Genomic DNA, 72,089 nt, shown 5'->3' with positions numbered 1-72,089 from the left:
TCTCTCTCTCTCTCTCTCTCTCTCTCTCTCTCTCTCTCTCTCTCTCTCTCTCTCTCCTATTTGCGGCTCTCCTCTGATACTACAAGAAAACGGTGATTTTACGACTGAATTTTCCGACCGTAAGAAAAGTAGTCGGTAAAATTAAATTTTACCGACTAATTAAAAGGTAGTCGTTAAATTTAACTTTTACCGACTAACATTTTATGGTTGGTAATTTACGACTACTTTGCAGGTAAACTACGACTACTTAATAGTCGTGAATTAAGTCGATCAAAACAAATATTTGAAAAAACTTACCGACTACTTTTACCGACCAAATATTTTACCGACCAAATATTTTACCGACTACCTAATGTAGTCGGAATTTACTGACTACATTGAGGTTGGTCGTTAAAATAAAGTTTTACCGACTACTTTGTACTCCCTCCGTCCCTTAATACTCGCACCAGTTTGACCGATGCGGAGTTTAAGACATTTGAATTGACTTATTAACTTAATGGGTGTTAGTTGATAGTGGGGTATTTTTCTTGATATAGTTAGTGAGAAATGTGTAAGGGGTGGGGAGTGGTGAGTGGGGGATGTGAATTTTTAAATGATTTTTTGTAGAGAGTATGGGTGTAGGTAGGTTAGTCGGTAAGTGTGAGAAATAATATAATATTGGTAAATTTTTCAATTTATAGAAGCGGTGCAAGTATTAAGGGACGGCCCGAAAAGAAAAGCGGTGCGAGTATTAAGGGACGGAGGGAGTAGTTGGAAAAAAAATCAAAAAAAAAATGAAAATTTTACCGACTACTTTGTACGACCAAAATAGTGGTCGTTTTTTTTAAATCAAAAATTTTCCTCTCCACCAAGAGTTCGGTTACTTCATTGCAACAAACGCACATTCCATCCAAAAAAACCTCAGATCTGAAAATCAAACGCAAACTACTCACACCACACAACCCACCATCGCCGACCACCCACTGTCGTTGGCCACCCATCGTCGTCGGCCAACCCAAGACGCAGGCGACCCGCGACGTAGGCACCAACAAACGACGCAGCCAACAACCACCGACGCAGCCCACCGCATTCAACCACCACCGCCACCCCCTCTCCCTTCTTAGGTACATCTCTTTCTTCTTTAATTGATTTAGTATTTTTCAATTTTTCAAACCTAACCAATTTCGTTAATTGATTTAATATTATGTTGATTTATCATGTTGATTTTTTGTTTAAAATATGGATATTACGTTGATTTTATTTTATTTATTTATTTTATTTGCTGATTTTTTATTTTTTGTTGATTTTTTTTTGTTGATTTTATTTTTTGTTGATTTTTTTTGTTGATTTATTTGTCGATTTATTTTAGTTGTTGATTTAACGATTGGTTATTGATTGGTTAAATATAGTTGATTTAAAAGAAACTTAGTTAGCTAGTATAATAATAATGTTCTTTATTCATAGTCCTTATTTGAGAATCAACCTTTTTGAGAATCAATTGTTCTTTATATTTAGAACATTAATTAAAAAAAGTTATGTTATTGATACACTTTAAATTAGTAAATTCATGCATTATACATTTGTGTACATATAATATTATTCACTTGTCCTAATAAAATGTTGAACATTTTTTTAACTATTAATACGTGTGTTTGATATGTTATAGTAAGAATTATTTGATTTCTTATTTAGAAAACATCTAGCGTTAGTAAGACTATGTATTAGGTTTAGTATCACGAGTAGTGTGAGATGTGTAGAATTTAATTAGTTAGTAACATGTTTTTTGTGGAGGGTGTTGATAGATTAAAAAGTGATACCGCAAGTGCACGGTGTCTGTTGTTAGCAGATACTTAGCAAATACGGGTCGATCCCACAGGGAGACAAGTTCTATTAGTTTTTGCCCAATTATACGAACTATTTCAATAACGAAAGTTGAGTTTGAGTATTAACTACTAAAGCTAAAACAATAATAAAAATGCGTAATTTATCAATGAATTAAAGGTCTAGGGCGTCTGTTCGGTTCACCATGCTTATACCAATCCAATAACACAATTCAATTCGACAACGAATAAACTAGGTCGAGTAATTAAAGTACATGCTAATCCTACGGTCGGGTCTTAACACTTTCAATTCAACATATGCAGTACGATCGCTAACATAATCAGAATTGCCAATTGTACAAAGCCTCTAAAAACACGATCTTTCGATTCTAATTCCTATTAGCTAGATAATTAATCCATGAAATTGGCCGATAACATGAATCAACGATTAAGAACAAATCAATTGGAATTACTCAAGAAATAATCTATAGATTAGCAAACTTTATTGCATAACAATCATGGTATAAACATGGCTTCCCTAACTTAGCCCTAGAATATAACTACTCGCTCATAATTGAATTAACAAGCATGAAATACATAATGAAAACGAGATTCATAATCAAAGGACGAATTAATCTAAGAAACGAAAATAATAAGAAAGAATAAAAGCAAAAGAAATTATTGAATTACCTCTAGATTGATTAATTGAATGGAATGAACTAGGGCTCAATAATGTGTAGAGAGAGAAATAAAACTGAATGTTTAAAAGAATTCTAGGAAAATAATAACATGAGGGAAATTAATTAGTTCCCTTGAGTATTTATATGCTCCTATTTTCTAAAATAAAAAAATTAAATAAATATGAAAATAAAAATAAAAGTCGTCGATGATTGGTCGATGGAGCGATGATGTGGCAGCCAAACCCGAGCACGAGCCGCGCACACGGGAAGATAGATGGCGAGGCATGGGCAGCGAGGGATCTCGCGCACCATCCCTCGCTGGCATCATGATGAGCGACTAGCAAGAAGGTAGAGCAGCGAGGGAGCTAGCGAGCCATCCCTCGCTGCCCTGCGCGTGTGTGTAGCAAGCCAAGCGACGAAGCTATAGGCAGCGAGGGAGCTAGCGAGCCATCCCTCGCTGGCCTAGTGAAGTGCAGCAAGACAAGACGACGAAGCTATAGGCAGCGAGGGAGCTAGCGAGCCATCCCTCGCTGGCCTAGTGAGATGCATAGCAGGCCAAGGCGACGAGCAACGAGGCAGCGAGGGAGCTAGCGAGCCATCCCTCGCTGGCCTAGTGAAACAAGCAACCATGAAGCGATGAGGCACGACGATGGATGTAGCGAGCCAACGATAAATGTAGCGAGCCTACGATAAATGTCTTGCGAGCCAACGAGGGATCTTGCGAGCCAACGAGGGATCTTGCGAGCCAACGATAAATGTAGCGAGCCTACGATAGATGTCTTGCGAGCCAACGAGGGGTCTTGCGAGCTATGCACAAGCGATATATCGAGTTAATCATCCCCGGAAAACTCAATTCTCCGATCAAACACTTCGTCTCCGACTCAAACCATCCGGTGATCATTCGTTCCACCTCCAAACACTCCGAAAGCACCCAAATGATTGTAAAATCACCTGAAATATCAAAGAAAACACAAACGGAGCGTAATAGAGTACAATAACGACGACTTATGCAATTATGACTCTAAATGCAACTAAAATGAGACGAATGCCTAGAAATGCAACCTAAATGAGCCTAGAATACCCTATATAAATATGATTCATCAAATTCCCCCAAGCTGAACTGTTGCTTGTCCCCAAGCAACACTAGACCGAAAACAGAGAAATGAGACGCACATGACTTTCATTGAACTTGAACAAACCTACTCAACTCTCGGGCAAACAATCAAACAAAGTTATTAAGACAGAAATTTAGCTCGGATACAAATAGAACCACAAAGCATCATGATCCACAATTGAAACAACCAAGCTTAGCCACAAACCGTTCTCAATCAAGCTAGTCTTCGCCGCATACTTTGTAGAATATGAATATATGATGCAACGCGGGGTAAGATGACAATAGCAAGAAACAATTTTCGCTTATTCACAAAACAAACATGCCGATCAAGAGGTCTTTATAGTAAGCTTGTAACGGGGCTAGGTGGAAAGGAAGGGTAGGATATAATTTGGGAAAAAGTGAGAGTAAGGTCCAACTTGGGGAGCAAATGTGAACTATATGCGTCGGCGTGATAATGCTGAAAATCCAACTCCGTCGAACCATGAAACCCGAACAATCAACCAAGTTATATATGACCAAGGGGAAAAACATAATATAATGTCAATGATCTTTGTTCAATCCCCTTTCCCTGCCTTCAAACTATATACAAAAACGAAAAACGTATTTTTGATTTTTCTTTGATTTTTCTTTTTTTTTTTTTTTTTTTATTGAAAATGAAACTAAAGAATGAAATCGAAAGTACATAGATAAATCTAATTCTAACTGTTACAAGCTTGGGTGCCAACAATAATATACACCATTTCCGAACCACAAATCCAAACATAGCCTCGAACCACGAACTATTGGCTTAGTGTGCCAATCAATCAACATCAATGAAACCATTACGAACACCGAAGCTCCCCCAAGCTAGACTCGGGACAAGTAACCAACGGGGCTAATAGGGCTCAATTTTGTGGAGTTAAAACAATAAACGGACAAGGCTACAACATGGGTATGAAAGGCAGGAACTGATGTTTCTAAGTTCGTCTGAAGGCTTCCTAAGAGAATGGCCTCTGTCATACGCGGCATGCGTGAGTTGCAACTAAACTACTAATGAATCTCAAGCCAAAATCATACGATAACAAGTCACATCAATCACACAAACACATAGTAAGGTGACCTACAAGATAATTGGCTAGCTATTCTTGACACGAGACCAACATCTTACCGCATACCATTCAATTGGTTCACACAATGCCAAGCAGTTATCAATGTATAGCATGACCGACTGAATTTCAGAATCATAACTAAGTTCAAAAGAAGCTCAAGAGAGTCAAATAAAGCCCGAACATAGTTTGAAAGTCAATTGCACAATGCAGGGTATAAAGACATATGAATGCAAGTAAGAATGCAAGTAAGAGTGCAACTAAATTGAACAATAACACTAGGAAAGCAGTACATTTTTTTGGTTGCACGTAAACTCCCACCCCTAATGGATGGTACAAAGCGTACAACACCTAAAAAAGCAATAAAACTATACTAGAAAGCAATAAAGATAGATATCCCTCCCCCAAGCTAAACAAAACACAGTGCCCTCACTGTGAAAATAGCAACAGAAAAATTCAAACAAGGGAGAGAGATGGGAAATGCTCACTCGTGATGAGCATCGTCTGCCGAGTATGACTCGGTACGACTGTCGACAGTAGAAGCGGTGTGGCCAGAAGCTTCAAACTGACTACGCTAAGAGCCAATCTCCATAGATGTGGTGGATTTGGGTGAAAGCTAGTTGGTTTAGTTGCTTTCATGATGCAACAACCACGATTTAAAATACTCCAATCAACCAAGACGGTGCATACTTCAAGATTCAACGATTAATCTCAACAAATAGTTCAAGCAATAATCAATTATCTCCCAATGCTAAAAATTCAAACTCAACAACCAACGAACGTTAAACAATCTCAATAAATAATTCATATAATATCCACAACCAACAACAAGAATCCGAATTCAATATCCAATATTATATCAAAATTCCCATTTTCTTTTCAAAATTTGATTCAAGTGAATAAAATGTAGGAAATTTTGATACCATTTATATATCACCAAGACTAGAATGTGGTTGCGAACTCACGTGAATTACGCAAACGAGCACCAATACTACACAATTTGCCAATGCCCACAAAGAACCAAAAACCCCCAAATTAATTTCAAAAGTTAGGGTTTTAAATTCATGAATAGAATACTGGTGAAGGTGGGAGATTTGAGTGGTGGAGAGAAGGGAAGGTGGTGGGCTGGTGGCACAAGAGAGCAGCACAACGGCACTGAGTGAGCTGGCCGAAGCTTGTTGATGCATCAAAAATTCGGAATTAACTTGATCTTGCACCAATAATTCTGAAAATAAAATAAAATTCAAGACCACTAAACTAAAAAAAATTAGAATCGTTAGTAAAAATTAAACACACAAAAATAAACAAATAAATAAGTAGTATTAACAAAAACTAATCGAAAAATAAAAAATAAAAATTATGAATTCAAGTGAACTCAAAGGGAAATATTTTTATGCTTTTGTTGTTTCTATTTTTTTTTTTTTTTTTTTAATAAATAACCAAATAAAAGTAAAAAAAATTAAATTAAAGTAGAAAAATAAATCAAAATTGAAATAAACGAAAAAAAAATGAGATGAGGGAAAATTAGAAACCGGGTTGCCTCCCGATAAGCGCTCGTTTTAAGTCATTAGCTTGACTCCAAACCTCAAAAATCAAGCGTCGATGGGTGGATTGGAGAGATAGGCCATCTCCAATTTTCCAATGAACGCTTTTTCAGTGTATAGCTTCAACCGTTGGTCGTTCAGTTTGAACTTTGTGCTATCGAGTACCAAACTTCTTGCTCCAACTATTGGACTAGCATCAACTGTATCACCAGGATCATCATCACCTGCAAACTCTTCCAAACCAAGTGCATTATTTGAAAAATTTCTAGAATAAGAATGAGGCAACTTAGCATTAGAGGCAATCAAAGAATAAGACACTTCTTGCATTGGACTTTTCATCTCATGAGACAAGTTAAAGCTCACCTTATCATCCCCTACAGTCAAGGTTAGCCTTCCTTTCTTAACATCGATAACTGCCCCCGCGGTATGAAGGAATGGCCTGCCTAAGATTATTGGAATCTGGTTGTCCTCTTCTATGTCAAGTACAACAAAGTCTACAGGAATATAGAATTTACCTACTCGCACGGGGACGTTTTCTAAAACACCTAAGGGGTATTTAATAGAATGGTCGGCCATTTGCAGAGTAATGGTGGTACATTTCAATTCTCCCATGTTCAACTTTTTATAAATAGAGAGGGGAATGACGGACACACTAGCACCTAAATCACATAGAGCCTTATCAACGAATAAAGCACCTATATGACAAGGGATGGAGAAACTACCGGGGTCCTTTAGTTTAGGAGGAGACTTGTTTTGTAACATAGCACTACACTCCTCAGTTAGAGCCACTCTCTCTACACCACCAAGATCCCTTTTCTTAGTGATTAATTCCTTTAAATATTTTGCATACATAGGAATCTGAGATATTAAATCAATGAAAGGAATCGTTACCTCGAGATTTTTGACCATAGCCAAGAACTTACCGAACTGTTGATCAACCTTTGCTTTCTGCATTTGATGAGGAAATGGTAGTGTAGGTGCAAAAGGGGGAGAATCAGTAACCTTCTCCTTGCCGCTCTTATTCTCCTCTATTTCATCCTCAACACCCGGGGTTTCAACCCCTACATCCACAGTCTTAATTTCAACATGTGCCTCTTCACCAGACTGATGATCACCCTTTGACTTATATTGTCGATGTGGAAATGGCAATCGAGGAACAAAAGGGCGAGAATCATCAATAGCCTTCTCCTTGACTCTTTCCTTAGTCCTTCTAGCCTCCTCTCTCCCCTTTTCAATATCTATAAAATCAGTAGGTACCAAGGGGGCATCATATGTAGTACCACTGTGAAGAACTATGGCACAAGCACTCTCTCTAGTGTGATCTTGAGATGAAGTAGATTGCCCTGCAAGTTTTCCCGGTTGCCTTTTTGACAAAGTATCAGCGAGTTGAGCAACTTGGTTTTCCAACATTCTATTTTGATTCTTCAACTCCTTTATGCTCTCATCGTGGTTCTTTTGAGCAATCTCTGAGGTCTTCTGCATATTCGCTATGAGTTTATACAGGTCACTCATGTTAGGCTCTGGAGTGGCATTGCTCTGCGGAGGTTGTTGCTGATAGCCTTGGTGCGGGGGTCTATTAAACCCCGGGGGAGCATTATGTGAGGCTCCTTGTGGAAATGGAGGCCTAGCAACATGTGCCTGAGGTGGATGGAACTGTGGTTGTGACCATTGTTGCTGGGGTTGAGGATTTTGAGCATTGTTGCTTCGATATGAGAAATTTGGATGATTCCTCCAACCTGGATTGTACGAGTTGGAATATGGGTCATCGGGTTGCCTCTGTTGAAAAGCATTCACTTTCTCCATTCGCGTGGTATCCTGCAGACTATAAGAGCACTCATGACCAAAGTGACCTTGGATTCCACATACTTCGCAGTAAGAAGTTGTTACCGGAGCTACACTGGACATAGCATTGATACTCATTGGGGGAGTACCAGACTGAGGGGACTTCAAAGCATCGATCTTTAGGTTCAAGGCTGCCACTTGTGATGACAATAGGGCATAAGCATCGACATCAATCTTGCCCTTCTTAGATGTAGTTCTGGTGGTGCTGTAATGATTAGCGGCAAGATTGGCAAGGAAATCATAACCTGCATCCACTTCTTTGTCAAGAAAAACACCTCCAGAAGCAGAATCAACCGTGTTCTTTGTTTCATCTTGCAAACCATGGTAGAAAATCTGAACCAAGAACCATTTTTCAATATTATGATGCGGGCACGACCGCTGCAAAGCCTTGAATCTATCCCAGGCTTCTCTAAGTGACTCTCCCGGTTCTTGCGTAAATGTAGTCAACTTGTGCCTTATTTCAGCCGTCTTGGTGGGTGGAAAGAATTCTTCGAGAAAGGCTTGTGAAATAGCACTCCACTCTGTCTCCTTGACATCGTTCAACCATATTTGTGCCTTGTCACGAAGGCTAAAACCAAACAACATTACTTTCAATTGGTCTTGAGTGACCCCTTGATGCTTGATAGTGCCACATAGTTGGTTGAACCTCTGCAGATGGTTGGTGGGTTCCTCAGATGGATGGCCACCATATTGATTTTGTGAGACCATAGAGATTAGAGCGGGCTTGATCTCAAAGTTGATTGCCTCAATAGTTGGCATTGTGAGCCCAGTCGGAACACTGCTCGAGGAAGGAACCCCATATGATTTCAAGGATTTAGACATCGTGTGACTCGGTGGAGTTTGTGAGTCTTGAACCCCTGACTGCTTCTTGTTTTGTTGTTTCTTTTTGAGTTGTCGAAGAGTCTTACCAAGATCGGGATCGGGTGGAACTAAGGTACCTGTTCTAGCAGACCTGGGCATAAACAACAGACAAGAAAACGCAGTGAAATTTGCCTCAATTGGAACTAAAAGTTCCAATGAGACGATGGAAACAGTTCAAATAATCAAACTAAAACTAATAGAATATAGCCGTCTCCCCGGCAACGGCGCCAAAAACTTGATAGATTAAAAAGTGATACCGCAAGTGCACGGTGTCTGTTGTTAGCAGATACTTAGCAAATACGGGTCGATCCCACAGGGAGACAAGTTCTATTAGTTTTTGCCCAATTATACGAACTATTTCAATAACGAAAGTTGAGTTTGAGTATTAACTACTAAAGCTAAAACAATAATAAAAATGCGTAATTTATCAATGAATTAAAGGTCTAGGGCGTCTGTTCGGTTCACCATGCTTATACCAATCCAATAACACAATTCAATTCGACAACGAATAAACTAGGTCGAGTAATTAAAGTACATGCTAATCCTACGGTCGGGTCTTAACACTTTCAATTCAACATATGCAGTACGATCGCTAACATAATCAGAATTGCCAATTGTACAAAGCCTCTAAAAACACGATCTTTCGATTCTAATTCCTATTAGCTAGATAATTAATCCATGAAATTGGCCGATAACATGAATCAACGATTAAGAACAAATCAATTGGAATTACTCAAGCAATAATCTATAGATTAGCAAACTTTATTGCATAACAATCATGGTATAAACATGGCTTCCCTAACTTAGCCCTAGAATATAACTACTCGCTCATAATTGAATTAACAAGCATGAAATACATAATGAAAACGAGATTCATAATCAAAGGACGAATTAATCTAAGAAACGAAAATAATAAGAAAGAATAAAAGCAAAAGAAATTATTGAATTACCTCTAGATTGATTAATTGAATGGAATGAACTAGGGCTCAATAATGTGTAGAGAGAGAAATAAAACTGAACGTTTAAAAGAATTCTAGGAAAATAATAACATGAGGGAAATTAATTAGTTCCCTTGAGTATTTATATGCTCCTATTTTCTAAAATAAAAAAAATTAAATAAATATGAAAATAAAAATAAAAGTCGTCGATGATTGGTCGATGGAGCGATGATGTGGCAGCCAAACCCGAGCACGAGCCGCGCACACGGGAAGATAGATGGCGAGGCATGGGCAGCGAGGGATCTCGCGCACCATCCCTCGCTGGCATCATGATGAGCGACTAGCAAAAAGGTAGAGCAGCGAGGGAGCTAGCGAGCCATCCCTCGCTGCCCTGCGCGTGTGTGTAGCAAGCCAAGCGACGAAGCTATAGGCAGCGAGGGAGCTAGCGAGCCATCCCTCGTTGGCCTAGTGAAGTGCAGCAAGACAAGACGACGAAGCTATAGGCAGCGAGGGAGCTAGCGAGCCATCCCTCGCTGGCCTAGTGAGATGCATAGCAGGCCAAGGCGACGAGCAACGAGGCAGCGAGGGAGCTAGCGAGCCATCCCTCGCTGGCCTAGTGAAACAAGCAACCATGAAGCGATGAGGCACGACGATGGATGTAGCGAGCCAACGATAAATGTAGCGAGCCTACGATAAATGTCTTGCGAGCCAACGAGGGATCTTGCGAGCCAACGAGGGATCTTGCGAGCCAACGATAAATGTAGCGAGCCTACGATAGATGTCTTGCGAGCCAACGAGGGGTCTTGCGAGCTATGCACAAGCGATATATCGAGTTAATCATCCCCGGAAAACTCAATTCTCCGATCAAACACTTCGTCTCCGACTCAAACCATCAGGTGATCATTCGTTCCACCTCCAAACACTCCGAAAGCACCCAAATGATTGTAAAATCACCTGAAATATCAAAGAAAACACAAACGGAGCGTAATAGAGTACAATAACGACGACTTATGCAAATATGACTCTAAATGCAACTAAAATGAGACGAATGCCTAGAAATGCAACCTAAATGAGCCTAGAATACCCTATATAAATATGATTCATCAGGTGTAGAATTTGGTATCATGAAATGGAGGGAGCGTAAATGGATGTATGATAGACTTGATGGGCGCAATATTAAGCCCGAGTTTCTCAACGGGGTTATAGAGTTCATTGAGTTTTGCAAAGAGAATCCAAATTGTGGTGACGGTGAAAAAATAAGATGTCCATGTTCCCTGTGTGATAACAGACGGTTCTATATATGATGTTGAAACAGTTAGAGTACATCTGTACAAGAAGGGGTTTGTTCGTAATTACTATGAATGGGTATGTCAAGGGGAAAGTTTCGGAGAGTCCGCCCCGCGTGTTCAAACAAATCCATACCGTGATATGATTATTGACGCTCTTGGAAATAAGCAAGAACATATGTTGAACGAAGAGGTCGATGTAGTTGAAGAAGAGCCAAATGATGAAGCCAAGAAGCTTATCGACCTTCTAAAGGAAGCTGAATACCCATTATATGAAAGGAGCAACCTATCTGTGTTGGAGATGGCATCAAGAATTGCAAGTTTGAAATGTGAATTCAACTTACAACACAGGTGTGTGGATGGGTTTGCATCTTTGTTGAATGATGCGATTCCAAATAACAACCAAATGGGTAGAACTTTCAATAGCAAAAAGAAGGTTCTTAATGGCTTGGAACTTCCTCATGAGAGGATCCACTCATGTCCTAAAGGTTGTTTTCTCTTCTGGAAAGCCGAAGCACAATTAGATAAATGTAGAGTATGTGGAAGTGATCGGTATAGGAAGGCTTCTAGAGGTAAGCTTATTCACGCTAAAGTCCTAATCTATTTTCCAATGACACCTAGGTTGCAAAGGTTGTAAGCTACCAAGAACGTTTTTGAGGATATGACTTGGCACGCCAAGAATCCTCGAGTTCAAAACACCTTTGCACATCCTAGTGACAGTGAAGCATGGAAGCACTTGGATACAACCTTTTCTGATTTCGCATCAGAGCCTCGAAATGTTAGGCTTGGTTTGTGCATGGATGGATTTTCCCCCATGGTAAATTTGGCTCCCAATGTTCATGTTGGCCTAATATTCTTACACCATACAACTTGCCTCCATCGATGTGTATGAAAAAACCCTTCATATTCCTTTCTTTGCTTGTCCCCGGTCCTAAAAATCCAAAGGGACACTTAGATGTGTACATGCAACCGCTCATCAAAGATTTGAAACAGTTATAGGGGGTTGGGGCTATAAATTACGACATATCAAGCAAGCAGAATTTCAACCTCCGCGCAACCCTTTTGTGGACTATTAGTGATTTCCCTGCATATGAAATGCTATTTGGATGGTCCACTACTGGAAAGAAGGAATGCCCTTACTGTATGCATAAGTCCAAGGCATTTTAGCTAGAACATGGAGGTAAAGTTTCATGGTTTGATTGCCATCGACAATTTCTTCCACAAGATCACCCTTTTCGGAAGAATAAAACAGCTTTCTGCAAAACGAAGTTGAAAATGGCATGGGTCCGCATATAATGAGTGGCGAAGAATTGTGGCAATGTGTGAAGGACTTGCCTCAAGCAACTGATGGTCCTCAGGCTCTTAAGAAGTTGAAGACTGCAAAAAAGGGATGGTTCAAACAAAGTATTCTCCGGCACAACCTAGATGTCATGCACATTGAAAAGAAGCACCTGGAACCCACTAATGCAAGAAAAGACATGGCAAAATATTGTAAACGTCGGCAGTTAAAGCTTGAAAATGGAAGTAAAACCATGCCAAAAGCACCTTTTGCACTTGACAAGGCTCATAAGAAGGTGTTATGTGAATGGGTTCGAGACTTGAAATTCCGGGATGGATTCGCTTCAAACTTGAGCAGGCGTGTCAATCTTTAATCATGTAAGCTACATGGAATGAAGAGCCACGATTGTCATGTCTTCATGGAGGGGTTACTACCTGTTGCTTTAGTGGAATTTCTTCCCTTGCATGTTTGGAAGGAAATTACGGAGATTAGTCAATTATTTCGAGATTTATGCGCTCCCACTATCAAAATGAGTGATGTAGATCGCTTGGATAAGAATATAGTTAAGATCTTGTGCAAGCTAGAGAAGATTCCCCCCCCCCCCCCCCCCCAGCATTTTTCAACTCAATGGAACATTTGCCAGTCCATCTTCCACACGAGGCAAAGGTTGGTGGTCCCGTGCAGTACAGGTGGATGTACCCATTTGAAAGGTAATCAAATAAATACCCTTAAGTGTAAATAAGTAATCTTTTTTAGCATTCTGCACATTTACTAGTAACTATTGATTACACTTACTTAATTTATAGGTTTCTTAACCATTTAAAGCGTAAGGTTGGAAATAAGGCACGTGTAGAAGCCTCCATATGCAATGCTTACCTAATGGAGGAGATTTCAAACTTTTGTTCCAACTATTTTCAACCGGAGGTTGACACCAAAGCAAGGGATCTAGGAAGAAACGTCAATTCGGTTGTTGAGAACCAAGATGATGTTAATATCCCCTATATGTTCAGGGTTGATAGTGGTCGTGCACCTACTAATGTCCGTTTGCGCTTCTTGCAAGACATGGAGTATGATCGAGCACATCTTTATGTGCTCGCAAACAGTGGCATCTTAGGTGATTATGAAAGGTAATAAACTAATATTTAATTATTATAAAATTCTTTTAAAGCGGTAATTTAATCCTTTTTTTCCTTAACTACCATAGAAAATTTGAGGAGCATATTCTCCAAACTCAGCCACACATAGCTATGGAGGATATTTGGAGTATATTCGAAGCTCAATTCCCTGAATGGTTTAAGTCACATGTGAGATTAATTATATATTGTTTATATTGATATATGATATCACTTATACTAATCATTAACATAATACAAAAATTAATGACTTCTTCTACAAATTAGGTTCTCCGGTCTTTGATAACGGATGATGTGATACGCGCTCTTGCAATGGGCCCCTCTAGACAAGTGAGAACATGGAGTCATTTCTATGTGAATGGATATAATTTTCACACACATGACTATGAAAAACACAAGTTAACTATGAATTATGGAGTGTTTGTACAAAGTCCTGAAGAAATTGACTACTTTGGCATTTTGGAGGAGGTGGTTGAAGTTGCCTATTGTGGTAAGCTTTGAGAGTACAAGAAAATCTTGTTTAAGTGCAGTTGGATGGACTCCGTGAAAGGTATGAACATTCACGAACAACACAAACTGGTGGAGGTCAATCATTCTAAAAGGTACCCAAAGTACGACCCGTTTGTATTGTCTTACCAAGTTATCCAATTATACTTTGCTCATTACCCCAGTTTGAAGAGGGATAAAGCCCAATGGTGGGCTGTGTTTAAGACTAAGGTAAGGTCAGTGATTGATGCTCCAATTGACTTAGAATTTCTCCAAGAATATGCGAATGAGGTTTCTTCAGCTATTTGTGCTCCAGATGAGATTCCAGATTATGAAGATCCAAAAGATGATGAGGATGAGATATATGATGACGATGTTGAGGCTGATGAGTTTGAGCCAAGTGGCGAATGAGAATGCTGAGTTTGAGACAAGTGACGATGATGATGATGATGATGATGATGAGTTTGATGATGATGACTATGATGATGATGATGATGCATACGACGACTAGCTATCATGTTCTTGATGTGATTGATTCAATTTAGTTTGTAAAATGTTGTGTTGAACATACATTAAGATGTAGTTTGATAATCTTATGTTTGAAGTGCGAATTATGCTATCTCTTTTTATGGAGCGAACGTTGATAATCTAATGTTTGAAGTGAGAATTATGTTATCTCTTTTTATGGAACGAATTATATTACTAGGGATTTACTTCTTATTAGATACTTACATATAGCGAACGTGTACTGTTCTTGGAATTTACTTATACAACTAATGTTTGGTTTGTGTTTTACTAATTAAACAGATGTCCGGTCAAGGAAAATTGCCGACTACAGAAGTAGTTGGTAAATTACCAACTACTTACGTAGTCGGAAAAATAACGACTACTTAAGTAGTCGGTATTTTACCGACAATACTGTAGTCGGTAAAACTTACCGACTACTTATCAGTCGTAGTTTAGTCAAATTCCGACCAGGGATTTTCCGACCACGCTTTTCCGACTACATTCGGTCGAAAAATTATTTAACGACTACTTTGTCCATTTTCCCGACTACTTTTGGCGGTCGCAAATTCACTGTTTTCTTGTAGTTTTGGTGGGGGCAGAGTTAAGATGTTTTGCAGGTGGCGAAAATCGAGTATGAGTTCTGAGTTCAGGTTGAAGGTGCATAGAGTCATTCAAAGGTCTTATATGTTTCCAGGCGGGATTGTGAATTCTCCAAGGTGTAATTAGGTAATTCCAGAGTTTATCGTGGGTTGTATTTTTTATATAAGAGTTTTTAGTTTATAATTTATGAATTATGAATTCTGAATCCTTGTGTGAGTTTGTAATTAAGTTAAGTATTTCTTTGAGTTAAGTTCGTATAATTAAGGTTTAAGTGGATCAAGAAAGCAACAACTAGGGTATTACCATACTTTGACCATTAATATGCAGTTGATTTTAGCGAATTAGGACGTCGATTAAAAATCGTTAAGATAAATCTAATTAATAAAAATTACCCAGAAAAGTTCAAAACAAAAATAAAAAGAGCGATAAGTTTGAAGCTTGTTTTTTCCGGGTAAAAGAAGTATAAATTACCTAATTTCCTTTTCGAGAAATTAGGGGGTTAACTAGGTTGGATTAATTAGAGTTTATTGAGTTAATTAAGTTCTTTTGGGGGGAATGGAGTTAATTGATCGAGTTAATTAGAGGTTATTGTATTAAAGTAATTTTTAGTATATAGCTAGTTTAGCTTACATTATAAGGATTTATTGCTTGTTTGGCTTTATTTGGCCCAATACTCTCAATAGGGGTAGAATGGTAATATTACACTAATGGAAATTTAACGCCGTTAGGCATTAAGGTCATGATAAATTCTCAAACCTCATGAGTATATAGTGAATTATTGAAAACATAAGGGTATATAGTGAATTAAGTTAAACCTCAGGGGTATTTGTTGAAAAAACCGAAAAAACAATTTATTTATTAAAAATAAGAACCATGATTGTTGTGAAAGTAATTTATTCGGATCAAAGTAAATGTTCAAGTACAATGAATGATAATAAAATAACTAAAAAACTAATTAGTTTCACATGTTGGTATGGATTCCACAACCATCATTTTTTAAACTCGAAAAATATGTCCACATGTTAGATACTTAGGATCGGATATAAGAAAGATTTTTTCTTTTCTTTTAAAGATAGGTTTGATCAGAAATTCAGAACAAACTTTATTGATCCATAAGAAGGATAGAATCATATACTATCAAATATGTCCAGTCCACGTAGAATCTTGCTTGTGATGTACGAATTGCACACGTTAGGCGTACTTCACAAGCAACAATTAAAACATATCTGGAAAAAAGGAAAGATATTAATTGGCATTAGAAAATCTCCAAAGATCTTATATTCATTAATGTTCATTTATTGCTTTTACACAACAATTGAAACAATTATATCTTTCCTTTCTCGCAAGTTGAAAAGAAAGTTGTTTCACACTAATTATATTTTCCATAAATTAAAATAAGATGTTTTAATCTAGTGATTAATGCTGAAATTTTGTGTATGATAGTTTACAAGTTCGAATTCCCCTCCCCTATTTTGATTTTTCTCCCCCGTGTTTCATTCACAAAATTAAAAACATTCCATAAATTAAAAATTACTGTCTCCGTTCTTTTTAGTTTTCTCTTTATTTACTTTATCATTTCCTTTTTACTTGTCGCTTTATTATCTCTGTTCTTTCTGTTTAAATTGTGGCTTTTGAAATATCACATGAATTAAAACTTGTGGGAAAAGTGATTAAATCCTTACCATAAATCAAAAGTCTTAGACCATTATAAATAGATTGTGTAATCCTACATTTCTACTCACAAGAACCCCAACTCTCTAACTTTCTTATCTATTTTCTCAAAGAAAGCGAAACCTATAGAAGCCATAGTTAAACAACAATGTTGAAACTATTAGTAGCCATAATATTAACTTTAGGAGTCGCAGATCAACCATTAGTGGCATCTTGGAGTATATTGCCAGCAAGATATTGGGTAAAAATAGAGAATGGATTAAGTAAGGATATTCTGGATGCACATTGCATCGGAGGTGGTAAAAAAATTACTGATCTAGGGCTTCAACATATTCCACTGAATAGTAATTTCAACTGGACATTCAAAAGCGAGCTTTGGAAAAAGGTTGCTTATAATTGTAACTTGACATCGCCTAGCAATGGTCATTTATATTACGAAGCATATGAAAATGATCAAAGTTTTGAGGATAGGTATTGTGGGGGTCGTCATTGTACTTGGAAAGCGGCTGATGATGGTTTATATTTGTATCACGATAAGAAAAAGAGATATATTCGTTTGGGAACCTGGGATAAACCATAGCAAACTTTGAAATTAACATTGTATGTTCATTATAAATGGGCATTAATAATAATTGGTGGTTAAACACCAACTTTTTTCTTATTTCATGTCGATCATGTGGTTCTGCATCTGTTTTTGTTTTTGTTTTTTACTCTTTCGTTGTCTAAATTGAGGAATCTAATTTAATTTCATATCAACATCATTCTTATGATCCATGGAAATTAAGTAGATTTTATGGCACCGTATGACAGTTAGCGGTTAGTTGTGGCGGAACGGTAGCGAAAGAGACAACAAATGGGTTGAAATTCTCGACGCAATAACAATCTCCATTGCTAGAGAGTGTTTCCATTGTCCAAGTTTACCAAATTATTGAACACTAACTTAATCCTAATTGATCTTATCCCGAAAGCATAGCTTTAGCGATTACGTTTCTGAAAAAAGCTCTTGGAAATTTTGCAGAGACTAAAGTAATCATTATATTGCCTTTTTTCATTTGCAACTCACAAACTTTTAAAAAACATTGGTTTACGTATAATTTATCGAATAACAACTTCAATCAAGTAGATCTCGGTGATTTTAAATGGGCTACACGTATGAGCCCACCTAAATATTATTTGTCACTTTAGTGCTATTTCTGGTTAGGGTCAGTTATGTCTTTGGTTATGGTGTCTTTTGTCCTTGTCATAGGTAATCTTTGAGTATGTTACTTTTTTTCTTTGGTCAGGATAAATTTGGTCTTTCATTAGGGTCATTGATTCACAGTTACCCTTAATTAGGATCATTTATACGGATTATTATTTACTAGGGTCACTTTGACGAGTTTATCACTAAAGTGAATTGATATCACACGTGGACACTCACGACCTGTTTGGTAGCCGATAATATATAAATGGTGGGAATGGGACTAAATCTAAGTGTTATTTGGGGAAAAAAATAACATCATAATGTACATGGTAATGAAGCTTTATGGAAGGAACTGACTAGCTCTTCTTATTCCTGTCACAAAAAAAATACACACACAAAGGTATTTGGGGAAAAAAAATGGTGGGAATGGGACTAAATCTAAGCGTTATTTGGGGACAAAAATAACATCATAATGTCCATGGTAATGAAGATTTATGGAAGTAACTGACTAGCTCTTCATGTTCCTGTCACAAACACATACACACACAAATGTATGAAAGAGGAAGTTTGATTGATTTCTACTCAAACAAGACCGTTAAAAGATAAGTAGTAGCTTGAGGCTACAAGTCTCCAAGTCAGTAGCTTTAGACTACAAATCTCTATTCCTAATACCCAAATTCCCCGCCTTTCTCTTTCCTTTCTTCTTATTTATACTACCGGGTTACTACACATTTAATGCTTTGCCGCCCTCCTTTTGTCAGTTAGCTCCAACAGCCTTTGCTAGTGTTTCCACTTCCTCTGATGTGTTGGTGTTGTTGTTGTTGTATTGTTGTGGTGTTTGCACTACTTTTTGTGGTACCTGTAGTAGATCAGTAGGGGTGTGACAAGGTTGTGTTGGTCCATTACAACACCAACCCCCTAAACTTCCACCTTGTCCTCAAGGTGGATAGTAGTCGCCAATGGATTCTCGACCTCGACAACTCAGGTCAATGTTGTCTTCAGAACCTTGCAACCATGTATGTTCAAGCTCTGCTTTGTTGGATGTTGCAGACACATTGATCAGGCTTTCATGGAAGAGTAGAAGAGGGTCGTGTGGGGAAACTAAGGTGAGATGGTCAAGTGGTGAGATGGTTCTAATATGTGATTGACAGGTTTTGGGTTGGGGAAATTAGAAAAGAAGTTTAGTTTAAAATTAAAATGCTGGTTGGTTTTGTTAAGAATTGGGCTATGTGGATGATTGAGTTTTGAGGTGGAGAATTTGGGTCTAAAAAAATGGGCAGGATTGAAGTTGGGTGAGTAGGGTTGGGTCATGAATTGATGGTTGGAGTAAAAAGAAAGGGTGGGTTTGGGTTATCTAAAGAGGTGTTGTGTTGTAAAGTGGATATTGGGGTATAAAAGTTGGGTATTAAAACATGGGAATATTTTTAGTAAGCCCAGGAAAGGGATTGGTCTCCTTTAACGAGCCACTACTGGGTTGATTAGGTAAGAAGAAACATGCCTTACTTGTGTCTCATCTTTTCTGGAAATTTCGAAAATGCCTACACCAGCTTCCTCAGGAATAGTCTTCTTCTCCAAGGCAACACAATTTTCAATGGAGCTTCTTACATACTCCATCTTCTCTAGAGCTTTATGAGGCAACAAGTATTTTTCTCCACCAGAGCTTATTGTCGGCGGAGGTACCTGGGCCTCCACCAGATCCACTTGCTGCTGATCCCCCTTTCGCGAATCCTTCCTCATCCAGACCACCAGCCCCACCACAAGAGGTGGTTCCACCCCCAACCCTATATTCGTCGTCCATTTTCAGACCACCATAAGGGGCGACCCCACTATCAAAACTACATTCCTCGTCCAAGAAGTCTTGACCACCGCCTCCTCCGGTTCCACCTTTCTCGAATTTTCCTGCACCACCGTCATTGATGCCGTTGTAACTACCAGATTGATAACCTCCGCCAGCAAAACCACCCAAAAACAAACTCCCCATTGAAAACCTAAAAACTAATGGTTGTTTTCACCATAAATTTCTTAGCAAGGGTCTTTTTGAACGCTTCCATACTTTCAGCCAGTAGCTGTTGCATTTTTTCATCTAAAGAATTCATCCGATGTCCTCCCTCTGTGAGTCCCCCTACTAGGGCTTCACATCTCTGCGTGTTGGGAAGTACCCTGGCTGTACTTCCTCCACTAGACCATGGTTGTCTGTTACAATTTGGAAGGAACTAGCTAGCTCTTCCTGTTCCCACACAAATGTATGAAAGAGGAAGTTTGATTGATTTATACTCAAACATGATCGTTACAAGATAAGTAGTAGCTTGACGCTACAAATATCCAAGTCATTAGCTCTAGGCTAAAATCTCTATTCCTAACACAAAAATCCATGCCTTTCTCTTTCCTCTCTTCTTTATTTATACTACCAGATTACTACACATTTAATGTTATGTCGTCCTCCTTTTGCATCTCTGGCTAGTGTTTCCACTTCCTCTGTTGTGTTGGTGGTGTTGTTGTGGTGCCTGCCCTACTTTTTATCACTAGTGGAAAACTCTTCATTTGCGTCGGTCATTTAAGCCCATTTGCGTCGCACATTGGTGCGTCGCAAAATGACTTGCGTCGCACATTTGGGCGACGCAAATAAGAGTCATTTGCGCCGCAGATTAACTAAAACTGCTACGCAAATGACTTTTTTTACAACATGCTGAAAAGTCATTTGCATCGCACTTTAGCTAAACTGCGACGCAAATGACTTTTCAACATGTTAAAAGAAAGTAATTTACGCCACTGTTTTAGCCAATCTTCGACGCAAATGACTTTTCAGCATGTTAAAAAAAAATCATTTGCGTCGCACTTTGGCTAATCTGTAACACAAATGACTTTTTTTTTTTTTAGCTTTTTTCGAATATTTTTATTTAGCAGTTTCTTTTCATGTAGCTCGATCACATTACACTATATATAAAGAGCATAAATAAAATAAAATTAGTTGAAAATTTCGGCAAAGTCTCCTTTGTAATTTGACCTTTCCCAATACCGGGAATGTTATAATACACATAAACTTGTCAATACAATTTTGCAACCCAATATTATAAAAGACAAATCCATCATAGATCAACCAACATGTTGATAACGAACTTAACTACAGTTTAAACATAAACATTTAAGTTAAATATTACAACAAATTAGCTAGCTAGAGATCTAGTTCAAATTAAGTACAGATAAATCAGAATTGGTCATAAAGTAATCGGATTTTTCTATTATTTAACATTCTGTTTTGACCTTAGAGAAAAAGCAACCAAGAATTCTAATAACACCCTGCATTCAGTTTTAAAATGTTACCCTTCACTAACAACATTGCTTTAGAAAAATAAAATAATAAAGGTTCAAAAAAATTTGGAATACCTTTTCAATTAAGGAAGCAAGACCATGAGGCAGAGCTCTCAAATCTGATGATGAGTTACCGATATTTGACAACTGATTTAACACCTTCTGTACGCGTAACTCTGTTAGCTTCTTCTCATAGTAACAGGATTGTCCTTCCACCTGAAGAAAGCTTCATCATCATCCCAAGCACTCCCCTCCTTTCTAGTAGCAATATCAGACTCACTAAACCATTTCCATAGCAGATTAATTTATGGGTTAACCCTTCACCAACAGCATTTCTAGCAGTCTTGATAAGCGATTCCTCCATTATTCTGCTGTATAATCTCTTGTAAAAGAATCAGCGAATTTTTTTCCCGCAAACTACAGCAAAAAAGTGAAAAATGGGCACAAAAATTACCCATCAAGTTTCCTAGCAAGCTAGGTCCACGAAAGGCTTCTCATAGTTGTAGTTCTCTTCGCAGATATCTCATAGTATTGCAGATTCTTCTTCATGTGAAATGTAACCTTCTTTGCCTTCACTTGCTGGTTCTTCACATCAACTTTGTTCACACAGAGAACAATGGGGATATTTTCACAAACTCTGCTCGATCGGACACAAAATTCAAATTAATTAACCTACATGGACTACACGCATTGACCATGATGTCAGAGTAAGAGAAAAACCTGCAAAGATCACGGTGCCAGGTTGGAACATTCTTGTATGTTGTTTTGGACAAATTCTACTTAGAGTCGAACTTGTCTTAGGGTGGTGCTAACAATCGATCAAGCAAGATAATGACAGGACAATGAGAGTAATTTGCAAGAGTATAGAAGAGTGTATATTATTAGCAAGTAATCTTATGTTTACAAAGGAGTCATTGAGTCCCTTTTATTGTCCTTACACAGATGTAACGTCCATAATTAACGTACATAATTAATCATAATTAAGCCGTTAATGCTGCACTCCTAAACTCAAGCTTGAACATTGATCATTTGTTGTAACCGTTGCCGTCATACTCAACCGTTAAGGACAAGTTGTCCAGTCACCTATTCGTGTCTTGCTGGATGCCATGTGTACCCCGTGGTGGCATATTTAAGACACGTCACTGAGAGGGTATTTCCCCCCCAACAATTGTCCCCATACCCATTTTGAATTTCTTCCGGGAAGTTCAAAGGAGAAATGGGTTTTCATTTTCGAAAAAGGGAAGAAATAACCTCTTGCTTCCCCAATGACTGATTGTATTTGTAATGGTGATTTCTCGAGAAACAAACCACCATCTACTTCAATAAATACGTCACTTCTTACTCCCACTCCTTCACGCTTCCTCTTTCTCTCTCTCCTCAACTGCAAAAATCAGGTAGCTTTTCTCCTTCCAGAATTCAGGTAACCACCCTTTCTCCCTCTTCCTTTTTTGGTTTTTCATCCCCCATGTCGCAGAGAATGGGAACCAAATCAGCCCGTGCGAAGAACAAGAAGGTCGTAATTGACTGCGATTTGGACGAAGGGCATGTGTTCAGTCCAAGAAACATTTTGGAAAAAAAGAATGCTCGAGCGGCCACCTGGGGGAACCAGGACGCGGCGGAGCTCAAGGCTGACTGCAACTTTCCACCGTCGGTGGTAATTCGCATGCCGCAGCCCGATGAGCGGGCCGATGGACATCGGACGACTGGATCTGTTTTTATGAATACCCCTTCAAAATCGGGTATACTTACCCTTTCAAGACGTTGGTGAGGGGTGTCTTGAAAACCCTGGGAGTGCCGCCGGCGCAACTGATGCCGCAGGTTTGACGAGTCATGCTTCTCGTCGACCACCTAACCGATAAATTAGGGATGGAGTTCCAGGTGGAGGACCTGGTGTACACCTACAAGTCCGAAACTATGGTGCCGACAGATACCTATTGCATGTGAAGGACGATAGGGAGGCTTTGTTAGGGTCGGATCAGTCGAACGACAGAGGGTGGATAGGCCGGTTTTTCTTTGTAGAGTTGGCTAGTTTGGGGCTCGACTCTGACTTCCTGATTGGGAAATGGATGGCCAGAGGTATTTTTTGTTTATTTTGTGTTTTTGGATACTTGCTTATTGACTTTTTCTCACTTTCTTGGTTTTGCAGGGGCATCCTTCGACACGGTTGGGGTTGGTGCCGAAGCTGTCGAGAAGACTGCCGTCATTCTGGGGGTGCCACTCAAGGATAGAGCTTTCCGCGGGACAAAGTTTGATCGTGAAGAACTGTCTCAAGAGGAAGAGCACTCTGAACCTGCAAATATGTCGACTTCAACAGGTAAACAGGTTAATGTTAGTTACAAGTTGGGTTCACAGCCCGAAAAAAATGATTACATATTGTTATGAAGAGACTAAGTCGTATGTGCTTCATCATCTTGTAGGGACTGGTCCGTCGACGCGATCTGTTAATGCCCCGTCTGCGGAGGCCCTACTGAAAAGGAGGTTGGAGGCCTTGGGGAGTGTTGCTCGGCCCAAGCCCATCACGGTGGTGTCCCCTCGAAGGTCGCCAAAGACTTCTCATGACGCAACCGTAACTGGGGAGACGGGGACGTCCGTGGCCGTTGAGTTCAAAGTTCCGCCGCCATCTCGGAAAAGAAAGCTGTTGGTTGAATTTCCCGACGACTATGGTTCGGCTGACACCCCATCATATCAGCTGTGGCCGGAAGTGGAACGTCTGTGGATGTCGTCCAGCCGCGAACGCCAAGAGGACCTGTCCCCAGCCGCTGCGACTTGGTCGAGAGCGTCTCGGATGCTTGGAAGGTATTTCTACTTTTGCTTGTGTTTTCTTGTTCGTAATCTTGGTTCTTTTGGTTTGGGAAGAACTCCAGAATATTCTTTTGAACAGGCCTTGCAATCTGCCCTAGCAACGCGTCACCATGTCATATCCCTGGAAGACAAGTTAGCAAAAATCAAAACCGACATGAAAAAGGCAAAACAAGAGGCTGGGCGACTGGATGGCGTCACTAAGGAGGCAAAGGCCATAGCTGAAATGCTGGAGGCAGAGCAGGCGAAGGCGGTTGCTGATGTTGCTGCACTGACTGCCGACAAGGAATCGTTGGTTGCAGAAGTTGACGAGCTGAAGGCGTCCCTGACCAAGGTCAAAGCAAGGATTTACGAGTGTGCTGATTACTACACTTGGAAGACTCGGGCTGAGATGATGGGGGACTTTTTGGCAGGCAAGCATGCAGACTAGACTCCAGAGAAGGACATTGCTCAGTTCAATACTTCATTCCCTGAGGAGTATGTCCCTCCTGGTGCCGAGAGTGATGAATAAGACGTTGAGGAGGGTGCAACTGCAACTAGTCCCAACGCCGAGAACGAGAAGACACCAGGCATTGTCGAGCAAGAGGAGAATGCAGGCCAAGCGGGCCCTTTGGATTAGTCCTTTTCTCACCCCCCTTTAAAAAAATTAACTTTGCAGTAGGTGACAATTTAAACAATGGTTTTTGGGTTGGCCCAAGTGTGGTCAAAAAATATTTTGGTTGTGTTTCGCCCTCAGGGCGGCAGTCCTTTGTTTTGGCTTGTTCATGGGGACAAGTTTTGTAAATATTGTGAACTTCTGGTTTATTTGGTTTGCGTTTGGTGCATATGGTTTGCTTTATTGTGGGATGTTTGGTTTTTTGTGTGTTTGTCTGCAGGAAACTTGGCGTTTGTACCATGCTTTGATCTGGCGACGTCCTCAACTCTTCAAAGACGGTGCTGTCATACAAATGTGCTGGGCTGCAAAGCAAGAAGGGTAACCAAAAAAAGTAAACTTGTATTTCTGTATGTGTGTAGTGTACAATGTAGGATGTAGTATATTTCCCAAGCGTTTCGTATGGCCTATTTTGTAATGTGTAAAATGTAAAATGTAAGACGTATTCTGTAATTTGTAATTCGTACAAGTAGTTGTAAATGTAACATATGAATACGTTTATGGAAATAAAAAGGAGTTTTCGTGTTCTGTGTATTCCTTGTGCTTATCTTAAAAAATGCATTCAATCCTTATTTACATTAATAATTCGAGAATGGTTTTCGAATCTAAATGAGTTCGTGTGTTTAATATGAAATTTTAGAAGCATAAAAATTTTCGCCATTTAAAAATCTTCCCTTCATGAATGATGCACATAAATTGTTTGATGAAATTACCAAGAGATCGAGTTTTATTAAGATTTAATCTAGTTTCAATTGCTGCGATGTACTGGTTGGAAAAAAGTGTAGTAGAGAATTAGATATGACAATGTGTTATTCTTCAACGTCCGGTGAAACTGAAAGTGATGAATTGGAAGTGACAATGGGATGTTTTAATTCTGAAATTGTATAGAATGAAATCATGTTATATATTTGGATTCCAGAAATTGCTGATTCTATCGTAAATATGCGTATCATTGTGAAAAATCATTTTACATGATCATTTTAGTCATGAAAGAATCAAAATACTGGATGTTTTATTCACCTTTAACTATGATTTTTTGGCTAGTCGTTGCCTTTATAGGGGCTATCAGATAATTAATTGGTCTCGTTAAAAAGGAGTTGATTGTTTTAAATATAAAAATTGGTTTTACTTTTTTATGTGTACTATATACTTGTTAAGATTACACAAGGGATTTCAATAAAACTTATATAACGTGCGATACTAGAAAATGTTTATCGATTTCCAAATAATTTTTTTTATTGTCGTATGTCAATCTTAACCTGGAAAATAGTAACAACATCAAAATAATAATAATTTCGTACATTGTAAATAAATGGTTTAGATCATAACGTCGAAAAGTTAGCTTTTTAATTCAGAAAACATCCAATTGTCACTTCTAGTCCATCATTTCTAGTTTCGACCGGACGCTGAAGAATAACACATAGCCATATCTAATTCTCTACTACACAATTTTCTACCTAGTATACCGTAATAACTGAAATTAGATTAAATCTTAATTTCTTGGTAATTTCATCAAACAGGATATGTGCATCATTCATGGAGGGGAGTTTTCTAATGGAAAATTTTATATGTTTCGAAGATTTCCTATTAAACACGAATTATTAATGTAAATAAGGATGAAATAGATTTTTTGTGGAAAATAAAAGCACAATAATAGCAGAAATTTTAGGAAGAAATTGAATCTTTCTTTGGTTATTAATGGAAGAAATTGAAAGATGAAAATAAAGGAAGATGAAAGCTTAAAGAAATTAAATACCATTTGATGTAAATTATAGGCGATATGTTTGGTGCTCAGCCAAAAAAATCCAGCTCAAGTATAGCAAGTAGCGCATTTTGGTGAATTCTTCCCGCCCAAAATCTTATTTTCATATTGCTTTTCCCCACTATTTTTTTAGTGGGATTTGTGAGGTGGGAGATTTCAATTGGAGGTGTGCAAGATACCTTTACACCTTGTGTATTCCTAGCCTTCCCCAACCCAACAATGTATCTTAACCATTGTTTTATCCTCGAGAGCAAGGATCCTATAAAAAAATTTAATAATCTTAAGCATTGTTAAGGAACAAAACAAAAAAAAGCTCACATCTTCTAGTTGTGCATTGGTAATTTTGATACAAGTAGAATTGAGTTACACCAACTAAACCAAAGTTGAACGTTCTTGATCAGCATCAGGGGAAAGCCCGATTGCTGTCCAGTTCTGAAGTCGAGTAATTAGAAACAAAGAGCCATTTTGAGCCGCGAGGCCACATATTATGCCAATCCATAGACCCTAAATCATCATCAATAACAACACAAGGAAAATTATTAGTAACATATATATATATATATATATATATATTTAAGCTAGCACTGATAACTATACAAGTTGTAGGACAGAAGAATTAGTGCACAAGAGACTGAATTTATTACCTTGACGTACATATCGAACTTGAAGGCAAGTAAGCATGCAATGGGCATGCCAATAAGGTAGAATGTGGCCAAGTTTATGTAGACAGCCAAATGTTGCCAACCACATCCCCTACAAACCGCTATTCGATTGCGAATAAACCCAACGCAAAATCAACAACCATATCATGTACAATTTGGTAAAGTTGTACAGATGAAATGTTAACAAAAGAGTATGTTTTGAAGGGCCGGTTTAGTACATACCTGATAAAATGCCTTGAATAGAGTCAAGAAATATTGAAATGCAAACAAAAGGCGTCATGGAAGCAAATGAATGCATTATATCAGTGCTGTCACTGAAGAAACCTGACCAAGCATCATGTCCAAAACCAAGAGCTAGAAGAATAATTGCAGTTAGCATGACTGATAGCTTCAATGTTACACCCATTGCGTGTTTAGCTTCATTCGGTCTCCCTGCTCCAAGCTCATTCGATACCCTCGTGCTGCCACATATAATCAAAGATTAACTCAAGTTTATTACACATTTTAATTACTATATGGACATCCAATTTAAAAGGTACGTTGTTTCTGACAAATTTTCCTATGTAGACCTAATGTTATATATGTAACACGTTAAGGAAGTACATACCTTGCTGCCGCACTTAAGCCATAAGTAAAATTGAAAGCAATTGCTTCTGTGTTAACACTAGTAAGAATAAGAGATGTGGTTAATATATTATTGTACATAAAGTCTAGGAAAGGGTGTGTTGAATTTGATTATGCATACCACATTGCAATTAGAGAAGTGGTTATTTCCGAGTTTGGAAACAGGCCAGCCAGCAACACCAATATCTCGAATGCCCAATACTCTAAACTGAGAGATTACACAAATAACAACTTGTATGTTAGACATGCAAATTTGGTTAAAAAAAAGACTCCTTTCTCCGTTTTAATAAATAAATGGTACCACTGCACGTACCAAACCATAGCAGCAGAGGGTAACGCCAACTTCAAATTACTAGCAACATGATGAATCGACTCTTTGGAAAACCCGGACCAAGTATGCTCGCAATCTTTACTATAGTTGACATAAAGAAGCAACATTATGACTGAAATCCACAGCGTGATGGAAGTAGCCAATGCCGCGCCACTGAGGCCGAGGGGGGTGCAATAGACCAACACATAGTTGAGACCAAAGTGCAAGAGCAACGGCACAAGGGAACATACAACAGTAGGCCAAACCACAGATTGTGTTTGGAGGTACCTCAAGATGTTTTGAATGGTGCCAAATGCGAAAATTCCTGGTATTAGATATCTAAGGAAACTAGCTGCTTCTTTTGAGATTTCAGGGTTTTGATCAAGGAAATTTAGAATTGGTTCTGTAAACCACCATATTATGGATATGATTATGGAGAAAAAGAATGATATTATGCAAGATGCTTGGAGGTAAATTCCCATCATGTTGTATAGTTTTGCACCATAACCTTGCCCACATAGTGTCTCAAGTGCACCACTTAGACCAAGCTACAATTCACAAAGTATGTTCACAATCACTTGTACGCTGAAAATATCCTGGTCACTGTAATTTTCACAATTTAATAATACTTCGTACTACCTCAGCTCGTTTAGAAATAGTTGCACCGTTTTGATTTTCATGTTTAAGAACGCACAACTTAATTTGATCACTAGTATCTTTAATTATCTATTAGTAAAAAATATATACCAAGTATATTTTTTTTTTGATAATTTGAAAAGTAGAGAGTGAGACATATCCAACCACTTTTTTTATATGATAACATTCACTTTTTACATGTGTAAAAAAGAGTCAAAATAAATATAAATAGTGTATAAAGTCAAAGTGGTGCAATTATCTCATTCGTTCATAAATATTTGCAACGTTTGTCATTTTTACGCATGTCAATGCACAATTTAGATAGTCAATATATTAAATTCTCTTCAAGCAAAAATTATAAAAAATTTCAAATGTTGCGAGTATTTATGAACAAAGGAAATATAAGTGAAGAGCTGAAGTTATTTTAGTAAATCCAATTCTGATGTCCCCTTGGATTACTAAAATACCCTCCACACTTATAGAATAGAAAATATAATGACAACCTACCCAATAGGAAAAATCCAAAGAAATATTTTAGTCAATCTAGCCCCTTTAATAATTTTTTACCTTTTTAAATAATATGTTTATATGCGTTCGGCTCTATTTCACTTATCTGTTTCTTATATTCGCATACATCACAATTATATTACATTTTTACATGTTATTTCAAGTTTAAATATAATAACACAAATCAATTTTTTATATTCACACGCATCGAGTTGCATAAAATTAGTTTCCAAATGGATGAAGTATTATCTTACCGCATCAAATAGACAAACCGGAAGAAAACAATAAAACAGATAAAGTAAAAACCATAGGAACGAATACCAAGCATACAATCGCCAATTGCACATGTATGCATCATTTGAATTGGTCGACTATCCTAATTCCTAGATATCCAAAACCAGTTGCTTAAAAATCTTGGAGCAAAAGCTTAATAACAAGGTTTCAAAACAATGTAAATAAATGAAATTAGAAAGGATTATACCAAAATTAGGAACTATAAATACATGGCTAATTTATTTATTTTCATGAGATGCGCATCTATATCTATTCTATAAAAAGGAAAATCATAGATTATTAGAAGTCATGTGGCATCTTATTGTTAGAAGTCATGTGGCATCTCTCCTTTCATCCATCATTTTGTTTTTTTTTTTTTTCAAATTTTCTTTATTGTTTGTATGTTTTACAACTTCTAATGTCTCTTCCACTCCATTTTCTTTATTCAACATCAAGTTATTAATAGTGTACTATATTCATTAGTCTCTTTCATTTCACCCCTTTAACATCCAATATTTATTCAACATTATAGTTTTTATATTTTTTTTATTTTTTTCCAACCTTCAAATTACACATCTATTTAATTCACCCGTTACCAAAAATCACAAGTAGTCACTAATTATAACTTCAAAAGACATCTGAACAACCACTATGCAACCGCCCGTTCAAAAAAGCTAGTATGATTTAAAAAAATGTATCAGGTACGTTTATCCGGCCTCTCTCCATTTATTTTTGTAGGTTCCATTTATTTTTGTTCCTCTATTTTACTACTTGGTATAATTAATATCTTTAATTCAAAAGTTATACTCGTCAAATTTAATATTCTTAAAACACTTATTAAAACGAATCAAACACTTGGAGTACCTTATATGACTATGTAGTTTTAATGCATGGTACCTCATCAGGTATACGTTCTCATAAACCATGATGTGCATATTCTTCATTCTTGTATTGGACAAAAACATAGACAAAAACATAGATATATATATACATATATATATATATATATATATATATATATAAAATATAGTAAGAGAGTTGTAAGTTGTAAGAGTGTATAGGAACGAACCATGAAAGCGAAACCAGTAACATAAGCCCAAGAATTAGCAAGAGTAGAACCGGCAAGTTGAAGTTGACCAAGATGACCGGCGAACATAACAGAAACCAAAGGAATGAGATAATAACACACATTTGTTAGCACCAATGGCATTGAATACAATATTTGTTCCTTGCTTTCTTTGCTGTCTATTATCATTTCCAACCACTTTCTCTTCCCTCCTCCTTCCAACTCTAGCAACGCCGTCGCCACACCATTCTTCCCGCTGTCGCTGCTGCTGCTCCTCCTCATCTTAGATCTTCTCTCTTTTTTTTGTGATTACTATTTTGGTTTTGGTTTTTGTTTTTGTTTTGGCTCTGCTGAAAGATGCTGGTTTGTTTTGGGTGAATTGGTATGGAAAATACTCCAGTAACTGCTGAATTCTTGTGTGTCGTCATTTGTAAGTCAGTGATTGGGCCTCATAAACCAACCCCCTCTAATGTATTATTATATAATACAATTGTATAAAATGAAGACCAAAAAACTACTAAATGGACTGTAAAAGGGAAGCTAGGACTACTGATTAACGTTTCAACACATGATTAACGTGATTAACATGCACATGATTAACGTTAACTATTAACGACGGGAAATCCCGTCGCGAAAGGCCAATAATCGTTGATTAACGACGCGCGGAATTTCCTGTCGTCAACCCGTCATAAAAGGGGCCGTCGTTAATAGAAAATCCCGTCGTTAAACCGTCGTAAAAGACATTTTGCGACGGTTATTCCCGTCATTGTGTGGTTGTTAGCCCCGTCGCAAAAGGCTTTTGCAACAAGATTTTTGACCCGTCGTAATTAGGTTGTCGTTAAAGATACAAATTCTTGTAGCGAGTGTAATTGCAGCTTATTGTTGAAATGGCGCTGCGATAATCCTGTTCAACCCCGCTGTCTCTCGAACTCTCAGCCCTTCCCTTTCATTCCCCCTCAAACCCTATCATTCTTCTCTCTCTCTCCTTCAGATCTACACTTCGTTGAGGTTGGAATCCTTCGTTTTCACCGATGTTCGAAGGAAAGTCTTCGTTACCATCAGAGATTAAGCGAATTTCGGTGCCAATTTACGCTCTCACTAAGAATTCCAGAAATTAGGTCACCGATTGGTGTTTTTCCACTAGATTTTGGAGCAACTCTCAGCGTTAAGGTTTGTTTTCTTCGTTATCATCAAGTGTTTTATGGTTTCTTTTATCATCAGATCTGTGATTTTTGGTATCAATTTTACTCGTAGATTTTCTTGATTCTACACAAAAATCTCAAACAAAGGAGAACTAAAACTACGGAGAAGAAGAAGAACTCGCCGCTATCTACTAGGATGAGTTTCCAAATGGTGACGCTTCAAAGGTGACCTTTTATGGTGGTCCACCAGACTGTTGATTGTAGTTACTTCCAAATGTTATTTTTCGGTGTGTGTTGTCTAGAGAAACCATGTGGTCCACCAGACTGTTGATTGTAGTTACTCCGTGGTTGGTATGGTTGTTGTGGTGGTGGGGGATGTTGAACCTGGTGTGGGGGTTCTGAATATTAGTACTCATGTATGACAGTAGGGGATTATTCTTATACCCCTCAATGTAGGAATTAAAGTACGGGTTATTCTGTTTGTAGGCCTGGAATGCATTACATTATTCAATGGAGCTCCTACATTCCTGTGCATAATGACCAGACATCCCACGACTATCACAGACTTTAACGGCTTGAGAATTCATTGTAGTTACACTAACAAGTTGAGCAGATTGAGAAGTTGCTGCTTGCATATTATCGAACTTGTAATGTAAAGCAATCAATTGGGAAGTCAGTTGTTCTATGGAATTTAGGTCATGCTTACCGCCCTTGTTAGATAGACCTCTAGGATTCCCATGCGGGGAATTGTGAATGGCCATCTCCTCAATCACCTCCGTAGCTCTAGTCACAGCAAGTTGCATGAATCTCCCACTAGCAGTAGAATCCAAAATAAGTCTATACACATTACCCAGACCATTATAGAAATGTTGAATCAAGAACCACTCACTCAAACCATGGTGTGGGCACTCTCTCTGAAAATCCTTGAACCTTTCCCAGACCTCGAACAAACTCTCATCTGCCTATTGAGTAATAGCAATGATCTGGCTCCTCAGACGAGCTGTCTTCTCAGGTGGGAAGTATTTCACATAGAATGCAAGTGCCAAAGACTCCCAGTTAGTAATTTTCGATTTAAATTTTTCATCAACCGATCATGAAATAGCAGCCAAAGAAAGAACTTAATACGTTGTGGGAGAGGAAGTCTCCATAACTTTTTCCAACATCACATGTTCTGATTGAAAGGAATGTCTTCATTTCTTATTATTTGTAGTGCTGACTTAAACGAAAACCCACCTGAACTCTCCCCATTCCAATATATTTTATCAATGGCTTCTAAATCATCTTGGAGTTCGAAGGAATCAATAATCTCTAACTCCCTAGCTGGAAGAAAATCTGCAAACTCTTAGAGTTTCCAACCTGTATTAGCATCCCATAAAGCCTTTACCAACACTCCCCTTAGGCATTCTGTAACACCCCGACCTCTAATTCAATTATTAAAGCATAATTAGCAGCGGAATTAACCTAATTTGGTCGGGACATTACCTGCCGTAACTCCCTCTTGGGAATTACAAGGCAACCATCAATCATAAGCTATTAAATCCAAAAAATTAATATAATAATCTTTTATATTACCAAAATAAAGGTACATAAATTACTAAAAGTCTTTAATTAAACTATTAAAACTTAAAACATAAACTAGGTGGAAATTATCAAATTGAAATTCCTCGCCACTACTCGTCTCCATCGTTCCCCGCAGTACCTAAAACAGAAAACAAAAACGGTGAGCCGAGGACTCAGTAACGAACTATTCTAGCAACGTAAATTCATTTCAATTCATTTTATTTAATAACACAGGGAGAATAGAATAATGTAAAACATTTTATCAAGTACTTTATTTAATTCATTCATAACTTTTGGGTGCACATGCTAGCCGTGGCAAGTATGACATGGTGGAACGTCTTCCACGATGGACCGCTGTCCATAAACATGGGGCCTTGGCCCGAAAACATGAGAGCCTTGGCTCAATGGGCGGATGCCCCATGGGTACATGCATGACCGAGAATCGTAACCTGTGAACATATACTGCCAAACGGACTAGGTATTTCACTTTCATTTATCATGTTACGTGTAATTTTACATTTTAGCCTTTTTACTTCAGTTGAAGTAACATATTTCCTTTAGATCATGTGATCAAAATAAATCATCATTCCTGTCATGGTTTCTTATAAACATTATTTTATAAGAACATTCAATCAATCATAATATAAGGAATAATTCCATCAAATCATATTATAATAAATAATTCAATAAAATCATATTTCGTTTCCCGCAATTCATAAAACATGTCAAAACATTTATTTAATAAATCAATCATAACGTTGTAATTTCATAATCGCATTTATAAGGGAATTGCGGGTACTAGCAATAGTCGTTACCTTAATTCCGTGCTACGTTAAGCTTTGTCCTTGGTTCGTTCTTTCTGAGCTCCGAGTCCGAATTCTTTGAAAAGATTACACTATGGAATTAATATATATAAAATGATAAATATTGTAAAATTAATATTGAAACGATTAATATTTTCCAAATAATATATTTTAGTTTGATAAATTCATAAATCAAGTAAATATGAAATAATTAAATAAAACTTATAATTAAATTTAAGTTTTATGTGAGTACATATATTTGAAATTTTAAATCTAGAATAATTACTATAAACAACAATATTAGAGTGAATAATTAAAACATTCATTTTAATAAAGAGTGTTGGGCCAAAATAAAATTGGGCTTACTTGGAGTTATAATAAAACCAAGGCTCCAAGATGGGAACTTGGTTCCTGAAATTTTTCACGCACAAACGGACAGAGAGGAAAGCAGGGGAGAGAAGAAACGACGAGGGAGGAAACGGAGGGAGGAGGAAGAGGTGGCGGCCCAGTCCGGGCGGTTGCGCGCGCCGATGGTGGGCGTTGGAGGTGATGGCAGCTGCGGTGGAGGAGACGCAGGCTGGGCGCAGAGGGGGAGGGAGACAAGGGAGGCTGGGCGCGGAGGGGAAGAACGACGAAAGGGAGGTTGGGCGCGGGGAAAGGGGTGGCGAAGGGTGGTGGTGGTGCTGGGTTGTCGGGGCAATAAGGGGGGCGCAGTACGGTGGTTGTAGGCGGCAAGAGTGGTGGTGGTGGTTCGATTTGAAATTACAGTAAAGGTGGGAAATTTTATGGATTTCAATGGTGAAAATTGTAATTGATTGTTAATCTGATTTGTGTTGCTTTTGGGCTGATTGAGCAGCTATTTATAGTTGTCATGGGGCTCTATGGATGCAACAACTCAGCTTGAATGTATTGACAAGTGGAAGAGATTGAATCAAAGAAATTGATGAATAAGATGAGCTATTCTAGTTCTAGATTTACAGATATTCAAGTAGGTTTGATGAGTAAGGTTTGAATTGCAATATGGTGGTGACAAGTAGATTGAGTTGCCTTGAGGTGGTGACAAGTAGAAAGTGGAGCTTTAGACTCCCATGACCAAAGTGACGTGAGGAAGAAGAGAAAAGAGAAGACTGACTTTGTTTCATTTAGATGCTAATAAGGGTAGTTTAGTAACTTTTGAACTAATTTTCAGAATTTAATTACTAATAACCAAAATTAAAATAACAATTTTGACTAAATTAATTTCTGAAAATAATATTTATAAAGTGTAAATAATTAAATTTAGTTTCCGAATAAGTCGTTAACGAAAACGTTATTTTAAAATCTTTTATAAGTTAGGAAATATTTAAAACGTAATTATTCTCGAAAATACGATTTGAAATTTTATAATCTAGAAAATAAATCGTGAAGTAATATTAAAAGTTAAAACTTTTGTTAATAAAACGTGACATTACGATTTAAAACGAATTAAAAAATAAATAAATAAACTTAATTAATCGAGTTTTGAAATTCCGGGGTATTACATCCTCACCCCCTTAGAAAAAGTTTCGTCCTCAAAACTGGAGCTCAGTTGAACTTTCCATTCTTAGAAACCATACATGTCATACTTAATCGTTTTATTCGTTATGCAAATATGATCGAATAACATTATAACATAATCATTCATATAACATAATAAAGATTCATACGTTTTATCGTTTCTAAACGAATAACTGGGGATATTTCGATCTCATTTGTGCTTCGACTTCCCATGTAGCTTCAGATGTAAAGTGATTGGCCCACAAGACTTTAACCATTGGAATTACTTTGCTTCTAAGTCGCTTTTCTCTTCGTTCAAGAATTTCAATTGGTTTTTCCTCATAAGTCAGATCGTTACGCAATAATAAGGGTTCGTGTGTAATCACATGACTTGGGTCAGGAACATATTTTCTTAACATCGATACGTGGAACACATTATGCACCTTTTCCAAGTCGGTCGGTAAAGCAAGCCGATACGCTACTTCACCTATCCTTTCCAATATCTCGTACGGCCCGATGTATCTTGGGCTCAATTTCCCAGATTGACCAAATCTCATTATTCCTTTCGTTGGTGAAATTTTCAAGAACACGTGATCTCCAACTTCACATTCTAATGGTCTTCTTCGTTTGTCTGCATAACTCTTTTGCCTACTTTGTGCTGCCTTCATTCTCGATTGGATTAAACGAATCTTGTCAGTAGTTTCTTGAATCAACTTAGGTCCTATAACACGGATTCATCAATATCACTCCAACACAACGGTGTTCGACATTTCCTTCCATAAAGAGCTTCGTACAGTGCCATACCAATGGTGGCCTGATAACTATTGTTGTACGAAAATTCAACCATAGGTAGAAACTTTTCCCAAGTTCCTTGAAAATCTAAAACACATGCTCTCAACATATCCTCAACAATTTGGTTAGTGCGTTCTGTTTGTCCATCAGTCGTTGGGTGAAATGCAGTACTGAAGTTGAGCTTTGTTCCAAGAGCTTTCTGAAATTATTTCCAATAGGTGGATTGATATCTCGTATCACGATCAGAAATAATCGAACTAGGCACTCCATGCAATCGCACAATAGTATTCACATATAGTTCAGCAAGTTGATCTAAACTCGAATTGTTCTTCATTGCTAAGAAATGTGCTGACTTTGTCAATCGATCAACAATAACCCAAATAGAATTCATTCCCTTGGTTGACCTAGGTAAACCTAAGATAAAATCCATTGAAACTGAGTCCCATTTCCACTCTGGCACATCCAGAGGTTGCAACAAACCTGCTGGTCTTTGATGCTCGATCTTGATTCTCTGACATGTCAAACATTTAGCCACATACTCTGCCACTTCTTGCTTCATGTTGCTCCACCAATACACTTGTCTCAAATCCTTATACATCTTATTTCCTCCAGGGTGAATCGAGTATGGTGAACTATGAGCTTCTTCTAAAATTCTCTTTTTCAACTTCTCATCATTAGGCACACTTAATCTTCCCTGAAACCTTATCGTGCCATCTTCTTGAATGACAAAACCAGGTGATTTTCCATTTTCCACTTCACTTCTTATTCTTCCTAATTGCAAGTCCTTACACTGTGCTTCCTTAATCTCATCAATCAAAGTTGGCTTCATTACCAACACATTCAAACAAGAATTTCCTTTCATGATAAACTCAATTTCCATCTTTTGTAGATCATCTTGGATGGCTAGATAAAAAGTTAGGATAGAATTTAGGTGAGACTTCCGACTTAATGCATCTGCAACAGCGTTAGCCTTTTCGGGATGGTATTGAATATCAAGGTCATAATCTTTAAGAAGTTCTAACCACCTACGTTGTCTCATGTTGAGTTCTTTCTGGGTGAAAATGTACTTAAGACTCTTATGGTCAGTGAAAATTTGACACGAAACTCCATACAAATAATGTCTCCAAATCTTAAGGGCGAAAACAACAGCTGCAAGTTCGAGGTCATGGGTAGGGTAGTTTCGTTCATGGACTTTGAGTTGGCATGAAGCATAAGCTATAACTTTTCCGTTTTGCATTAACACACATCCTAATGTCAGGTTATGATACATATGACAATTCATAAATCATGCGGAAACAACCATTAAGCCAGGAATACATATTATTTACACATAATCATTTAGCATAGTTTAGATGCATACTCTTTGTTGCGTGCCTTCCCTAGCTGCGCCCGAACCGAACAAGAACAAGTCTTTAGGACTCCAAGTGTCGTCCCTCCGTAGATAGTCCACAGCACGTCCAGATCCGCCTTAAGATTGACCAACTAGAATCGCCCCTAAGGTACTATAAATTTTCGGCACTTTTGAGCAAGATGTGTGACTGAATTTTTCTCTCAAAAACTCACTTTGAATACTTGAATAACTCGTTCTAAATTGTGAACCCAGGCCACATATTTATAGGGGTATGGAAAGACAATTGGAATCCTATTAGGATACGAATTAATTAAATTAGAATTATAATAAAACTCTTATTTAATTAATTTATCAAATAGAATTAGGAATTTAATCATTAAACGAATTCTGCACGTTTTAGGTTTCGTAAGTGAACACAAACACTTACGCGAGCATGACCCGCAAGCGTGCAGGCCATGCCCGCGCACAGCCCACACGGCCGCACGGCCCACGCGAGCTACAAACCCACGCGAGCTGCAGCAATGCTCGCAGCTGCGCGTGCTGTGCGCGCTGCGCGCGCTGTGCGCGCTGCCACAGCCTGCTGGGCCTGGCCTTGCGCTGGGCCTGGCGTGGCCTTGGCTGTTCGTGTGGCGCGCTTGGCTTGCTGGGCGATGGCCTGGCTTCGTGCTGGGCCCTCGTCCGGCAGGCCTCGTCCGATGCTTATTCGTACGATACGCTTCCGATTAAATTCCCGATTCCGGAATATATTTCCGATACGAACAATATTTAATATTTTCGATTCCGGAATTAATTTCCGTTTCGAACAAATATTTAATATTTCCGTTTTCGGAATTATTTTCCGATTCCGATAATATTTCCGATTCTGACAATATTTCCGTTTCCGGCAATATTTCCGATTCCGGCAATATTTCCATTTCCGATAATATTTCCCGATACGTACCATGTTTCCGTTTCCGGCAACATCTACGACTTGGATAATATTTATATTTCAGATACGATCCATATTTCCGTTTCCGGCAATATCATCGTTTCCGGAGTATTCATTTCTTGCCTGTGACGATCTCAGCTCCCACTGAAACCAAGATCCGTCGATTCCGAATATCCATAGTTGGAGTATTTAATGCCATTAAATACTTGATCCGTTTACGTACTATTTGTGTGACCCTACGGGTTCAGTCAAGAGTAAGCTGTGGATTAATATCATTAATTCCACTTGAACTGAAGCGGCCTCTAGCTAGGCATTCAGCTCACTTGATCTCACTGAATTATTAACTTGTTAATTAATACTGAACCGCATTTATTAGACTTAACATAGAATGCATACTTGGACCAAGGGCATTATTTCCTTCAGTCTCCCACTTGTCCTTATGGACAAGTGTGCATTTCCTAATTCCTTTGTCGCTCGATGCTTGCTCTTGAACATAAGGTAAGAGTTATCATCCTTATTATGTCCAGAGGTGTTCCTCGGTTTCAGAGTTCAACTGATCAAATAAACAGATAATCATAGCCTATGATTCATCCGAGCACGGCCATGCATTTCACAGTTTCTAGCTCTCCGAGTGGCCTTGTACAACTTTTAAGCATCTCATCCCGATTTATGGGAGGACAATCCCAATCTTGCGATCTTGAGATTAGACTTCGTTTGATAGGTGATTACCTGAGCGTTGCCTTTATAGCCTCCTTTTACGGTGCGACGGTTGGTCAACGTCAAAGCAACCAGTTCTCAAACAAGTAATCTCAAATCACTCAGGTATTGAGGATTTAGTGTCTAATAATTTTAATGAAATTTACTTATGACAGATTTTCATCTCTTACAGTAAAGTTTCATAGGTCTTGTCCGATACTAGTCTTCCCAAAGTAAGTATCTATGCAAATGATTATGACATTGCCATGTCCACATAGTTCAAGAAACAGAACTACTAGTCATCTTGCATTCTAATCGTCTAACGTTTTCTATGCGTCCAATTTTATAGAAAACTCCGACTAGGGACCATTTTCAACCTTTGACATTCAAGTTTACTTGATAGACATTTCTTAGTCACAGGACTGGTCCTGACAGTCTATCTTGAATATATCGTCAAATTGAAGGGACTCATCATTTAATACTAAACCAAGATTAAATGGAATATGAAAATTCATTTCATATATGATAAATGTTCAACCCCAATGTTTTACAACCATGGGCCTCGAACCCATCTTTAAAACATTTCATGGAATTCAAAGCTATGCTTGATTTCCAGTGCTACAATGTGAGTGTTGCTTTCTCACTTGTTGCATAGGTTTAGTTATCATGCTTTGCCAATCTTAATATCTTTTTCATCGAATGATATTCGAGATAGGATGATAAGATCTTTTGAGTTTGTTTATTATGTGATCTAGTCTTTCTTACTTCGATAGTGGTTCTACGCATTTTGCAATGAAGAGCCATCAAGTTAGCAGACATGTGATCCACCAAAGTTCAATGAAGAACTCATTAATATAAACAACTCTGTTTTATTGCTTCTTAGGCAATAAGTACTTTTACTTCAACTGTTTAGGTTGCTAGTGATGCTTTGTTTGGATTTACTTATCCAAGCAGTTCACAGACATGTGGAAGACTTTCCAGCTGTATCTTAGAACATAGAAATTAATATTTTAATTTCCCACGCAACAACTCATGGTCTCCAACCCATGTTGCCATTTCAAAACACGATGCTCTATAGCTCGTCCTTATCAATGGTTAACTCCAAGGGAATCTTGCTTGATCCTTTGCCAGTGTTTATGCGTGTGGCATCAATATTTAGCATATCTTTATTTCCTTGAATCAAGAACTATTCCTATGTACCTTTTCAAGTACCATAAGTGTTCTTGATCTCAATCTAGTTGATCTTCACTTAGATCAATAGAGATTGGTATATGTTCGTTATGCCTAAAGCCATACGATACATTTTTGGCGATCCTCATATTATATCATACATGATAAATTCTTTTGCAGAATAATTCCCAATTGAATTCTATTCATGTAAGTTTAGCTTATCTAGTTTCAGTAGATACTAAATTCAGCTAAATTCTTTGACATATAATATAGGTTAAGAATCTCATTTAGACTCTTTGATGTTTAACTTAGTAAATGCTTATACATAGTTCAAACATCCTTTACTTAGATTTATTCACATGGGTCGAATATCTCCAATGGAGACTTTTGTGTTTGATTTAGTAAATGCCATTACTTAATCCAAAACAATATCATAAGATCTTTGTAAATAGATCTTAATACCCAGTATGTACTAAGTTTCGCCATGGTCCATCATTGATGAATAATCTCAAATCTAAGTCATTAGCATTTGAATGTTATTTTACAATAGAGAGATATGTGTGTGATACACATAGGACCAATTAAGTTTTATGTACTCCCACTAAACTTCTTATATATCTATAAGAATCATGTACATTTTATGAAACTAAAATACTTATTAGCTTCACTAAAATACATTTCTAATTCCCAATTGCTTGCTTAAATCTGTACTTAGATTTCATAAGCTAGCTATTCTTTTCAAGCATTTATTTGGATCCACAAATCCTATGACATACCATGTACATAGTTTGTTCCAACATTTTATTGAGGAATTGTTTTGTCATCCAATTGCCATATGTACCAATATGCAATCATTGCTTGATTTATAGACTTGAGCATTACGATTATGCATGATGTTTCAACACAATCCACGCCGTGAATTTGCTTGTAACCTTTAGCAACTAATCTAGCTTTGTGTGTGAACACAATTTCATGTTTGATGGTTTTTATCCTTAAAACAAACTTGCAACCAATAGGTGTGAAACTATTCTTGCAAATCAACAAATTTTCAATTTTGTCATCAAAACATTGAGTATGTTTTATGGCCTCTAACCATTTAAAACATTTGAGTCTATATATGGCCTCTAACCATTTTAGGGAATCTAGGTTTCGTCATAGCTTTCTTACAAGTCACAAACTCATTAATCTACATGATAATAGTTTGACTGCAAGTTGTAGGTTTCTTCATTATCTAATAGAAGAATTGCATAGTTTAAGTGACCTGAACTCCATGTTTCTTTACTATCTAATAGAAGAATCTCATAGTTTCAGTGACTTGAACTCTATGCCTACAAGGGTATAGAACATCAAACAACAGAATGTCAATAGCCACTTAAAAGTCCTTTGAATATTCTGTTCTCCTTGAAGCACTTGTAAAGTCTTCTAAGAGATGTCTATTCTTTAAAGCCACTTCTAAAGTCTTTAAAGGATAAGTTCGGATTTTCTGAAGCACTTCGAAAAGCCTCCGGAATGTCCGTTTATGTTTGTTGTTCGCCTCGAAGACTTTCGAGGTCTATTTTCTCCCACTTGTCATTTTGGAAACGAATCTCCAAAAGGACATCATTTCGAGCAAACAAACATTATGTTCTCAAAAATTCGTGGTAGAAACAATACCCTTGTGTCTCATTTGAATAAATCATAATGAAACATATATCTATACTTGGGCCTTAGTTTGTTGAATAACAAACACTAAGCTCCCACTGAGTTTAGGAACTCTTTAGATATATTATGAAAAGATATTATGAAATTACTTTTCAATAGCTTTGACGAATTTGGTTTAGTTTGGTGGTAGTTGAGCATTTTGTTTTAGAAATTATAGGAAAAGTCTTTATGATCCATCATTGATCGAATCAAGTACTAATTGTCTTCGATTATTCCAACTAAGATATGCCATATCTTATGGACCTAGATTGTGAAATTACAACACACAATCATTGATGATCATATTTGGTCTCAAGTAATCATCAACATGATCTAACCTAGATCTTTATGATTTCTTGCCAAGTGGATTTTATACTTTTGAATCTTTGAACTTAGCCAAACAGATTCAACTTATATCACATTTGAGTAAATAAACCTATATTCACTCAAATCCATGTGAAATAATAAAGTCATAAAACCTTTCTTTAGCTTTGAACTCTATCGTCTAGGCGTTCTAACAATAGTTCATATTCTTTGTTACTTTCAACAAGTAAGACTAGCTTGTCTTAAGTTGATCTAGAAATCAACCAACTTTCAAAAGTCCATTAAAATAGAGCTTGTGAATGTTAACTTGTTGACATGGTCTAAGCAACAATGCCAAAGATTAGTGGAACTCAAATCAAGGGTTTGATTTGAACCTAGTAAAGTTTTTATTTAAAGAGTTGTTTGTTTAAATCAAGCATATTGACTCAAACCGTAAATGACCATTTCATTCAAATAAACAAACAAACAAGCATTGTTTTCGTTCTTCTGAATGTGAGTCTTTCTGTGTTTGAAGCAGAAATTTAAGTATGCTGATTATGGAACAAAATAGCCATTAAGTTCCAGCCTTTGAAAAGACTTAAAACAAACTAGATGACCCTACAACTAATGTAGCATTGCCATGCTTCATTTCCCACTTGTAGGTCATTAGTGTAGCCTAGCTTCCATTGTTTGAGTTATTACCGAAGTAAGAACCTCAAGCGGTATATGATACCAAGGAAGTTTGATTGCTAGGTCACTTCTCTTTAAACATAAACTTACAGGTAGAAACGGAATTGTAAATTCCTTTCATCTGTTCCTTTGTTTTCCTATTTCTTGTACCCTTTCTTATAGCCTTAAGAATTGAATTCTCTAGTGTTGACTTTTATATTTTGTTAGACGTGTCCAATGTCACTTCAACAAGGTTCTTTCCATTTAATTTATGTTGAATATTCTGTTTCAACTAGATGATCTTACCAGAAGCTTCTAAAGTTCTCTAAGCATCGATCTATTCGAATGTCTAGGGACTAGACTCATTCGAGAATTAAATGGACAAAGATATTAGGTTGTTAACCATTGGTAAAGCTGAGCGTTTAAGCTCAATGCTTTATGATCTCAAAACTACAGTGTATTTTGAATTCACAAGCACCAATTGGTTTGCCATTCGATTTTGATATTCGAAAACAACCATAAAAGTCGATATAAGAAACGTACATTTTAAATTGCTCACTTTCTCTCTTTTCCGTGAATCGTTCTTGGATTCACTACCAATCGAGGAAATTTACTGTTACCTTTCTAAAAGGATTTATTACAGTGCAAGATATTTAATTATAAACAATAATTAGAACATACATTGAAGCATGCAAAGTCTAAACATTTATCATGAATAATAACTTGAAATTAAAGCAACCATGCAATTTCAAACAAGTTATTAGCATTTTATTCGATTTTATTGTTCCGGCAGGTGTGAATAAAATGATTCCAAGACCCTAAAACCATTGAAGAATTAAGCACAGTTTGTCGACTCAATTCTAAAACATTTTAGGTAAGCAAAAGCCTTTTGCTAATAGTCTAGAAACTACTCTTGGTTGATAGGTACGTCTAAGAACTTATTAGTTAAACCTATCGATTTTGCCACGACATAAAAGGACTCCTTACTTATATCGTTGAGTTTCACCAAAACTAACATGTACTCACAATTATTTGTGTACCTTGCCCCTTTAGGACCAATAAGTAACACCTCGCTGAGCGAAAACTATTACTAGATTGATGTAAAGGATATCCAAGCAAGTGTATATTTTGGCATGGCACCTTTTAACTCAATTTTTAAGTTTGGAACTTAAGGCTCTTACTATGTTGGTTAGATTTTAAGTGAACTAAAATCCTTAATCATGCAACATAATCAAGCCACAATCTTATGCATAATTAAGACATATTTAAAGCAATAAATAACTTAAAGCATGCATAAGATAAATGTGATCTAGTATGGCCCGACTTCATCTTGAAGCTTTGACTTCAAAGTCCGTCTGAAAATCTCCGTGGGAGGCACCATTTTCTTCAAATAGGATAAGCTATAATTAAAACTAATTACAACTATTTGATGGTACGCAGACCATATTTGAATTGAAAAACAACTTTGGTACTTTAGACCAATTACATTCAAATTAATGGTACGCAGACCATATTTTCTATCCTATTTGGGACATACTAGTCACTTCATAACCTGCAAAACAGTACATATACAATATATACCATTCACCCATTCATTATCATGAATGGCCCACATAGCTGGTTAGTAAAACACATTATGCATCACGTAAACATTTGCAGCAATTAATCAAGGGCACCAATAATCTACCAATTATTCAGTCCTTATTAATTCTAATCAAGTTGTTTTAACCTTAAGGATTCGTAGACCTAATCAAGAGTTTATGACTAAAAAGCGCTCCCACTTAAACCAATAAATTCATATGCTTTACTAATTTTAAACATAAAAATGTATTTCAAGTCTAACCGGAAACGTACAAATTTAATTAAAATTTAAAGCCATATAAATTTATAATTGAATCCAAAAATTTTAATTTGATTTCAGTCGTATTTAAATTAATTCATGATTTTAATTTTAGTAAAATAATTAGAATAAATAAAATTTATTATAATTACAATATTCAAAATTAAAATCCAAGAAAATAATTTAAATTATTAATTTTAAAATTAATTAAAATTACGTAAACTGAAAATTTAAAATTAAACATTCAAAACGATCTAATCGTAATGCAAACACCCTACGCATCGCACGCCCATGGGCCACACGCACACAGCCATCGCTGGCCATGTGCGCGCAGCCCATGCGCTCGTCGCATAGCTGCTGCATCTACCCATCGCAAGCCATCGCACAAGTTGGTGCTCGCTGCGCGCGCGCCAGCGCTCGATGCACGCGAGCCATCGCTCGCTGTGCGCGCTCGCCAGCGCTTGCTGCGCGTGCTCCAGCGCTCGATGCACGCGAGCCATCGCTCGCTGTGCGCGAGCCATCGCTCGCTGTGCGCGAGCCATCGCTCGCTGTGCGCGAGCCATCGCTCGCTGTGCGCGAGCAATTGCTCGCTGCGCGCGATCGACGCTGGGCGCAGCGCTCGTGGCACGCGAGCTTGCGCTCGCTGCGCGCGCTTGCGCGAGGCAGCGCGCGCTTGCGCGAGGCAGTGCGCGTTGTGGCGCAGCTCGCTTGCTGCCCACACGCGACTGCCGTGCCTTGCCTTCGCCCATGCCCATTCGTCCATAGCTCGTGGCCCACGACACAAGGCAGGGCTGCTGCCTTGTGCTCGTGCACCATGCCCTTGTTCATTGCATTCGTGCCGCACGGGCGACGAGCTCCCTTGCTCGTCGTCGCATGCCCGCACTATACAACACTCCTTAAGGGTAACACGAAGCGTCCATTGCTTTGTGCGTGCAAGTTATATGAACGAATCGCATAAAAATTTAAAATTTATATTTAAAATTAATGACAAATTAATAAATTAATATTAATTTCATAATTTTAGGGCGAAAAATCGAAAATTTATTATCAATTGATTTCCGATTATCATGGATTCAAGCCTAGGTCATAAAAATTTAAAATTTATCATAAATTTACAATTTTTATGGTGGTTTTTAATCATAGGTTTCTAATTAAATTATAATTAATTATGAAAATCAAATTAATTCTAAATTATTCTAATTTTCAACTAATTAATCATAATTACAAATTAGATTGCATAATTAACAAGGCTAGGCATTCAAACTTGTTAAACATATACAGTAGGTCAATCAAAAATTCAAGATTTATCAACAAGAATCGCAAATATTTAATTTAACATCTTAAATTTACGAAATTTTGCATTCGAAAAACTAAAACCTTCGAAAAGTCATAGTTAGGCTTCGAATTTGAGAATTCTGGGTTCGGCAGTAAAATATTATTTTTGTCAAAATTTTAGAATGCCTTTTACATGCGGAATTGACACAAAAATCACTCGATTTGGATGAGTAACGAAGAAACTGCCGAAAAACTGCGTACGTATAATTAAATAAACGCAATTTGCAATTAATTAACAATTACGAAAATTAATCACTCCTTTTAATTCTTGCAAATTTGTAATATTTAACCATGTTCATGCAATTTAGATTATGAAAATAATAAGAGGCTCGTGATACCACTGTCAGGTTATGATACATATGACAATTCATAAATCATGCGGAAACAACCATTAAGCCAGGAATACATATTATTTACACATAATCATTTAGCATAGTTTAGATGCATACTCTTTGTTGCGTGCCTTCCCTAGCTGCGCCCGAACCGAACAAGAACAAGTCTTTAGGACTCCAAGTGTCGTCCCTCCGTAGATAGTCCACAGCACGTCCGGATCCGCCTTAAGATTGACCAACTAGAATCGCCCCTAAGGTACTATAAATTTTCGGCACTTTTGAGCAAGATGTGTGACTGAATTTTTCTCTCAAAAACTCACTTTGAATACTTGAATAACTCGTTCTAAATTGTGAACCCAGGCCACATATTTATAGGGGTATGGAAAGAGAATTGGAATCCTATTAGGATACGAATTAATTAAATTAGAATTATAATAAAACTCTTATTTAATTAATTTATCAAATAGAATTAGGAATTTAATCATTAAACGAATTCTGCACGTTTTAGGTTTCGTATGCGAACACAAACACTTACGCGAGCATGACCCGCAAGCGTGCAGGCCATGCCCGCGCACAGCCCACACGGCCGCACGGCCCACGCGAGCTACAAGCCCACGCGAGCTGCAGCAATGCTCGCAGCCCACTTCTCGCAGCTGCGCGCGCTGCGCGCGCTGCCACGGCCTGCTGGGCCTGGCCTTACGCTGAGCCTGGCGTGGCCTTGGCTGTTCGTGTGGCGCGCTTGGCTTGCTGGGCGATGGCCTGGCTTCGTGCTGGGCCCTCGTCCGGCAGGCCTCGTCCGATGCTTATTCGTACGATACGCTTCCGATTAAATTCCCGATTCCGGAATATATTTCCGATACGAACAATATTTAATATTTTCGATTCCGGAATTAATTTCCGTTTCGAACAAATATTTAATATTTCCGTTTCCGGAATTATTTTCCGATTCCGATAATATTTCCGATTCTGACAATATTTCCGTTTCGGGCAATATTTCCGATTCCGGCAATATTTCCATTTCCGATAATATTTCCCGATACGTACCATGTTTCCGTTTCCGGCAACATCTACGACTTGGATAATATTTATATTTCCGATACGATCCATATTTCCGTTTCCGGCAATATCATCGTTTCCGGAGTATTCATTTCTTGCCTGTGACGATCTCAGCTCCCACTGAAACCAAGATCCGTCGATTCCGAATATCCATAGTTGGAGTATTTAATGCCATTAAATACTTGATCCGTTTACGTACTATTTGTGTGACCCTACGGGTTCAGTCAAGAGTAAGCTGTGGATTAATATCATTAATTCCACTTGAACTGAAGCGGCCTCTAGCTAGGCATTCAGCTCACTTGATCTCACTGAATTATTAACTTGTTAATTAATACTGAACCGCATTTATTAGACTTAACATAGAATGCATACTTGGACCAAGGGCATTATTTCCTTCACCTAACCCATTCTTAGAAGCATCACTATAAATCACAAATCCCTCAGTTCCAGATGGAAGGGTAAGAATAGGGGCAGTGGTGAGACGTTTCTTAATTTCTTGAAATGCACATTCACAATCATCGTTCCACACAAATTTGGTATTCTTCCTAACTAATCGGGTTATGGGTAAGGTAACCTTAGAAAATTCTTGAACGAATCTTCGATAATATCCAGCTAAACCCATAAAACTCCGTACTTCAGGTACATTGGTTGGTCTAGGCCATTCCACTATTGCCTTTATTTTCTCGGGATCAACCGATACACCTTTCTCAGAAATAATATGACCTAAAAATGATATCTCCTTAAGCCAGAATTCACATTTCGACAGCTTAGCATATAACTGGTTTTCAATCAGCATGTCTAACACTTTCCTAAGATGCTCCTCGTGTTCCTCAGTACTCTTAGAATATACCAAAATATCATCAATGAAAACAACTACAAACTTATCAAGGTATGGTTTGAAAATGCGGTTCATCAAATCCATAAATACGGCTGGTGCATTGGTTAACCCAAAAGGCATTACAACGAACTCATAGTGACCATATCTAGTTCTAAAGGCTGTCTTTGGAATATCCTCAGGTTTAATTCGAAGTTGATGGTATCCAGACCTCAAGTCAATCTTTGAAAACACTTTTGCACCTCGGAGTTGGTCAAACAAATCATCAATACGGGGTAAAGGATACTTGTTCTTAACTGTAATCTTGTTTAACTCTCTATAATCTATGCATAACCTCATAGTTCCATCCTTTTTCTTTACAAATAAAACAGGGGCTCCCCAAGGTGAAACACTAGGTCGGATATATCCTTTTTCAAGTAACTCATCTAATTGTTTCTTTAATTCTTGTAACTCAGCTGGTGCCATTCTATATGGTGCCTTAGAAATAGGGGTGGATCCTGGGATTAATTCAATGCTGAAATCTAATTCTCTTGGTGGGGGCATACTAGGTATTTCTTCTGGAAAAACATGTGGGTATTCACAAACAACAGGTATGTCAGTAATGGAAGATCCATGGGTATTTAGGTCAACAACACTACACAAATAACCAGATAAACCACTCTCAATCATTTCACGTGCTCTCAAAGCATGGACAATCTGGATCGTTGGTTTTCTTACTAACTTATGGAATGAAATTCTACCTCCATTTGATGTTTTAAGGTTCACACTTTGTCTCGAACAATTAAGGTTAGCTTCATGCTTAGTCAACCAATTCATTCCCAAGATTACATCAAATTCAGATAGGTCAAAAGCTACTAAGTCTGCTAGAAACTCCACTTTCTCTATTATAATAGGACAATCTCTATACATGGTTCTACATTTCACGATATCTCCACTAGGAAGGGAAACGCTCATAGCATGAAAGTCACAATATGGTTTCAAATTTAAACATTTAGCAAACAATGGCGAAATAAAGGAATGTGAAGCTCCAGAATCAAAAAGAACATGGGCAGGTAAAGAATGGATAGAAAAGGTACCGGTGATAACATTATCATCCTCATCTGCTTCATCTTGTCTCATCACAAAAACTCTTCCAGTTGGCGGTGGTCGAGGTGGGTTTCGGTTTGAACCTGAGGTGGTGTTGTTGTTACGACCACCATCGTTGTTAGTTGGAACTGGTCCTCTCATGGTTGACGTCACTTGATTTGGGCAATCTCTGACGTAATGATTATGACTTCCACATCGATAACAAGCGTTTGTGCCAACACGACATTCACTCTCAACATGACTCCTTTTTCCACATTTGGCACATCCTTGTGACCGATTGCTCCTTCCTTGAAATCCTTGTCCCCTATTATTTCCTTGATTACCATCATTCCTCCTTTGATTTCCCTGATAACTTTGGTTAGGCTTCTTTGCTCCTCCTTGGCTTTGGTTATCATTTCTCCTTTTATACCCAACATTCTTCGCTTCTCGAAGTAATACCACTCGCTCTACATTAACCGCGATATCAACCATATCCTGATATGAAGTAAACCTTTGAGTGGACAACCTATCCTGGTACTTAAGGTGCAGACCTCGCTCGAAATGGTTCATCCTGGACTGTTCTGTCGACACCAAGTCTGGTGCAAACCTTGACAACTCCATGAACTTATTTGCGTATTCCAAAACGCTCATTGTTCCTTGTTCCAAGTGGAGGAATTCATCTTCTTTTTGTTTCCTTAAGGATGGTGGATAAAACTTGTCTCTCATTAACTTCTGGAGTTGGTTCCAACCAAATCCCGACACATTCTTTCGTTCCTTGTTGACTTTCCACCATAATCCTGCTTGGCCCGTTAAATAAAACACAGTAAAGTCAACTTTCCATTTCTCTGGGCATTGCAGGGTTTCAAACAACTGATCAATGCGACTTATCCAATCCTCGAACTCAACTGGATCAGGCTTGTCATCGTAGGATGGTGGGTTGAGCGATGAAAAGTTCTTGAACATCGTTGCGCTCTCGTTCCCACTTACATCTTTCTTTTTCCGAGAATTATGGACTAATTCGGCCAACATCGCACTCACATTTTATAATCATTCTATTCTTTCCTCATTGCCATTAACATGGACATACTCCTCGTGGATAACATTGTTATCATCATGAACATGGTGCTCATTGTGAGCTCCGTTGGTGACATCATTGATAGCATCGATAGTCGACATTCTGCATAACATGTCTTATAAGATTGAAGCGAAATAATAATATAAAGTAATCCCTTTGATCCCGTTCCTACACTCACACTCATATCCATTTTATCTTAGCAAGATTTTAGAGCATTCTTTTTAATTCATTCCTTAAAACTCTTTACTTAAAGCCTCATGAATTCTATTCGTGCGAAAACCCGTAAGGTTTAGCACTTATGGTCCAGAACCATTGCTCTTGATACCAAACTGTAACACCCCGACCTCTAATTCAATTATTAAAGCATAATTAGCAGCGAAATTAACCTAATTTGGTCAGGACATTACCTGCCGTAACTCCCTCTTGGGAATTACAAGGCAACCATCAATCATAAGCTATTAAATCCCAAAAATTAATATAATAATATTTTATATTACCAAAATAAAGGTACATAAATTACTTAAAGTCTTTAATTAAACTATTAAAACTTAAAACATAAACTAGGTGGAAATTATCAAAGTGAAATTCCTCGCCACTACTCGTCTCCATCGTTCCCCGCAGTACCTAAAACAGAAAACAAAAACGGTGAGCCGAGGACTCAGTAACGAACTATTCTAGCAACGTAAATTCATTTCAATTCATTTTATTTAATAACACAGGGAGAATAGAATAATGTAAAACATTTTATCAAGTCCTTTATTTAATTCATTCATAACTTTAGGGTGCACATGCTAGCCGTGGCAAGTATGACATGGTGGAACGTCTTCCACGATGGACCGCTGTCCATAAACATGGGGCCTTGGCCGAAAACATGAGAGCCTTGGCTCAATGGGCGGATGCCCCATGGGTACATGCATGACCGAGAATCGTAACCTGTGAACATATACTGCCAAATGGACTAGGTATTTCACTTTCATTTATCATGTTACGTTTAATTTTACATTTAGCCTTTTTACTTCAGTTGAAGTAACATATTTCCTTTAGATCATGTGATCAAAATAAATCATCATTCCTGTCATGGTTTCTTATAAACATTATTTTATAAGAACATTCAATCAATCATAATATAAGGAATAATTCCATCAAATCGTATTATAATAAATAATTCAATAAAATCATATTTCGTTTCCCGCAATTCATAAAACATGTCAAAACATTTATTTAATAAATCAATCATAACGTTGTAATTTCATAATCGCATTTATAAGGGAATTGCGGGTACTAGCAATAGCCGTTACCTTAATTCCGTGCTACGTTAAGCTTTGTCCTTGGTTCGTTCTTTCTGAGCTCCGAGTCCGAATTCTTTGAAAAGATTACACTATGGAATTAATATATATAAAATGATAAATATTGTAAAATTAATATTGAAACGATTAATATTTTCCAAATAATATATTTTAGTTTGATAAATTCATAAATCAAGTAAATATGAAATAATTAAATAAAACTTATAATTAAATTTAAGTTTTATGTGAGTACATATATTTGAAATTTTAAATCTAGAATAATTACTATAAACAATAATATTAGAGTGAATAATTAAAACATTCATTTTAATAAAGAGTGTTGGGCCAAAATAAAATTGGGCTTACTTGGAGTTATAATAAAACCAAGGCTCCAAGATGGGAACTTGGTTCCTGAAATTTTTCACGCACAAACGGACAGAGAGGAAAGCAGGGGAGAGAAGAAACGACGAGGGAGGAAACGGAGGGAGGAGGAAGAGGTGGCGGCCCAGTCCGGGCGGTTGCGCGCGCCGATGGTGGGCGTCGGAGGTGATGGCAGCTGCGGTGGAGGAGACGTAGGCTGGACGCAGAGGGGGAGGGAGACAAGGGAGGCTGGGCGCGGAGGGGAAGAACGACGAAAGGGAGGTTGGGCGCGGGGAAAGGGGTGGCGAAGGGTGGTGGTGGTGCTGGGTTGTCGGGGCAATAAGGGGGGCGCAGTACGGTGGTTGTAGGCGGCAAGAGTGGTGGTGGTGGTTCGATTTGAAATTATAGTAAAGGTGGGAAATTTTATGGATTTCAATGGTGAAAATTGTAATTGATTGTTAATCTGATTTGTGTTGCTTTTGGGCTGATTGAGCAGCTATTTATAGTTGTCATGGGGCTCTATGGATGCAACAACTCAGCTTGAATGTATTGACAAGTGGAAGAGATTGAATCAAAGAAATTGATGAATAAGATGAGCTATTCTAGTTCTAGATTTCCAGATATTCAAGTAGGTTTGATGAGTAAGGTTTGAATTGCAATATGGTGGTGACAAGTAGATTGAGTTGCCTTGAGGTGGTGACAAGTAGAAAGTGGAGCTTTTGACTCCCATGGCCAAAGTGACGTGAGGAAGAAGAAGAGAAAAGAGAAGGCTGACTTTGTTTCATTTAGATGCTAATAAGGGTAGTTTAGTAACTTTTGAGCTAATTTTCAGAATTTAATTACTAATAACCAAAATTAAAATAACAATTTTGACTAAATTAATTTCTGAAAATAATATTTATAAAGTGTAAATAATTAAATTTAGTTTCCGAATAAGTCGTTAACGAAAACGTTATTTTAAAATCTTTTATAAGTTACGAAATATTTAAAACGCAATTATTCTCGAAAATACCATTTGAAATTTTATAATCTAGAAAATATATCGTGAAGTAATATTAAAAGTTAAAACTTTTGTTAATAAAATGTGACATTACGATTTAAAATGAATTAAAAAAAAAATTAAACTTAATTAATCGAGTTTTGAAATTCCGGGGTATTACACATTCAGGCAAAGTAGTAGTCACTTGATCAATCAAAGGTTGTTTTGTTGCCCAAGGGTGCAACCAGAATTTCGTTCCACACCCATTGCCAACTGCCATGCCCACACCCTTTTTAAGTGTGTCTAAATTCTCAAGTATACCTCTCCATGCATTAGAGACATCACTCCGTAGCTTAAACATATCCAAGTCACACCGTCCTGCACAGTATTTTCTTCGCAAGACCCTAGACCAAAGTGCATCAGGTTTTGCAAGAACTCCCCAGCCTAGTTTTATAAGAAAAGCTGCGTTTGCTTGTCTCATGGATCGAATGTCAAGCCCTCCTCAGTTTTTAGGCTTTGTTATCGTATCCCAGGCCACCAAATGTATCTCCTGTTGCACAACAGAACCACCCCAAAGAAACCGACGTGAGACTTTGTCAATTTGATCACATGTCGATCTTGGAAGTTTGGTTGTTGCATCGCATAATAAGGCATTGAGTTAAGACAAGACTGAATTAAGGTAGCTCTTTTTGCCATTGAGATAATTTTAGCCTTCCACCCAGGGGCGGTGCTAGTAAGGGTTCAGTGGGTTCAACTGAACCCTTACTAGCTAAAATAAAAAACTGACAGGATTTTAAAAACTAGGAAAACTTTCTTGTAGTTGTGGGCGCAGTAGGTTACACAATGGAAAGTAGTGCTGTGCTGGTTTTAGCTTTACCTATCAAACCAAAGGTCAGGGGATCGACTCTTGCTTCCGTTTTTATTTTTCCTCCCTTGTTTTTGGTTCTCTAAAGCAGTAAACACGAGAATCTAAAACCTAAAACCCTCCAAAGGTATAAACTTTACCCATTAATTTCCGTGCTTCATAATCACTTTTTGCAAATTAATTGAACTGGAAATTTGAAATATTGAATCAAAATTGTTTGAACAATAGATGAATTCGTGAATAGAATATTTAATGTTACTATCTTAAATAACTTAGATTTAGTTTAGAGTATAATTTAGGAAGTTGGGTTTGAACTTTAAATATTTTATTGTAATTGCTAGATTGAAATCTATGATTTTGAATAGATTGATTTCGTTGATATGAAATGAAGGGTATAGAACATTTTTGGAAAAACCATATTTCAAAGTCACAAAAATCATCCACTTGTTCATCCCCAACCCAAATTCAAGGTTACTTGAACTACCCAAAAATGAACTCGCGACACCTCAAAGTGAACTTCTAATACAACTGCTCCGTATGCAAGAAAATGAACCTCCAACACCTCAAAGTGAACCTCCAATTCAAAATCATCCAATTTTTAGTGCGGAGAAGCGCACATATGATGTTTTAGAGGGTATATAGCAAAAAAAGAGTTGTGATTCACGCACTCATAATTTTCAACAAAGGGATATTGGAGGTATGCGTCGCTTTAATGTTGCTTGGTATGATATGTATGTTTTTCTTGAATATAGCATTTAAAATGAAGCAGCAATTTGTTTTGGATTATGATTTTATTACATGAGTCTGAGAATTCCGAACCCTTAAGGAGAAAATTCTGGCACCGCCACTGCTTCCACTTCCACCCCGAGAGTTTTCCATTGATAGTTGCACTTATACGCTCAATGGCTAATTAAGTTCTTAATTATATAAATTAGTTAAAGCATAATACAAAGTACGAATAGTTGGTGCACTTAAGAGTTATGAGCCGAATAGTTAAGTTATTATAAACTAACTAAAATATGATACAAATAGTTGTAACTATGAGCCCAATATAGTTAAGTTCTTACATGTATATTAATTAAAATATAATTGCGTTTATACGCAGATTAGTTAAACTATTACGAAGTACATAAATTAGTTATAATATAATACAAACAATTACATTTATGAGCCGAATATGCAAGGTGAAACTATAATCATAAGACCGTCTTTTTTAAATATTTTGTAGAGTTAAAGAAAAATGCTAGTGTCACTACAAGAAATTGTACTATTAACGACGGGAAATTCCGTCGTTAAAGGCCAATAATTGTTGATTAACGACGGGATTTTCCGTCGCGAACCCGTCATAAAAGTGGGCCGTCGTTAATGGAAAATCTCGTCATGAACCCGTCGTAAAAAACATATGCGACGGTTATTCCTGTCTTTGTTGGGTTGTTATCCCGTCGCAAAAGCCCTTTTACAACGGGATTTTTACCCGTCGTTATTAGGTTGTTACCCGTCGCTAAAGCCCTTTTAAGTACAAATTTTTGTAGTGTGTATCATAATCATTACCCAATATCGATCATAATTATTTTTCAAAAGTGAAAATTAAATTGAATATTAATTAAATTTGCAATAATGATGCGACGGGGATCAAGGGATATTATTTTTATTTCCAAAGCGTTGTCATTATACATTTATACTTGGTTATATACATGCAATAGAGATTAGTTGGTGAATGGGCAGTTCTCAATACTCCCACTTTAAATAGCAAAAGGGCGCAATTCCTGCGTCATAACCTGCAGAATCCTAGGTTTCTTCACCAGCAGATCCTAAGAACAAAGGGCGCAATTCTAGCACAACCAAAATGTAAGCCCTTTTTCAAATTCCTTCATTTTGTTACGTTTAATTATCGTTAAAAAGGCAAAGCGTAACCATTATTAACAAAGAATGTAACAATTTATCTTGCATGTTACGTGAAACTTGTTTTTTTGTGTGGTTGATTGATCGTTAAATTTGTCCAAGTGTACGTATGGTGTGATGAATTGTTCGGAAATTGGACGAATTTGATGGTGGGTGTTTGTAGGGAGGGAGGAAAGATGAAGGCGATGGATTCAGAGCAGTTGAGAGAATATGGTCATCAAATGGTGGATTTTGTTGCTGATTATTACAAGACCATTGAGAATTTCCCAGTTCTTAGCCAAGTTCAGGTTCGTCTATTCTTCGATCTCTTAGGGTCATTTTCGGCATTTCCACTTATTTTGATAGTGAGTGACGAGTGGAGTGGTTGGACATTCTGTTCAAGGGGGTTGATGCTTTTTGTTTGGTAAACTATGTGGCATCCGGCCCCGAATACTATGACACGTAATTGTAAAGATTCCCATTAAGGCTCCGTTCTTTTCGTCTGGTCTGCTCTGATTTTTCTAATTGCTGGTATGATACTTTTTGATCGGCTCTGGTCTGAACTTTAGTTATTATTACTATTATTATTATAAAAAATTCTTGGTCTGATCTAGTGTGATTTAATAAGATTTGCTCTATAAATAACAATGAAAAGGTGAAGAAAATATGACTTAATATGAATTCGACCCAAAATATGACGAGTGGAGTGGTTGGACATTCTGTTCAAAGGGTTAATGCTTTTTGTTTGGTAAGCCATGTGGCATCCGGCCCCAAATACTAGAGTTAAGATATGAGTGATTTATTCCATAGTTACGAAAATTGTGTCTCTGTGGGTATGCGGTGCCTTGGATGGTTTTCCCCTCTACTCTCGTTATATCTATTTTGCTTTAATAATATAGATTAAGTAGACCTTATAAGAGTCGTAACTAAACTAAATGAAGGCTAAATTAATAGTTGAGCTTGAGCCGAGACCGAGCTTTTACATCCCCGACTCTAGCTCGAAGCTCGTGAGTTCAGGCTCGACTTGTCTCGAAGCTCAATAAGTTCGTTTGAGATTCGATAGGCTCGTTCGAGGTTTGATCATTAAATATTTAATTAAGATGCAGAATAATAATTGTTTTGATTGTAACAGTCATGTCTTTTCTTTCTTTGAATCTATGGTATGCACATCTATTTTATAATTGTAGATGCCGTATGACTGATTATTTATTATATTGTTTTTCTCCGTTAAAAAAAAAGATTTTTATCAAAATTCCCTTATTAAAAATTAGTTTATGCATAAAACATATTTTATAAGAATTACATGTATTTAAAAAAACTCGAGCTTGTGCACGAGTTTTCGAGAAGATTCATTGATAGCTCAGGATTGGCTCATTAAGATATGGAGCCTAATTCGAGCTTGAGTCGAGCCTACTTGAACCAAGCTTTGTTTGAGCCGAGCTTCGAATAGTTCGCGAGCAGGCTCGGTTCGTTGACACCCGTAGTTGAGATAGGTTTTTTTTTTGGAAGAGAGGTATCGTTCTTAAAGATTGCACCTTGTTGTGTTAGACTTTCCACCAACGGGGCTTGGAAAGCGTCCGTGTGTCACCTATTTTGGGAGGAGTTGTTGGAAGATCAAGTACTATGTATTAGAATTTAAGATATAAAGTTGTTGAACAGATAGAACGTTAAATTTGGTGGAAACTTCATTTGTGGACAAGTTGCACTTTAAGTGACTACTGAGTTTGATATATCATGTTAAGTAATCAATGGGACAATGACCTCCAAATTTAGATCATGATCAAATAAATATAACACTCCCTCAAAAAGAAAAGAGTAAATGTTACACAACCCGTTGTTTTCCTGATATGCTTTGAGATTAGAAAAATATGGAAATGGAAATATGAAATACGAAGAAGTATAATCAAACATTAATAACATCACTACGTTATTTTATCATGCATTCTTAAATTAATACTTTTAAGTATATCATAACTGTCTTTATTATTATTATATATATTTTTTTTGATGGGGTCTTTTTATTCTAAATCGAACTGTGTAAACTTTAACGGATTCATGTGGTATTTTTTACCAAACTGGCTACTTTTACAATTTTATTTATCAAAATGGCTACTTATAAATTCTGTTTTCCAAACTGACTACTATTTATTTTACCAAAATGACTATTTTGACTTTGAGGCCAAAAAACAATGAACCGGTTTGGTGTGGTTATATATATATATATATATATATATATATATATATATATATATATATATATATATATATATATATATATATATATATATATATATATATACACAGGGGCGAAGCCAGACTCGGTTATCAAGGGGGGCCGAACACTAATTGAGCAAGTGGGCTTAACTGCTTAGGGGGGCCAGTCCAATAGAAACTATCTAATGTTAACTTGCAATTGCTAACTGCTGTACCCGGGTACAGCCAACTTTGGCTGTACCCCCAAAAAATGACGCGCTCATATTGTTTGTTCATTCTTGTCGACTGTTTGTTCTTTTTTATTGTACTGTTTGTTCATTCTTATTGTACTGTTTGTTCTTTCTTGTTGTACTGTTTGTTCATTTTTGTTGTACTGTTTGTTCTTTCATGTTGTTTTTTAAATTCATCATCAAATTTTCATAATTGTTGTATTTTTTGTTCTTTCTTCTAGAACTTTATGTTTTTTTTAATATTGTTTGTTCTTTCTTGTCTATTTGTTTGTTTATAATAATCATATGGTTAATGTTCATAATTAAACTCTTCATTAATCTTTTATTATTTCTTTTTGTATTGTTTGTTCTTTCTTGTTGTACTGTTTGTTCTTTCTTGTTGTTTTTTAAATTCATTCATCAAACTTATTGTTGTATTGTTTGTTCTTTCATGTTGGCTTTAAAATTCATCATAAAATTGTTCATAATTGTTGTATTGTTTGTTTTTTTTTCTGGAATTTTATGTTCTTTTTTATATTGTTTGTTATTTTTTGTTGAATTTTTTGTTATTTTCGTTTATTTTTTTGTTCATAATAATTATCTGCTTTATTGTTTGTTCTTTCTTGTTGTATTGTTTGTTCTTTCATGTTGGCTTTAAAATTCATAATGAAATTGTTCACTTCATTGGTCTTTTATGTTTTAACAAGCGCCTATATTGTTTATTTCCCAATAAATAAATAAATGTTCATTTCCAAAATAGTAAATGTTCATTCCAAATAAATAAATAAATGTTCATTTCCGAAATAGTAAATGTTCATTTTTGTAGTTTATTTCCAAATAAATAAATAAATGTTCATTTCCAAAATAGTAAATGTTCATTCCAAATAAATAAATAAATGTTCATTTCCGAAATAGTAAATGTTCATTTTTGTACCAGTATTTGTTCTTTCTTGTTGTATTGTTTGTTTTTTCATGTTGGCTTTAAAATTCATCATAAAATTGTTCATAATTGTTGTATTGGTTGTTCTTTTTTCTGGAATTTTATGTTCTTTTTTATATTGTTTGTTCTTTTTTGTTGAATTATTTGTTCTTTCTTGTTTATTTGTTTGTTCACAATAAATATATGGTTAATGTTCATAATGAAATTGTTCACTTCATTGGTCTTTTATGTTTTTACAAGCGCCTATATTGTTTATTTCCAAATAAATAAATAAATGTTCATTTCCAAAATAGTAAATGTTCATTCCAAATAACTAAATAAATGTTCTTTTTCGAAATAGTAAATGTTCATTTTTGTAGTTTATTTCCAAATAAATAAATAAATGTTCATTTCCAAAATAGTCAATGTTCATTCCAAATAAATAAATAAATGTTCATTTCCGAAATAGTAAATGTTCATTTTTGTACCAGTATTTGTTCTTTCTTGTTGTATTGTTTGTTTTTTCATGTTGGCTTTAAAATTCATCATAAAATTGTTCATAATTGTTGTATTGGTTGTTCTTTTTTCTGGAATTTTATGTTCTTTTTTATATTGTTTGTTCTTTTTTGTTGAATTATTTGTTCTTTCTTGTTTATTTGTTTGTTCACAATAAATATATGGTTAATGTTCATAATGAAATTGTTCACTTCATTGGTCTTTTATGTTTTTACAAGCGCCTATATTGTTTATTTCCAAATAAATAAATAAATGTTCATTTCCAAAATAGTAAATGTTCATTCCAAATAACTAAATAAATGTTCTTTTTCGAAATAGTAAATGTTCATTTTTGTAGTTTATTTCCAAATAAATAAATAAATGTTCATTTCCAAAATAGTCAATGTTCATTCCAAATAAATAAATAAATGTTCATTTCCGAAATAGTAAATGTTCATTTTTGTACCAGTATATTAATGTTCATTTTAAACAACAAAAAACGACATCGTTTTGGATGGGGGTACAGCCAGCTTTGGCTGTACCCGGGTATAGCCAAAAATTTGCGGTTAACTTGTTAGTCTTTTATTTAATAGGTGTGGTTGGGCCTTCAGGGGGGGCCATGGCCTACCTAGGCCAACATTATGCTTCGCCCCTATATATATATATATATATATATATATATATATATATATATATATATATATATATATATATATATATATATATATATATATATATATATATATATATATATATAACCGGAAAATAGGAATGCAAAGTAATTAGTGGCAAGCTAATTTCTAATCCTACAGGATGTTAAGAGTTTGACAAATATAATACTCTTCAATTCTACCTAACTCATTATTTTGCCTTTCCTATTCATTCTAACCGATTTGAAGACAAAAATGAATTCTTAATCATGTTAGTGTTGTTGGGTGATTTGACTAGTGTTTATTTGTTTTACACTTACAAAAGATATTGGGAGTATTAAGTTTGCTAAACAGAACCATTAAAACCATTAAACTTAAATTTAAGAACTCCATAACCTTAAATTTAAGAACTCTATAACTAATAAGTGACCCAAAAATGAAATAAACAGTGAAATGAACCCAAAGAAAGGTGAAAACAGGATACCAACACGCATTCAAATAATAACGTTAACTCTCAATCAAAGTATACAGTTGTCAAATTTTCTCAACCCAAAGAAATTTCTGATTTCTTATTAGAATTGAAACCAAACTTTCATAACATTGAACATAATTGAATATAATATGCATGAAAAATAAACTAAAAATGTTCAAAGAGAAAGAAAAGTACATACTTATCAATTTTCCTCTTGGAATCTTCAATCGAAAAACATTAGCATTTATGAATGCCGGTAGTCAATTGGGGAAATTGGCCAGACCACAAAAAAAAAAAAAAAAAAAAACCTCAAACCAAACCGGTTCACTACTAGAAAAAATTTCAAACCGGTTCACTATTAAAAAAAACTCAAACCGGTACATTGGTTTTTACTTCAAAGTCAAAATAGTAGCTAATTTGGGAAATATAATTTAAAAGTAGCCATTTTGGTAAATAAAATTTTAAAACTAGCCATTTTGGTAAAAGATCCATTCATGTATACTGGTCAATTTCAGTGGCTAATGAATATAATATCTCATGCTCATGTTGTGGGTATACAACGAAAAGTCGATTATGAATTTATGATCTGGTATATGTATTCCTAAATGCTAAAGTGATGAGTAACTACGTTTCCTAAAATGATATATAGGACATACTATTAGTATAGATATTCATGACAAAATGTCGCATATGTACAGTACGGATTGGTTATAATTATAACTAGCTCTAAGGGCTGCATATATCATACTGTAACAATTGATCAAAACCGATAAATATATTTACTTGGGAATGTCAATAAAGGCTGCTCTGAACTTGAACTTGAAATCCTTTTCAATGATGTTTCCTCTTTTAGAAAGCTTGAACGGGTCTAGTTAATCATCACTGCTTACTTAATTATAGTGATATAACACTGCTACATCTACTACTCCCCACTTAGTAGTTAGTACCACTATTCTTGCATAGAGTCAACTAGGACTCTCATTGGGATGTAAAGACTTTCATTACTAAGTTGATGTTCTCGGTTCTATTTACCTGAGTTTTACCGAATTAAAATTATTTTAACAGAAAGCTGATTTTTAATGATTGATTATTATGGAATTCATTAAGGGCCTTTTATTTATATAAAGTTAGGTAAGACATGACTTGTTTGCGATTTATTTGGATGAGTTGATCATACTATACTTTTGAATTTAGCAATACCACCCAGTTTAATGGTTTACGTACATGTAAGTGTAACTGTGTAAGTGTAAGTTTAAGTGTTGTCACCAATACTTTGAATGTGCTATATATGCAGCCAGGGTATCTACGTGAGCTTCTACCAGACTCTGCACCTGTTCATCCGGAACCTTTGCAAGATGTTCTCGATGGTTAGGCCCCTATTTTGATCAGTTTCATTTTAGTTCATTAGTGAGCATTGATCACCAATTTGTGTTAAGTTTCTCAGTTTTGAATTATAATTATATTTGTAATCATGCAGACGTAAAATCAAAGATATTTCAAGGGGTAACGCATTGGCAAAGCCCTGGATACTACGCGTATTTCCCTTCTAATAGTAGTATTGCCGGATTCCTTGGAGAAATGCTTAGCGCGGGTGTCAACATTGTTGGCTTTAGTTGGATTAGCTGCCCAGCAGCAACAGAACTTGAAGTTATTGTTTTAGATTGGCTTGCTAAGTTGCTGCAGCTACCTCATGTCTTCCTTTCTACTGGTAATTAAGTCTTGCTAATATAATATACTTGTTCAAGTGTCTGACACGGCTATCTATATTTTAGTTTAAGTGGGTGAATTTGAAATGGTGTTGCAGGAAAAGGTGGTGGTGTCATACAGGGAACTGCCAGTGAAGCAGTTCTAGTTGCGTTGGTAGCGGCTCGTGATCGGATGTTGAAAAAGGTGGGAAAAGATTCTATGGGCAAACTTGTTGTTTATTCAGCAGATCAGACTCATGCTTCTATGCAGAAAGCATGTCAGGTATTTGGTAACTCAATTATTCTTATCCATGACTTTCTGTCAGTTAATTCGAAATCATGTGCTTAAGTCAGGGTTTCTACTTGTATCAAAATGTGATATGGTAACAAATGCAAAGCTGAAATTTGCAGCATGGTTTGATTATAAAACTAATAATGAAACCATTATTTTAGTAATGAGATTATGAGAGTGTTTTTAATTCAATTACAGCATCCTTTTTATAATTTTTTTTTGAAGAAAGTGACTTGTTTCATTCTTAAATTTGATGTTGTGTCTTTTTGTGTTTGGTAAAAGATTGCAGGAATCTATCCTGAGAACATTAGAATTTTGAAGACAGAATCGTCGAGTGAATATGCACTTTCTCCTCAAGTGCTTTCTGCTGCCATATCACAAGATGTTGCTTCTGGTCTCATACCTCTTCTTTTATGTGCTACTGTAAGAACAACAATCCTCACTGCTCGGATCCTCAATATCATATCAATCAGGAAATTGTTTGTTCTATTAATGAGGCGTATACACGTTCTTCTGGTGTACACTCGTCACCTCTTTTCTCAATGACTGGATCCTACTAAAACTCATGAAATTGCTTAAACAGCTAGAATCTCTACTATACTAAAACTAAATAATATTTTTAAAACAAACTAAATCCTATAGCTCAACATCCTTTTTTCAAGTATTTTTTCGTGTGTTTTGATAATCGCTGGAATACTGGAGTGAGACCAAAAGTTTTACGTATTAAGATTTTACAAGACTAATAACAAGTGTTATGAATTGGTTCCAGATTGGGACAACCTCATCAACTGCAGTTGACCCGTTGCTTGCTCTTGGAAAGATTGCTAAGGTATGCAACTTAAAAGTTGGTATGCACTATGAACCTACTTTTATGTATTTGCTAACGGCATAAACCCAGAATCCTCTCAAAGTTGGAAATTGATGCAGGAGTTCATTAATAATTTTACTAGACATGTACTATTTTAGTATCTTACGAGGATTTCCATTGTTTCAAATGTCGACAGAGTAATGGAATTTGGTTTCATATTGACGGTGCCTATGCTGGAAGTGCTTGTATATGTCCTGAATTTCGCCAGTATCTTGATGGTGTTGAAGAAGCTGACTCATTTTGCATGAATGCACATAAATGGCTCCTTACAAATTTTGATTGCTCAGCTCTGTGGGTTAGGGTATGCCATCTCATACTTTTGCATATTCAACTTAAATGTGATAACAAGTCTTGCCAGGCCCTTCTTAGTTAGGTGATCCGTAATTTGTGTTGTTATCTGAGAACTTTATGCCCATGTGGCGTATGTATCAGATGTTTTGGCTTTACATGTCTGTCTCTGCTAGTAAAAGAATGATGAAATGAAAGGCAAGATTTATGAGAGGTGATTGTAAAAAACTCTAGGAAAACTCAACTACTAATTGGCATTAATTAATAATTGCTTTGGGGTCTAAGTGTCTAACAGTATTTCATGTTTACAGGACAGAAGCGCTCTGATTGAATCCTTGTCCACATATCCAGAGTATTTGAGAAACAAAGTAAGTTCTTGTGTTGCATGTTGATCTGTTTAACCGGTACTGAATGTACGTGATAGACATGTGACAGGTTTCCTGCTGCATGGTAATTTTTCTTAAAGTACATTGTTCACCTTTATTTTGGAGCATTAGTTGTTAGAATTTCAGACCTTTGATAATAATTCTGTTTCACATACGAATTATAGTGTAAAAAGTGTATGTATATCAACTTGAATATGGCCTTAGTTTGGTGTTAAACGGTTTGCATAGAACCTATGAAGCTTGTTCATGGTTTACTGCATATTGGTTTTGTTGTTAAAAAAACAAAAACTATCTGAATTAAGGCTTTCCTCTGCATGTGATTTTCCTTGTCTAACGAGCACAATATGGATACCAGGCTTCAGAAGCAAATACTGTGGTGGATTACAAAGATTGGCAAATTCCTCTTGGTCGCCGATTCAGGTTAGTCTCAAACTCTCATCATTAGGTTTGGCTGTTGATTACAACTCCTACAAGATATGTTAGAAATAGACGGTTCATAGACCCATGATGACTTTGTTTTATTACTATTGCTGTCTTTTCTTGTATTTACAACAATACTTGTACAGTACTGCAGTTGTAGTGCATCATCATCTGCTGCTGAGTGCTTTGGTTGATACCAGGTTCACTTGGATTAATGACAGTGATAACTAATACTTGGTATTCTGCAGATCACTGAAACTTTGGATGGTAATGCGGTTATATGGGCAGGAGGGTCTGCAGTCATATATTAGAAATCATATATCATTGGCAAAACGGTTTGAAGAGCTTGTTCTTCAAGATTCAAGATTTGAGGTAATCTTGTTCAGACTAGTTTCAAATTCTTAAATTTGTGCTACTGTAGTACTCCATATATGTTTGTCTTAAGTTTTCCTGCATATATAACTCCTGAGCAGGTGATTACTCCTAGGAAGTTTGCACTATTGTGTTTCCGATTGCTGCCTCCTGCTAATGACGAAACCCAATGTGATAAGCTCAATCGGGAGCTCTTGGAAGCCGTCAATTCTTCTGGAAAGATGTTCATTTCTCATACGGTATGTATATCCAATATGCCCTATTTAATTTCTTTTACTAATTCCTAATTCTACTACTTTCCATATGTATTAATGGTATTATGTATAGGTCCTGTCTGGGAAGTATGTATTACGTCTGGCTGTGGGAGCTCCGCTTACAGAAGAAAGACATATAGATATAGCATGGCAGGTCTTGCAAGAAAAGGCCACCACTTTGTTGAAGGCATATAAAAATGACATCCAAATTCACTCAAACGGTATGCCATTATTTATTCAAGTCATAGCACATTAGCACTTGGCTTGTTGATAACATATGGCTAAGCTTTTGAGTTGGATCCTGTACAGGTTCTGTCTAGCACGATTTCTACGTTGGACAAGAGGCAACATATGCGATCATGCACCATCAAACTTCATTCTTTTCATAATTTGATCCCCCGGCTTACTCGAAGCTTTTCTTGTTCGTTATTATACCTGTTTTTCCGTTGATTGTATCCAATTTTTGTCAAAGACTGATGGTTATACAAGTAACGAAAATAGCCCTTAATTGTTTTATAGTTATGTTCAGGGTTTGTTGTATGTTCATCTTTTCCTTGAATGATCATATCCTTCCTAGATTTTGTCAATCACCAATATCTTGCTTTATACTCATCTCTTAATTCTTAACTTAGAAATAGACTTCTACTCTCTACCATATGTGAAATGTAGTAATGCATCAACTATTCTTTGAACAAATAAAACCAGATAAAAGAAATTCAACGTACCAGCATTATGTGTTTTCAAATCTAGCTAGTGGAATGGCTCAAATAACACCAGAAAATTGTCAACTATCAAATGTTCGAGCATATAAGCTTGGCTCACAAGAATGATTGTGGGAAGAATGGTCTTCGAATAGATTGACCACATCTATCTATTACTATATGCTAAAATACACACTAAAAATGACATGTTCCCTTAAAAATAAAATGCTCCGTAAAAATATGTATAGCTGGAGTATCTAAAATTTGGGGGGGGGGGGGGGGGGGGGGGGGGGGCGGTTTACATTACATATAGCACAACAAAAATCAAATTCCTTAAAAAATACTCCCTCCGTTTCAAAATGTTTGTTACGTATTCCTTTAATAGTGTTTCAAAATGTTTGTTACATAAATAATCTTTCTATTTATAAACTTGTTACTATTATTATTTTTTGAGCTAACTTTTATTTCTAATTGGTCCAACTTTTCAACTCAATAAATCTCATGCAACCAAAAGTCACATAATGACAAGTTAGCAATCCGTGTGATTTTTAATTATTGGTTCATTTTGATAATAAAACAATCTTATTGGTTGTTTCAATGATTAGTGGATTGAGGTATATTTTTTTTAATAAAAGTTGAAAGCAGATTTGCACTATATTCAAAGAGAGTAATAAATGTTAGAATGTGGAAAGATGGAATCAGATTTATGATGGAATATAGAACATTTAAAAAAAATTTAAAAAAAAGAATCTTAATTATACGTTAATAAACGTGCCAAAATCCAAACGTAACAAACATTTTGAAATGGAGGGAGTAGAAAAGAAAAGAATAAAAAAAATCTAAAAATAGTGTACAACTGCAGTATCTAAAATTTAGGGGAAAAATATATGAATTAGAGATGGATGAGTTAAATACGTGCAACAGTATACAAATTTTAGCTTCCAAAATATAGGAAATCATCAACCAATATATTTACATGAACATAAATGGATATAACTTTTATTATATAAAAAAAATACTGTAAAAAAAACGAATAATTTCTACATATAAAATCAGCCCATAAAATACGGATGGCAATAGGTAACAAATAAATATAAAAAAGTTACAAAACAAAAATATGCCCAAAGTTCCATACAAATTGGGTAACAAATGAAAAAAACATTCTACAAAACAGAAATTTCCCTAATTTCCCTGCAAAAATAGGAATGCATAGAAAAAAATTACATAAAAATCTTTGAAAAGATTACGTACAAAAACATTAAAAAATAAAAAAATAGGTAGAAGTTAGAGATAGATAATTTAAGGCATGCAACAAAAATTATAAAATACGAATTTCAAGGGAATTTAAAAATTATAAAATATTCACTGCTTATCCAGTAATCCCTAGAATCCATAATAATCACAACGAATTATGGTAACCTGGAATTCAACCGGCCATAAGCAGCATCATATATACTCCCTGCTCATCCAACAATATTATCAAGCATATATTAAAATAAACGTTATTTGTGAGAAAAAAAATGGCCCAGAATTTTACTCTCATACACATTATTAATCTGTCCATAGAAAACATAACGATACAATTAGCAAGGGTTATCCGACTATGGACAGTTCGTGCCTTCAATAATCCGAGTGAAACGTATACTATTGAAATAGTTTTACTAGATGCAGAGGTAATTCCATCATTCATATTGGTGCTATATTCAATATTAATATTCGATATTTAGTATGTTGCTAACTACTTTTTTATTTTACTTTTATTGTATACTAAGGAGGTAAGATTCAAGCTTCTATAAAAAGGGTTTTTATCTCAAAATTTAAGGATGTTTTCACCCAAGGAGAAGCGTATAATATTTAAAATTTTGGTGTTGGAAAGAATGTCTTCACCCACGATGCATCCATACAAAATTAACTTTAGAACGTTTACTCAAGTCGTAGAAGTGGTTGGATCGACCATTCCTATACATGGTTTTGATTTTAAGTCTTATGAAGCACTAAGAGCAACTCCAATTGTTGGAAAATTGACCAGCTCACGAAAAAAAAAGAATATATGAGCAGGTAGCCCACCATTGTTGCAATAATGACATCAGCAGCTACTAAAATATTGTAGCTATTTTGGGCAGATAGCTCAAAAAAATTAAAGGGGAAAGATATAAATTAAATATTATAGGGAGCTACAAGGGATTATAGCCCACCAATGTGAAAGTTTGTACCTTAAATTAATTGTAGCTAGAAATATGATGTGGCAAACTTAGCTACATCACTTTATAGCCCACCATTGGAGTTGCTCTAAAGATCTAAACAACAGTGTGTTAATTGGTATAAAAATCAACTTAGTTTTTAAGTATTATATTTATTTTAGATATATTATTTACTGTTATTATCAGTTTTTTGTAAAAACATAATGTATTGGATATCATTCTGGAATATTATCAACTGATAAATTTATTAGAGATGGTAACCCTCAAAAAAATGCTCAATATTCAACTAGAGGATTTGCAGTAAGTCTATTTTCAATCTTTATTAAGGAAAATACAATTATGATTTTTGTACTAACTCTGTTGTGTTGTCAATATCAGGAAAAATTTATTGAGTTAGGAATGGAAAAAAAAAATCACAGTTTTTTTATTTTATTTTACTCAAGTCGTAGAAGTGGGTTGATCGACCATTCCTATACATGGTTTTGATTTTAAGTCTTATGAAGCACTAAATTAAGATCTAGATAACACTGTGCTAATTGGTATAAAATTCAACTTAGTTTTTAAGTATTCCTTTCATTTGTAAATTATTTACTTAAAATTCAACTTAGTTTTTAAGTATTCCTTTTATTTATAAATTATTTACTTATTATCGGTTTTTTGTAAAAACATAATGTATTGGATATCTTTCTGGAATATTATCAAATGATCAATTTATTAGAGATGGTAACCCACAAAAAATGCTCAATATTCAACTAGAGGAATTGCAGTAAGTGTATTTTCAATCTTTTTTAAGGAAAATACAATTATGATTTTTGTACTAACTTTGTTGTGTTGTCAATATCAGGAAAAATTTATTGAGTTGCACTTTGTGTAATCAATATGCTGATCAATTCACAAAATACTTATCTAATCATCCAAATTGTCAAGTTTTTATTGCCATCCAGTATGCAAAAATCAAGACTTTTCATGGTATATATTATTTGAGTTGAATTAAATCCTTATTGTCATTTTATGCATTGACGGAGTTTTTCTTTCTTATATGTTTATCTTTCTTACGCATTTAAGGTGTTGTTGGAATATCGAGTTCTCTATTTGTGACTAGACTCCATATAAATACTGATACTGCAGAGATAAATGATTTTAAAGAGAGGTATGTGTTTTTTTTTTTTTACTACTATTTTTTTTCCTTATCTAAATATACTTTTTTTATTAATGTATACTCGCAAAAAGAAATTGTCATGCAGATTTGGGAGTGAAGGAAAGACTTCTTCAGAAATGGTGGCACAAATAAGTAGTCACATCTCTCAGAAAAATGAAAACAAGTTCTTGAAAAAATCGGAGAGGAAACATGTTGATTAGATTTGTGAAATGCAGGAAAGCACATCAATTCTATTATTTGATGCTTATATAATAGACATTTTCCTAACATATAATTGTTTTTCTATTGAGTTTGTTGCTAAATTAAAAAAGATTACATACTAATTTAGGATTTTTATGGCATAGGTTTGCAACTGTGTGACATTGGCTACAATTGACTCTATTGAGCTTGAAAATGGTTGATTCTACCTTGCATGTAAGAAATACTATAATTAAGAAAGTTCAAGATCAAAAAATTGATGAAATAACGAAGTTTTGGTGCTAAAAGTGCAATAATTATGTAGATCATGTTCCAATGTTCAAAGTTCAAGTAAGGGTGATGGATGAATCAGGAAGTGCTTCATTTGTTATTTTTGATCGCGAGGTGGTACGAATCTTAGGGAACTCTGCATTACATATAAGAGAATGTCAATTAAAGGTATACTTAGTTTATCTGTGGTTATTGTACAATTCTTATCACAACATTGTTCCAATCTATTAATATACACTAAAAGTGTATTACATATTAATTACTGTAAATCTTTTGATCAATTTTTAATCTTGATGCACGATGGAGATAAGGATGACAATGACGATTCAGTGCCTGATTTAAAAGAACTACTGGACCGGAAGTATGTATAACATGGAACTACTGGTACGGAAAATTAGATGGATACGAATTATTTTTTAACAAAAATATGTATAACATGTCAATAATTTTGGATTACCGTGCATGGCACGGGTCCTATACTAGTACTATATATTAATAAGTGTTTCTAATAAGTTAACGTGACACGTGGCGCTCTGTTTATGAGTATTTCATTTCATGTAATTAAGATTCAGAAATGACGCATGTATAATACTTGAACCCGCGACCTCATGTTTGAGCAATGAAGTGTGCATCATTGCTATCATTGTAAGAAAAACACCAATAAATATAATAAAAAGGTTAATAACATTTTCAAATAAGAATAATATAAACGTTATTAATGCAATAATCCAGGGCGTCGCCCGGGCTTAAAAGCTAGTTGATTACTAAATGCATGCAACTCTTAGAATCGACCACACAACTCTCTGATTGTTCGTGTTGGAGACAAAGAGTTTGATCGGGGTAATAAATATTTGGCGTTGATTATCTAATCGCGGTGTTGATTCATGGATTGACAAGGGAAATTTCATTGAACGGTGCTAGTGTTGATCGCACTCGCGGATCCAGCTAAGGGCCGGAGGGGCACGTGCCATCCCCGATAAAAAAAAAAACTGGAATTTTAAATTCTTCGCGAACTGAAAATAAGATTTTTATTTAATTTGCAAAAAAAAAACATAAAGGTGGGATACTGGAGTGGTCAGCGAGGAAATATAATTATGCTATTGTCCCCTATGATCATAGTTTTGACTCCTAGATTGAACAAATTCGTGCTTTTGTTTTTTCTCTTCAACTTTTTTGTCTTTTTTATTTAAAAAATATATTTCCCTAATTAGTCAATGATTTCAACTATCACTAACTATTAATTGGTAGTTTTCTTTTATTTTTTTAATTTTAAATTAAAACATTTTTCGCTTTTTCCCACCTCATTTAATTGAACTACGGTTTTTTTCTTCTTCAAAAAGTCCAGTTTAATAAGTATTAATTTCCTTTGAACCACTTCTCCATTATTATAGTCATCCTCATTCTTGTAAATTATTTTATGGACTTTTAATGATACATACATTAAAAAAAAAATTGCAATCAATTTAAACTTTGTGATGTCTAGAGTCAATTACACGAACTTAACATCATATAAAAAACCTGAGGATTACCCACTCTTCTTTGGAGAAAATGTGGTACAAACCGCCAATTTTCGTACTACCTTTTTTCTTTTTAATATTTTGGTATCTTCAGATTCAAGAGGTTGTTGAGGTCTGTCCACCTAAAGGATTGCTTGGAACGGAGAAAACTCCCACAGAAAGAGCATGTGTTGCTCAAACAAATACCACTTTTCTTAGAAAAGCAAGCCCTCAACTTGACCAAGTATATTATCTGTATATTTGATGCTGTCAATTCAGACTTCTTAAGTGATAATGTATTATGTATTATTATTATAATAGGGGGAAAAACCTACAGAGGGTGCAAATAATTTGTCAAATGGATTGAGGCTCTCTTGGTTGAGATGATCATCGCAACAAGTAACAAGGAGTCGT

The 72,089-nt window shown here is 36.2% G+C and overlaps 4 protein-coding genes and 1 non-coding gene across 6 annotated transcripts; 3 read left to right on the top strand and 2 right to left on the bottom strand.

The window, feature by feature from the left end:
- Window positions 1-16,973: 16,973 nt before the first annotated feature.
- LOC130463600 (S-protein homolog 1-like) lies at window positions 16,974-17,405 on the top strand. Its single transcript, XM_056832778.1, has one exon. The coding sequence runs from the start codon at window positions 16,974-16,976 to the stop codon at window positions 17,403-17,405; it is 432 nt and encodes a 143-aa protein (XP_056688756.1).
- A 2,728-nt stretch (window positions 17,406-20,133) lies between these two features.
- Window positions 20,134-21,681, bottom strand: LOC110779123 (acetyl-CoA carboxylase 1-like). Its single transcript, XM_021983651.1, has 3 exons — window positions 21,598-21,681; window positions 21,393-21,533; window positions 20,134-20,235 (listed from the first exon to the last, which is right to left on the bottom strand). Exons 1-3 carry the CDS (start codon window positions 21,679-21,681, stop codon window positions 20,134-20,136), a joined length of 327 nt encoding a protein of 108 aa, XP_021839343.1.
- Window positions 21,682-25,886: 4,205 nt separating this feature from the next.
- Window positions 25,887-31,070, bottom strand: LOC110779126 (protein DETOXIFICATION 19-like). The gene is made up of 7 exons (XM_021983652.2): window positions 30,612-31,070; window positions 28,130-28,674; window positions 27,938-28,024; window positions 27,800-27,856; window positions 27,415-27,653; window positions 27,175-27,293; window positions 25,887-27,034 (listed from the first exon to the last, which is right to left on the bottom strand). The coding sequence occupies exons 1-7, from the start codon at window positions 30,888-30,890 to the stop codon at window positions 26,903-26,905; spliced, it is 1,458 nt and encodes a 485-aa protein (XP_021839344.1). The 5' UTR covers window positions 30,891-31,070; the 3' UTR covers window positions 25,887-26,902.
- Window positions 31,071-32,641: 1,571 nt separating this feature from the next.
- LOC130464600 (small nucleolar RNA R71) lies at window positions 32,642-32,748 on the top strand. The gene has a single exon (XR_008924980.1). It is a non-coding gene; the product is annotated as a small nucleolar RNA R71 (small nucleolar RNA).
- Window positions 32,749-55,930: 23,182 nt separating this feature from the next.
- Window positions 55,931-66,237, top strand: LOC110778374 (phenylacetaldehyde synthase). Of its 2 annotated transcripts, none has more exons than XM_021982930.2 (14): window positions 55,931-56,093; window positions 56,250-56,434; window positions 62,380-62,452; window positions 62,563-62,793; window positions 62,890-63,053; window positions 63,345-63,485; window positions 63,832-63,891; window positions 64,067-64,231; window positions 64,530-64,586; window positions 64,960-65,024; window positions 65,273-65,396; window positions 65,498-65,635; window positions 65,724-65,871; window positions 65,960-66,237. In XM_021982930.2, the coding sequence occupies exons 2-14, from the start codon at window positions 56,294-56,296 to the stop codon at window positions 65,968-65,970; spliced, it is 1,518 nt and encodes a 505-aa protein (XP_021838622.1). In that variant the 5' UTR covers window positions 55,931-56,093; window positions 56,250-56,293; the 3' UTR covers window positions 65,971-66,237. The 2 variants fall into 2 exon arrangements, with proteins under 2 accessions (XP_021838622.1, XP_021838623.1); XM_021982931.2 differs by having other exon boundaries at window positions 55,932-56,093; window positions 56,311-56,434.
- The last annotated feature ends 5,852 nt before the right edge of the window (window positions 66,238-72,089 follow it).

The sequence above is a fragment of the Spinacia oleracea genome, chromosome 6 (assembly GCF_020520425.1).
Source record: "Spinacia oleracea cultivar Varoflay chromosome 6, BTI_SOV_V1, whole genome shotgun sequence".
NCBI classification, from domain to species: Eukaryota; Viridiplantae; Streptophyta; class Magnoliopsida; order Caryophyllales; family Amaranthaceae; genus Spinacia; species Spinacia oleracea.
The sequence above is the reverse complement of the archived record's forward strand: the minus strand, read 5'-3'. Positions and strand labels throughout refer to the sequence as shown.

Excerpts from the sequence above, each read along its gene's own strand:
- LOC130463600 (XM_056832778.1), top strand. The coding sequence starts at position 16,974 with ATGTTGAAACTATTAGTAGCCATAATATTAACTTTAGGAGTCGCAGAT.
- LOC110779123 (XM_021983651.1), bottom strand. The coding sequence starts at position 21,681 with ATGGAGGAATCGCTTATCAAGACTGCTAGAAATGCTGTTGGTGAAGGG. Across the intron at positions 21,534-21,597 it reads TCTGCTATGGAAATGGTTTA|GTGGAAGGACAATCCTGTTA; the intron begins GTGAGTCTGATA and ends AGCTTTCTTCAG. Across the intron at positions 20,236-21,392 it reads TTGCTTCCTTAATTGAAAAG|GAAGAGCTAGCTAGTTCCTT; the intron begins GTATTCCAAATT and ends GTGTGGGAACAG.
- LOC110779126 (XM_021983652.2), bottom strand. The coding sequence starts at position 30,890 with ATGAGGAGGAGCAGCAGCAGCGACAGCGGGAAGAATGGTGTGGCGACG. Across the intron at positions 27,857-27,937 it reads ACTTCTCTAATTGCAATGTG|TGTTAACACAGAAGCAATTG; the intron begins GTATGCATAATC and ends TATTCTTACTAG. Across the intron at positions 27,654-27,799 it reads GGCTTAAGTGCGGCAGCAAG|CACGAGGGTATCGAATGAGC; the intron begins GTATGTACTTCC and ends TATATGTGGCAG.
- LOC110778374 (XM_021982930.2), top strand. The coding sequence starts at position 56,294 with ATGGTGGGTGTTTGTAGGGAGGGAGGAAAGATGAAGGCGATGGATTCA. Across the intron at positions 62,794-62,889 it reads TCATGTCTTCCTTTCTACTG|GAAAAGGTGGTGGTGTCATA; the intron begins GTAATTAAGTCT and ends ATGGTGTTGCAG. Across the intron at positions 65,397-65,497 it reads TTCAAGATTCAAGATTTGAG|GTGATTACTCCTAGGAAGTT; the intron begins GTAATCTTGTTC and ends ACTCCTGAGCAG.